The sequence below is a fragment of the Augochlora pura genome, chromosome 3 (assembly GCF_028453695.1).
Source record: "Augochlora pura isolate Apur16 chromosome 3, APUR_v2.2.1, whole genome shotgun sequence".
NCBI classification, from domain to species: domain Eukaryota; kingdom Metazoa; phylum Arthropoda; class Insecta; order Hymenoptera; family Halictidae; genus Augochlora; species Augochlora pura.
This window is the reverse complement of record NC_135774.1, coordinates 28,157,145-28,226,402: the sequence shown is the minus strand read 5'-3', so window position 1 is coordinate 28,226,402 and position 69,258 is coordinate 28,157,145. Positions and strand designations below refer to the sequence as shown.

At 42.7% G+C, this 69,258-nt stretch overlaps 1 protein-coding gene across 2 annotated transcripts; it reads left to right on the top strand.

Moving 5' to 3' along the window:
- The first annotated feature begins 9,281 nt into the window (after nt 1-9,281).
- Nucleotides 9,282-46,373, top strand: Wat (worker-enriched antennal transcript). 2 transcript variants are annotated; one of them, XM_078197327.1, is made up of 4 exons: nt 9,282-9,519; nt 29,267-29,396; nt 35,381-35,479; nt 44,653-46,373. In XM_078197327.1, exons 1-4 carry the CDS (start codon nt 9,511-9,513, stop codon nt 44,676-44,678), a joined length of 264 nt encoding a protein of 87 aa, XP_078053453.1. In that variant the 5' UTR covers nt 9,282-9,510; the 3' UTR covers nt 44,679-46,373. The 2 variants fall into 2 exon arrangements, with proteins under 2 accessions (XP_078053453.1, XP_078053452.1); XM_078197326.1 differs by lacking the exon at nt 9,282-9,519 and adding an exon at nt 9,742-9,915.
- Nucleotides 46,374-69,258: the final 22,885 nt, after the last annotated feature.

Below are 69,258 nucleotides of genomic sequence, written 5' to 3'. Positions count from 1 at the left end.
TTCGGATTTGTTTGAGTTTATTTGAATTTTTCGAATTTATTCGGATTTATTTGAATTTATTCGGATTTATTTGAATTTATTCGGATTTGTTTGAGTTTATTTGCATTTCTTTGAATTTATTTGAATTTAGTTATGGCTTAATGTTTTCTTGGACACTGTTCTCTAATTGCTGGTTAGAAAAAAAATTCGTTAATACCTCATACACAACCAATTTTATTCCACTTCAAAATCGACCCGCCCTTACTGGAAAACCCTATACTTCGTAGCATTCCGTACCTCAGTGTAAACTACTCAGTAACGCGTTCCGTTCACAGCTATCACACATTTTGTCACAAGCTCTCCGTAGCGAAAGGGTTTCATTATCATTCCGATTCGCACGACGACTGTTTCGTTAACAAATATTAGGTGGAAACTGTCGAATCAGCAGCCAATCGATGGCGACACGTTCCTTGAAATCTGCTTTTGCTCCGGATAGAGAAAGTTGTTAAGGCCTGACTCATTCTAGGATTCGCAACCGGAACAGAAGCCTGGCGTGCGCGCGATTCGGCTACGCGCCGCGGAAAGAGCAGAGAGCCCGCTACAATTCCCGGACGCGGGTGAACGTTCCTATAAATCGTATCGAGATCGTTCTGACTAATCCGGGACCACGTGATTGCCGCTGTGGTTCAAGGCCGACAACGGTTCGATTGTCTTCGGTGCTTGTAGTGAACTTTATCAGCGTCTGTATCACGAGACGTGTAACAATCCATTGTGATATTTAGCTTTAAATAATTTCAGTAGCTTGATATTACTATAGCAACTTTCTCTTGATTTCTTTTGGTTTTTTTGATATTTTATGTTTCATTGTTCTTCGCATAAATGCATAGAATTCTCGATTGAATTTTTTAGACGCCATGCTATTTTTTCAATATTGTGTTTTAAATAATTTTGGTAACTTGAGATTAGTATAATAACTTCCTCTTAATTTTACACGCCTTGATATTTTTTACATATTCTGTCTTAATGGTCTAGACGATGTTGTACATGATTTATTCAATTATTAAATTCAGAATTTAAATCTGATATCATAAGCTCAATTTAGATAAAAAAAATGAATTTCAATTTAATCGATATATAAGAATTGCAAAACTGAATTCAATTAGACGTCTCATTACTTTTATTACATCTGGTCTCAATGATCTAAGTGATAATCTACACGATTTATTCAATCATTAAATCCAGAATCTAAATTTAAAATCAAAAGCTAAATTTAGATCAAATAATTAATTTCAATCTAATCGATTTATAAGAATCGCGAGGTTGTATACGTCCACACGCCTCGCTATTTTTATTATATGCTATCGTAATGATCCGAACGACATCGCACATGATTTATTCAATCATTCGTTACCAGATGCACTTTATAATTTCAAGAATGTCTGAAGAGAAGAAAAAAAAATATGGAACCGGTCGTTATAGTGTTAAGGCCAGTTAACTATAGAAGCGGCGTCCAGGAAGGTCCGCGCGAGTCCCAAGCGTGTCGCCTGATTGAGTAAACCGCCACTCAACGAGAAGTTGTCAGTGTCGAATCGATGGCCGTCATTGAGCGGTCCGCTCGAAAACCGCAGATTTGCATGGTGATCCCGACGGTCGAGAGCGAGACGCGGAACACGACCGTGGACGTTGTCGCGGCCGGTTAATGGAGCGCGACTGCGGAGCCGGAGGTCTTCGAATCGACGGCTAATTAGATCGTTTACAGTCCGAAGATGCAATTAGAACGACAACTGGAACGCGCACGAAATCGGGACGGCTTCCTGGTCGACGTTTGCGGAAAAACGCGCTCGCTCGGTCGCGGAATTCTTCCGCGTGGACGCGACTGGAGGTCTCGCCTAATCGATAACCGATAACCTATTGCTGTTACCATAAATCCCGGCGACGATTATTTAATATCTTTGATGCGCTGATAAATTTATGCTAACAATAATCTGAAGGTTAAAAATAATCTAAAGGCTAAAAATAATCTAAATGCTTACAATAATTTAAAGGCTAAAAATAATCTGAGTAGTTTTAATGAGAGGTATATTACTTATTCTTTTCTACAGCCTTTATTGCTTAATAATATACATATATTATTAAATATATCTATAACATATTAAAATTATCAAGAAGAACAGAGGAATTTTTATTTAATTTTTATACCGTACAATTGCGTTAAGAACCGTTTATGTCGCACAATATTGCGCAGACTGATCTAAAAAAATAGGACGAGTTTGCGGCTCGTTCTCGCGGAAAATCGAAAACACACCAGCGGGTCGAGTGTCAAGGGGTCAGAAAAAATCGGGGCGCGTCCAATGAGACCTCTTAAAGTGAATCAGATCGTCGGCGACGTCGCGGCGAGGACGACACCGCCAGAAAAAAAACGAAAAAACCGCTATTAAAATGATTTTCTTTGCGGCGACCCGCGACCCGCGTCGCGCGTCACGGAGGACGCTTTCGTCCGGCTTCTAGAGAGGCTGTGTCCGTCGGTTTAGGCGCGAACAAATTACGTAATATTCGTTATAAATAGTGGACCGATCGTGTAAAAACAGTTTCACGGTGTCTTAAATAGACGGCGATCGTTATTCAATCGTTGCCCCATAACGCCGGGGCCCGCTTCACGGACCGTCGCGCGCCGACGCCGACGATTGGATAATCGATCGGGCCACCGATTCCTCCTGGAACTCGTGCGCGACGATTTTTCATAATTCCAATGATTTTTACGGGAAGCCTTGAGTGGCCGCGGGGGATCGGAGCGGAGACGTCTCCTTCGATCGTCGTTAGACTTTCATAAGGATCCTTACCGGATCGTCCGCGCGCAATTAGTCGCAGAATTTTACAATACGTCCCCCGGTAATTGCACGGTGCGTCGCGACCTTCGTCATTTTTTCCGCCGCGTCTCGCCTCTCTCTCTCTCTCTCTCTCTATCTATCTATCTTATCCTCTCTCTCTCTCTCTCTCTATCTATCTTATCCTCTCTCTCTCTATCTCTCTATCTATCTATCTCTTACTCACTCTTTCTGTCTTTCTCGCTCCACCTTCGCTCGATCGAGCATACGCCAATTTAATAAGCTCAGGTGAAACGAAGCGAGGATCGAAAATTCAACGAAGGACGTCGCCTCCTGAGGACGATCGCTTCCGATCGCGTCCGACCGAGGTCGACCGTGGCCCGATCGAGGACTTTCGTTATTTCTTGCCGCTCGATGTTTCGAGGATAATCGCGTTCGTTAAAGAGTTTCATTTAGGAAAAATCGACAGACAATGGCGCCGATCACCGGGGCAAGATAAGCATCTTATATATAGGATAGGTCGTTGATTTACCGCGCGGTCCCACGGAACGGTTTCGCGCGCGCGCGCGCGTTCGGCTTTCAATTTCGCGGCTTATTAACCGCGATAAAACGTAATTGAAATTACCCGATCGATCGTGGCTGGCTGTCGGCTACTTACATCGTTCTCATCGTTAAGCCGTTTTCGTTACACGGAACGGCCTCATTTGAAGCCAATCGATCGGCGATCTTCTGAAAAATCTGTTACGCGCGTGTTTCTTGCGTCAGTGAACCCGTTCGGGACTTTGTAACCCTTTGCACTACGATTCCTTTCACGCTGCGTTGATCAGTGGTTGTTTATCCTTAATATTTTTAATGAAAGGAGCAGACAATTTCTGTTCCGTTTATTGTCTTTGTGTATTTTTATTTTCAAACCTTTGCACTCGAAGCCATTTTTAATTTAAATCTGAAATCGTTTTTCTGATGTACATATTTACATTTTTTCTAAAATTATACTTCGTTGCTATAAAAATCATTTTATTAGGCAACAGAACAATTTTATTTTGTCTGACTCGTTATAATAGCGCAAGGGGTTAAATGCGCGTTAGAAGCCGCTGTTTAAGGTCCATTACGCCAAATGGAGCATAATGAAAGAGTGCGCTAAGGATTTTATCAAATTTGTCTTATTAAATTTTTAAGTTCATTATCATATTTTATACTGTCAGTCGCCGATGACTGACGCGACGCTCAACGCGTTAAATCGCGGATTTTTGTGCGAAACTTCAAAAGGCGATGATCGAAAACAGAAAAGAAATAAAATAAAATTATATCTTTTAATAACTTTAACGAGATAAAAACAGATAAAATATACACGATTTTATATTTTATCCACTCATTTTTGCCATAAATCCCTGAAACCCGCAGACTAGAAACTACATGCGATTGCTTTTGCACAGTCCGTGTTACAAATTGTAAATATATGCCTAAATAAATTATCAACATTATTATTCCAATAAATAAAACTATCGACGAACTGAAGGGATAAAAATCGCGCGATATTAGTTCGCGACCGCTCGCGATTTCGTCCGAGAAACCGCGCCTCTAGACGAAAAGGCCGCGACGAATTCGACAGGTTCGCCGATATTTCTACGACATTCCCGTATTTCGGGCGAGTTTGCATAATACCCGGGCGCGATTATGTTAGCGAACGCGTTTACCGATTTCGCGGGAACGGTAGCCTGCGCCGGTAATGACCGGACGCTCGTAAACCGTTTGATTTATGCTGATGCGGGATCGCTCGACCGGTTTACAAAGTTGTAATCCGCTCTGCCGAAAATGGAAATTCGGCGGTCTCGATTTAATCGTTCGTTGGCCGGATCGATCGAAAGTGCGCCGCGTGACCGATCGAAAAGCGAAAACGGCATGCAAATGATCCTAGAGAACTGGTTTCAGAGATAATTGCTCACGTGATTCGCCGATTGATCTAGATTCCTGGCCTAGTGCTGCGCCGCGTCTGCGGGACGGTATTACGCGTACTGCGAGCTGCGTGCTCCGCATTTTCTATGGGGGATTACTCGTTCCACACCATGCTTCGGTGACTTCGAATTTTTCTGATATTTTCGGATCGCTTCTATTTTTAGTTTCTCCCAATTTAGCTAAATTTAATTCAATTCTATTTCGTTAAATTTAATTTCATTCAATTTCGTTAAATTTAATTTAATCCTATTTCGTTAAATTTAATTTAATTTAATTTAATTTTACTCGATTTAATTTAGTTTGATTTGACTCAATTTAATTTTACGCCACTTAATTCAGAGAATAATCTCGCTTTTTGCATTACAAGCAAGTTTAATTTAATTTATTTTACTTAGTTTAATTAAATTTAATTTACTTTAATTCGACTCAATTCAATTTAGCTTAATTCGAGTGAATTTAATTTCATCTCATGCCTCTTAATTCAGAGAATAATCTTACTTTTTGCATGCGAAGCAATTTAAAAATATTATATATAGATATTACATGGTACATTAATATTATCTTATACCATAAACATAATGATCCTAGATCGATTTCCGCAGGCCGGCAAAAATCGTAGGCCCGAGAAACTCTGGTGGCGCGGGACACGGTCGTTGATCAGGGGATCGATCGGCCTCGCGGTATCAACTAAATTTAGGAGATCCAGGCTGGCCGATCGTTCAAGGACTAACCTTCCACGGGTTTGCCCATGGTATTGGAAAGCACCGGTGGTATCCTTGCACCGTGTCGCGGCTTGAGAGCCGGCTAATTATCGGGTTAAGGCCGGCGATTCCATTTCCGACCGAAGGCTGAGGAGCGCGACGCGCGGACAGACGCGCGAACCGCTCGCCCACTTCCCTCTGCCCTTTCTTCGACAGCGTCAATCACTCGATCGTTATGCACTTAGGGACTCCGAGAGTTCGCCGAAGCTCGAAGCACGGAAATACCAATGGTGGTCGTTAGCGTACCGTTTTGATTCGATGCTGGAAGAGGCGAGAGGAGTAGATGGAGCATGGAAAGAGTTCGCATAACCAGAAATGTGGTTTCGTTAAGCATTATTCAACGAAAAAAGGTGTAATAATAGAAAGGTGATTTTTGTAAAATGTATTAATGTGTAGTTAAATGTTAGGATATTGATTTATGTGTATTTAAATGAATAAGATATTGATGAATGAGATCTTTGGTTGGAAATGAGATGAAATCTGAAAAAGTCGTGTCTATTGATTATTAAAGGACCTAGGCAATTAATATGGCTCTGTATATTGTCCTTTAGAGTAGTTAACCCTTTGCACTCGAATGGCGACTCTCATTTCTAAAAATTAAAGAAAAAATTAAAATTACTTAAATTACTCTATTGCGTTCGATAATAATTATTATAATAATAAAATTGAGATTTAGAAAAATTGTTGAGCAGTGAAATTGTTGCTACAAATCGCAAGGATCAATTTCGTAGGCGCAAAAGTGCACTTCATTGTACAGAATAGAAATACTACGAGTCAGGAGAATTGTTTCATATTTTTAGATAAAATGGCTTCGAGTGCGAAGAGTTAAAGGGTAAATTGATTTGCTCGCTTTTCTTAAAATATCGTCAAAATATGGCTTATTTTGGAAATTAAGCTATCTTCGATATGCTCCGTCTCAACTTTTCGAATCTTCCTTTTCTCTTCTTCGACGCCTCGATCTTCTTTCTTTCGATCATCATTCTCGCTTTCTTCCGTCAACCTTCGGCCCTGGGCGATCGAGTCCCGACCCCAGGGTGCCCAAGGCCCGCGAAGGGACATCAGAATCCGCAAAAAACAAGCGGCGCGAGTTCCGAGCGTCCTTGCCGCGACCAAAATCGCGTTCCCTTGACTCGCGCGATCGCGTTTCCGACTCGGATAGGCGCGCGCATGCAGATGCAGCGCGTCCTTGCCGATCCCGCGCGCGTCGCCGAGAAACCATCGAGGCAAACGGTTACACTTCGACCGTCTCCTTTTTTTCTCTTCCGTTGATTTCCGTCCGACGAGATCGTCAGCTGACTGTCTGCGGCGATAACCGTCGACGGATGACACCGATTCGCGGATCCCACAGAGAGACCGGCGCGAACAATCTGCGTCGGCGGAAGCCGCGCGCCGGAGATCCTCCCGCGACAACTCTGGATCGGCAATTAATAATCGCCTTGAAGGCATTAACGATCGTGGAACTCGCGGTTTTATCGTATTTCCGCAGAAGCGATCGCCACGGAATACGATCGTTGCGCCGCGAGATTCCCATTTAACGTGATTTCGAGATTGCTGTCGCTGAGATGCCGCGATAAAACCGGAAATTTATTAAGCTAAACGCTTCCGGCGATTTTCAACAATGTTTTAGAAATTGCTTCGGGTTGAGAAATCCGCGATTTTAGAGCGGAGAACGAATTATTTCTGCCGAAATTGCGTTATCGCTCGGGCGACGACGTGGCGCGCGACAATGGCGGATAAGATGGCCCGACAGTATGGCGACTAGGCAGAACGGGACCGATTATGTGGCACCTGAGCAAATGTACTAGTGCCTATAACGGCGATATCAATTCTAAACAATATTTTTTACTATTTTCTTTTCCATTTAAGAAGAGAGATAATTTCCCATGCGGTTATTATTAGAGTTAGGTTATATAGATTATATAGGTTATATTTCGAATAAATATTTATATGAGATTGGTAATTCGAATGATCTCTTTTTAGTCGATAATTTCATTCAAATAACAATTACTCATAATTCCTCATAAATTATTCTATTAATTCTACAAGTTTACATCGCTTCGACATTTACGTTGTTTTCACTTAATAATTCAATTAATTCGCAAGTAAGCGACATAATTGGACCAATTAATGATTAATTAAATTGTTAATATCTATCTACCATAACATTAGCCTTTTTACACATTTTTAATTTCTTTTTCCCAGTTCTTTAACCATCGCATTTAAGAAACAATCTTGCTTCGTCGACTCTGTGCCTAAAAGAAAAACCGCGCGGGCCAGTCAACAAATAAATAAAAACATTACAAATGTCCCGAGTCCTTACCAGAGCCGAATGACATCACCGCTCGAGGAGATCCGGATTCCGATCGAGATCACGCCGGCAATAATCGTTCCGAAGCGTCTGGTCGCCGCGCGCACCGCGATCCTCTATGACAGCGATCCGCGTTAATTTGATCTTGCAACAACAATCGCTCAGGAATTCGCGTTCAGCCGTGACAGGAGATGCTTCATCGGGTTTTTGCTGCTCGCTTTCAAGACTCACGCGTGGCATCTATTAGGCAAATGTTCACCGTTGACTCACACGGGATATATGCAGACTTCATCCGTTTATTAGTTTACAACGCTTTTCCTTGTGTCGGGGCTCCTATAGTTTATGGTCTACGCCGCTGTCACACGGCAGACTCTGTTTCCGGGTTTATTAACGCAGTCGCCATGAATATTTAGATAGTTTTTCGAGATTGCACGCTCGCGTTCCCGGGAATAACCCATGATGTCGTTCACTGATCAACCGGATCATTTTTATCGGTGATAATTGCATCCGGAGTTTGCACTTGTTTAGAAGGAAATAAGAAGGAAGTTGAACGATTTATGGAATTCTAGTTTAAATTATTCGAAAAATTAGTTCATTTGCTAGACGATTGCATAGTATTGGTCAGTTGAAGCCAGAAAAATTATTTTACATTTGTATTTGAAATGGCTTCGAGCGTAAAGGGTTAACAACAATCTTTAACCCTTTGCACTCGAATGGTGACTCTAAGGCACCACTAAAATTGTTCTATTAAGTGCCAAAATAATTTTTATAACAATAAGGTTTGGATTTAAAAAATCGTTGAGTAGTAGAACTACAAGACACAATTTCATGCTTATAAAATAAATTTTGTTTTATAAAATGGAAATACTATGAGCCAGAAAAATTATTTCACATTTTCAGTCAAAATGGCTTCGAGTGCAAAGGGTTAATACCACGAAGCGTAAGAGCTTGAACTCCAAATGCTTCGAAGAATTTTCAATCGCCGCACCCTATACCGTTCGCAAACACCTGTACGAAATGACTTCAGCTCGTCGAATCGAAAGAATCGTCCCACATACGAAAGAGTTACGCCCGATGGAAATAGTTGGCTGGATCGATCACAACGGAGACCGGCGGCAAGGAAACCGTAGAACCGTAAGGATCCAAGAAAGCAGCCTTGCGCGGCGACTGCGAAGGCAGGCAGTCGACGCGTCGCGAGTCGTCGCGAGTGATTTCCCCGAAGCGATACTTAATGGGCGGCGATCGGTCGCGTGTGGTGTCCCCCGGAGGCAGGCGGTACTCTGGTCTCACCTTGACCGTCGCCAAGGGCCCGGGCTAGAGGGGCAGGATCCACGAGGTACACGCTAAGAGAGAAGGGGGGATCTGGGGAAAAAAGAGCCGCGTCGCGTGGCCTCCAGCGGGCGACATATAAGTCCCAGGAACAGCCCCCACCAATCGTCAAACGGCCCCTGTACGGCAACCGTGGCTGATACACCTACGACCCACCTTTATCGGCTTCGTTTGCGTCTCTGCTCTCGTCCGACGAGCTTCTATAACGCGGCACTCTAATAGAAAAAGTTTCATCCCTGATCTGCGCCGAAAGGGTTCCTCGTCGTCGCTTGAGTGGGGAATCGGTGATCGAGCAGTGCCTGGACATCCTTTATCTCGCTTTCGACTCTTTCTCGCTTGGACGGATTAGAACACCATGAGGATCGTAAGTAAAGTGTAAAGGAAATTGTTGGGGTTCGGAAAAAGAGGCGCCTCGGCGGATGGGAAAGGGCTCTCTTCGGGCCCCCACGATCGCGCGATTTAATTGGAGGGGGCGGTCGGCGCTGTGCAAATCGGTGGGGAGACTTTCGCGGGAGAGACTAGATAGCTGACAGCCGAGCGCACCGGGCTGGCTCGCTCGCGGTTCACTTCGATCGTCTCGGTGCGTCTGACTTCGTTTACGCGACCGCGTATGATTTGGCCGTACGGTGGACGCGACGATCGGTCATCCAGCCGTCGAGAGACAATTCTCATCGGGATATGCGGTGTCGCCGCGGCCACACCCGAAGAGGCTGACCACGTAACCACCTGAAACGGACCGGGCAGGATGAGACTGTTACAAGTGAGGATAAACGATCTAGTTTTGTACGAACCGGTCACGGGGGTTTAATTCGTGGTAGCCGTGATAAGATGTTTTTTCTGGAGGTGTACGCTTTTTATGTAAAAGTTAGGAATTTTATGTTAATTACTTGTTGAGTTTTGATTAATGGTTCGCTGTCAAGATTTTCTTGCTATGCTAGAAAATTATGGCATGCTGTAATTTTGGGTATAAGTTCAGTAATTTTGATTAATGATAACTCTGTGTAGGATGATTGTTTAAAAAATTAAAGCTTGGAACATCTATTTTGAAATAATGGATTTTGAGTTTGACGTATTTTTACCGCTGCGATGGAAGGGTTATTTTAAAGTGATGTAACTTTGCGAAGAAAAATCGCAGCTTCGTTTCTTTTTTTTTAAATTAAAGGGGAAGCTTTGAGCTTTTTTCTCTTGTAAATGGTATCTGTGTAAAAAATTTTATAAGATCTGTGAGCGTCATTGAATTTAGTCATTTTCAATGTGACAGACATGGTCATATATTTAAAGGGCTCCAGTGGTGAGAATGCGTCGAATTTAAAATCGAGGAAAGTTGTGTTAAAGTAGAGATCTCAAGCTTTAATTTAAAAAAAGTTTCATTATGCTGCGATTATTTTTGACGGAGTTATCGTCAGTCAAAGATGAAGAAATTTTTATCAAAAATTGATCTGTGCTATAATTGCTTCGTTTATTAGTAAAAATATTAATTGACTGTTTTAAGCGAATTTTCAATTTACATTTTAAAATATATAAAATAACGCGCGATTCTTATCTTGAAAACAAATTTTATTAATTTATAGCTTCATGTATAGTCGGTGATCTAACGCGTTAATTAGGACAATATTTAAAACATCATATGCCTTTCCGAAGCCAAATTTAAAGCCTCATTTAATCCATGATCAGCAGTGTTAATTAGAACAATATTCAGAAAATCGCGTGCCTCCTATCTTCCAAACAAATTCGATCAATTTCAAGCCTCATTTAATCCTCAATCAGCAATGTAAATTAGGGCAACTTAACTAGAGAAAAGTAGCGCATTTTACCTAGAATTTTGCAAGTAGAATAACTTTACAAACTAACTCGAATTTATCGAACAGTGAAAATGCTGCAGAAAACCTTTCACGCCGAGACTTTCTCGATTGTCAGCCGGCCCTAAATTATCGGTCGGCTTGATCGCGGATTTAAGCAGAATATCGGCATTAATCCGTAGAGAGTGAAATGGTTCTGAGCAGATAGAATCGCTTGTTAGAAAAATCGGGAGCACTCGGTCGGTCTCCTCTTCCCCCCGGCGTAGACGTAAAAGCGTGCAAAACGGCAGGGCCTGTGCGTAGAACCCAAGCGCCGACTTTCTACACACATTCTCGTTTCTGGAGCCTCGTCTCGGTTCGCGAAAACGATCGCCGCGCGATTAACTTCGCTCCACATCTCCTTACCAATCTATTATATATGCAACCACGTGATTAATAGTCCAACAGAAATCGCGAAGATTTTCGGTCGCTAGTTAGACTGTTATTAACCCCTTGCTAACCCCCATTATCTTCACAGTCGCCATGGTCAGAATTTTCTTTATTTTCTTCTTATTATTATATAAATTATTAATTCTTTATTATAATTAAAAAATATTTCTTTGTTTTATTTCTTTAAAATATCATTTATCTAAATTATAATATCTTAAAAGAATAAAAGAATTCACATTTTATTCTTATATTAGAAGATAATTTATATTTATTATACTTGGCAGGTTGTTAGTATAGACAATTTTAATTTTGCATAAAAATCGACTAAAAAAGAAATAATAAATCTCTAAACTATAAATCAAATTCAACCGTAAAGGAATACTATAGAAAATTAATTTCTAATAACTCCGTCAATTACACAGTGTCAACTTTAATTACTCTCCTCACTTTATGAAGCCTTACGAATCTCTTCGCGACGTCTCTATCATTCCATCTATTCGATGATGAGTCGTTATCTCTTCATCCTCCATCGATCTCCCTCGAGAGCCGTTCAGCTCTCCCATGGTAGAAACGCAACGCGTGATTTAAAATTTAAATAAAACGAGCTATCGAACATGTTTTCAACGATGTGGGCCATAAAGATGTTCCCTTGCCGAAGACGTCTTCATTAAATGGAACGTCGTAATCGTCGACGTGCTATCTAAATAATCCTAATAGAGAGCTTCGTTACGCCCGCAGCCGTAAAATTTATCGACGGTTCCCAAGGCCTTTCGACCGCTTCTTTTCACTTTCCCCGATTCTACGCGGGATGAAACTATTGGCCATCCTTTGCGGCTGTGACGATAACCCTTTCTGCCACACTTTCAGTATTTAATAGCGATATGACACAGGTGTAAGGAGGTTATTAATTATGCGCTCGATAAGTGACAGTTTTATTATTGACGTGGGACATCAAATGCAGTGGACAAGTTCTCATTGCATTGTATATACAATATATAGCATAAAAATTTCATTTTATTGCCTAAAATAATTACATTTTATTGCCTAAAATAATTACATTTTATTGCATTAAAGAAATCACACTATACAGCATAACAAAATTATATCGTATAGCATAAAAGAAATGATATTATATTGCACGAGAGAAATTACATTATATCGCATAAAGAAATTACATTGCCTCACACAGATTTTATAAAATTATTATAAAATAAATTATTGTAAATGCCGCGATTTTTAAGTTCCATTTAAAAAGCGAGTTCTTTCAAATGCTGTGAAACAGCGGCGACGAATCAATTAGCGGATATTTAATTCGCGACGTAGAAGCGGTTCAATAAGGTGACCGTGTTCGAGGAAGGGGAGGGGGGTAGGATAGGAAGAAGTTGAACGGACGGCAGCGAGGAAATCCGCAAACTCGTCCGGTTCATTCACGGGGATCGCAGCCAGAGGCGAGACTGGTCCACGGCCTTGCCCCGGGCTGTCGCAACCTTCTCGGTTGCGTAATAAATAACGAGTGGCGAACCGTCTGTCAGGAAGACGATACACACAGCGGACGGCTTCGATCGTTCAGCCGGAGAAAATTCGCTCGTGAATCACTAGCGATTATCTTTTACTCTGATCGGAGATTAAAGCGCGACGAAAGTTGGGGAACATTAGGTAAACGCGTGGTTTTTCTCGTGGTGGAACTTTTTATTAACATGGGATAATTTAATTGTTAATTTGTATTTTATTTTATACTTTTAATTTTGTTGTATGCGATCTCTTTTTACTTCTTTTTATTTTCATTTCTGTTACTCGATTTTCTTTTATTTTTTTTCATTTCTATTTCTGTATTGTTTGATCTTTTTTTTTATTTTATATTATTTTTCCGTCTTTTATTTCGTTCTATTTTTATTTTTGTTTTATCTCAGCTTTTCTTATCTGTTTTCAAAAAAAATTACATTGTATAGCATAAAAAAGTACACGGTATTGCATAAAAGAAATTCCATTGTATAGCATAAAAAAAATTACATTATATTGCATAGAAAATTCCACTGTACAGCATAAAAGAAATTACATTTTATTGCATAGAGAATTCCATTGCATTGCATAACAAAATTACATCGCATCGCATAAAAAAAATTAGATTGCATTACATTCTATAATACATCATTAGTTTGGAATCTAATAATAACACGAAGTTCTTAGAATAATAATAGCAAGAAACTAGCGATAGTTACAAGGTTTGCAACTAATAATAACTATAACCTTTAAAACAATAATAACAGTTCACTTCTCCTCCGTTTTTTCGTGCAGTTATTCAGGAAAACAGCGGAGATCGCCGCTCATGAGAATTGATTAGCGTCTTGCGAAATTCTAGGATAGATCACGTGGATACTAACCCTTTACATTCGAAGCCATCTTATATCTAGATCCAAACTAGCTATTTTGATCAGCTTTATTTTACATAACTTAAATAAAATCGTCTTTAATAACGTCAAAATTATTTAACATTAAATAAATGATATAACAATTTTCATTGGCGCCGCAGAGTCGTCGCTCGAGTGCAAAGGGTTAATGCTCGAAACACAGGTTAGGCGAGAAAACGGGAATAGCATCGTTTTGTCAGGAGATTTCCCGAGATTCGTCCCACCTGGAATCAACAACGATCGGCCGGGATGGCGAGTACTGGTTATGCAAAACCGTATCAACGCGTCTATTTCGCAATGTCGGTATACCGCAGCAGCCGGATAGGCAATTTGGAATGAATAGATTGAATTTATTAGAGAGCCACCGGCTGCGCGTTAACCACTTTTATGCGTCGCGATTCTGGGCTGGCTCGCGGACATCGATACATGCTTCGCTTTCTAATATGATATCTGGGAATTCTGAGAATTCTGGGAAGTCCGAGAATTATGCCGACGTATGACGCTATCAGTTATGTTCATAATTATCTAATAACAGTAGCTGTTTGATCTCGTTTTTAGCAGTCGTTTAAAAGCTCTTAATGAATGAATGATAGTAATGCATATAATATTGTATATATTATTGTAATATAATATTATATTGGGTCATGACAGCACATGGAATATGTCATAACATATTATATTATTATTTAGTAATGCTATTTAATTAAGTCTTGACATTTATAAATTGCTAATATACATTTAGTAACATTAAAGGCAACGCTGTAAGTGCGAATCTTTTCCAAGAGGCTTTTGACTCGCAAAAATCAAATTATAATAAATTACAAACAATATATTTTGCATACTATCTTTACTTAAAAAAATGCTTCATTGACTACAAAAATTTACAAGCTAAATGTCATTTATTTCAACTAAAATTTTACAATTGAAACAATTTTAATTCTATTACAAAAGAATTTTATAAATCACAGTCTATTGAATTTAATTATTTAACACCGTATTGAATAACCAGATTTTAGTCAGAAAAATTTCGCCACAGAATCTACGATCCTACACAAGATTATAAAATATAAAATAATGATTTATATCATCCAGAAAGTGCGCTCCGACGCACGCATCGTAATTAAATAACAGCGTTAAAGTGAAAGGCTACATATTGAGTCACCACCACCGATTTTCTCTACGGATATTCCCCTATCTTACCATATCGCTCTACCTAAACAATTTTTCTCGAATTGTTCGGGAAGAATGCACAAACTTCCCTTTTTACCTCTTACCGTCAATTACGGCATAACTCGGCAACGATCGCGGTAAAAGGAAAAAAGAAAAAAGGAAAAGAAAGAAAACGAAACAGAGTCGATGCAGGAACGCCGTTGGCCGTTGCATATGATTAAAGTAGCCGGGATAAACGTAGCGCGGCAATGTTCCAAGGCGTCGCGAAATCCGCGATCGTTTCCGACCGATTTCGAGGGATCTGGTGCGTGAAGAACACGCGAGAAGTGTCTCTCTCTATGTTCCCGCGGCTCCGAATCGTTCTTGCGCGACAAATACCGCAGGGCGGTGGTGGCGGCGCGGACGTGATCCCCGCCGCGGTTTTTCCGCGCGTTTCGCTGTTCGGCGATCGGGCAAAAAGCACCGCGAAAGAGAAATTAATCGACGAGAGGGCGGGTGATCAAAAGAAACGTCGGTTTTCAGCGACGGCGGGTTTTCTTCGGCGGTTTTACAGTCGAGCGGCTCTCGCGACGATCGAGCGGAAACGTTCGCCCGATTGGCGGCGTATGGGCGATCGATTCCACGCGGCTCGCGACGATCGAGCGATTGTCGGGGTTCAGGCGATCGATTCCACGCGGCTCGCGATGATCGAGCGGAAATCGTTAGCCCGATTGGCGGCGTTAGGGCGATCGATTCCACGCGGCTCGCGACGATCGAGCGGAAACCTTTTCGCGATCGATTCCGCGCGGCTCGCGGCGATCGAGCGGAAACGTTCAGGCGTTCAATTCCACGCGGCTCGCGACGATCGAGCGGAAACCTTTTCGCGATCGATCCCGCGCTCGATCCGCCGTGGTTCGTCGTGAGAAGCGGAACGGGTCCGTTCGGTGCCCGCGAACGATTCATCGGCTCGCATAAATCGTGCTTACTTAGCGCGCCGCTCCCGATTACTCATGCGGCCGGAAGGCCGACGGGGAATCGGCGCGTTCCATCATACTTTTGTTTCTCCTCGAACGGGAAACGGAGATCCACCGCGGCCCGTAAATCACTGGTGTTGCGTCACCGAGGGGCAGAAAGAGAGAGAGAGAGAGAGAGAGAGACTCCCGATGGGGTGTCGGATTGTTTTCCACGTTTTCTCCTTCGTTAGCGCCTCGAATCGCTTTGCTACTAGCGAAGAAAACGTTCGGTCGATTTTCACTTTGTGCGTTTCGCTTCGCAATTGTAGCGAGCAGCGGAAATGCGCGGATTTTAAAATATTGCACATTATAGCAAAATATTGCTATAATGCTAGTTAGTAAGCGAAATAGATAATTTATTGTTGTAGTTTTGTTCTTGTGATAAAATGTCTGTTTTGGAATTAAATTATTCGGAATAAATTAATTAGGGCGGAGTGCGTAGTCGCGAGTTCAGTAAAATGGTATAGTAATTACTAATTAATTACTAAATTTATATGATATTGTACTGGTGATGTAATATTGTATTACATTTGTAATTGTAATATTATATGTAATAACAATGTTATATATATAATATCATGATGCACATATAGTTCTATTACAATGCGTAGTCGTGTATTCAGTGAAAGAGTGACGTAATGTTATACTAATTGATATAATTCTATACTAGTGGTATAATATTGTATTATACGTAATAATAATAATATATTATTGAAAATCTAGTTCACTTACATCGCTTCACTTAGTGCAAAGTAGATGGTTGTTAAATCTGAAATAGAGTTAATTTATTTCAGAAATCGTAATTGTTCACCGGAATTGCATTTTTGTATGCAACTTTGCTGCAGTTTATTTGTTATAATCGGGGAGCAGTTAAAGTCTTATTGGGTGTAAGAGAATGGTGACGAAATTGGTGACTGCAATATGAACAGTTGTCAGGAACTGAATCTTAAAAAAATCGCCGGAATTCCTGCCCTTTGGCGAGCTAGGTGAAATAGAAGGGACAGGTAGTGCTTCGGTCATCGACGGAAATCTCAGGTGAATGGTGCTGAGGTCTTGGCTGGACCGTTCTCTTCCTGTCTCCTTTCCTTTCTATCTTTCTTTCGTTCTCTTTGTTCCAATTTCTTTCTCTTTCTTTTACATTCTTTCTTTTCAACTCTGTTTCTTTGTTAGTCTCTGTCTCTTGAATTCTCTTTCTATTTTAGTGTATTTTCATCTTAGTGTCTTTTTGTCTTAGTATCGTTCTCTCTTAGTCTCTTGTAGACTTTTTCTCTTTTACTCTTTTTCTTTCTTACTTTTCTTCTATTTCATTCACTGTCTTTCTCATTCTTCTACTCCTTCATTCATTATCTTTTCCCCTCTTCTACTCTTTCTCGCAATCTCTTCTTCTCTCTTTCACTTTCTTTCTCTCTATTTCGCTCACTTTCATCTTCCTTCTCCGTCTCTCACGCTCCTTTACTTTATCTCACTCTGTCGCTTTTTCTCTTTCTTTCACTCATTTTTACTCTCACTTTCCTTCGCCCTATTCTGTTCCTCTCTCTATTTTACACCATTTCTCTCTCTCTCTTTCTCTCTCTTTTACTCTCTCTTCTTCTTTCATTCATTGTCATTTACTCTCTTTCAGTTTCACTCTCTTTCTCTTTCACTTTCTTGCTCTTTCATTCCCTTTTTCTCTCACTTTCTCACTCTCTTTCTTTCCTAATTTCTCTCTCTCTCTCTATCTCCGTCTCGCTCTGTCTCACTCTTTCACTCTCTCGGAGAAATGGCACTTTTCCCGGTCGTGCACGCGGACCGTGACGACACGCGCGATCGGAAGTGTGTCCTTCCCACTCCCGGTTTCGCCCGTTGGATCGGGTTTACCCCTTTCACACGGGGGCCGCGTGACGTAACCCGGGGGGGGGGGGGGGGGGCGGTGCAACGGCTCCGAGATAATCACTCCGCGTACGAGATTGATCTGCCAATTAGCCTGTCCCGTAGCCGGAAATACCGTCCGATAGGCCGAGCGAATTTAAATGAAACATCTGGTAACCCGATACGATGGAATCTGACACGGTTTCTGCTATCTTGTAAGACGGCGCTGGAAATTACACGGACGAACGACCAGCGGGACGGGGGTTACGATAAACGGTTTACGCAATTACGATTCTTTTAGACACTCCTCCGCGACCCAGATTTAATAGCAATTGAACACACCGGCGGGACCGGTGCCAATAAATTCGTCGCAATGGTCATGTTATGTCAGATTTGATTGTCTCCCGAGTGCGCTGTGTCGGGTTTCAAACGGCGATTGGCTAATGCTTCAATGATCATAGTAACTATTACTTTGTAGAAATATTTATTCGATGGAATTTCTGTTAATCATATATTTTATTCGGTTATTCTTCCAATAACTGTCGTATATATATAATAAATAAATATTCATCGTATTAGATTTTTAATAGCTGTTGGTGAATGCTAAACCGGTTGTGATAACAATTATTTCGTATAAATATTTATTCGAATATTTAAGAGTGAAACTTTTAGTCTCGAATAAATAAAATAAATAAGTATATCTCATATTGAGTTTTTAACAGGATTCGGCCAATATTAAAGTAATATTAATAATTATTATTTTACACAAATATTTATTCAAATGAATTCCTCTCGAATTGCTTATAATAAATAGAATAGAATTACCGATCGAATACTTTCATTCGATTGGATATTTTTCTGATATCATCGATTAAATTATCATTCATTCGTCGCTCTTTCGTCGCTCGAATACAATTTCGCCAGACTCTGTTTTAAAGAGACACCGAAATGCCGTGAACGTGCAAGTATCCGTAATTCATACGTTATGGAAAGGGACCGTAGGAATAAGTTGTCCTGGGGGAGGGAAGGGGAGGGGGGGTAGAAGTTGATTTACGTAGGAAAGGGAAGCGGACGCATTTAGAATCCGAAACCGGCGCGTCCGCGTAACAGAGATTCAATGGTAACCGCGAATAGGCCAGGCGTTCCACTTTCTAATTACGAAGACGCACGTTTTCTAGCACCTTTGGCCCTCTTTTTTTCTTCGCCCGCAATAATTGGCCGGACGCCAAGGACGAGACGCGGCCGATTGCAAGAACAGCGACACACACGCCGCGCGTTCGCAACGTTGCGTCGAGTCGCGGAGATCGGGGATGCGTTTACTTTCACCGGACGGCATCGTTTTGATAGGACGGTCTATTGCAATTTCTGCGGAGCCCGAGGATTAATGATTGATTGTCCTGGGGTCACTGCTTTGCAATTTGTTTCTTTGCTTCGGTGACGAAAATGTGAATAATGCTATGGCATTATTCATTTTAACCTATAAAACTACCCTTAAGGACGAGCTGAAGGGTTGAGGTTGTTTACGGAGGTATTTTTCTTTTGATTAGTTATTGGATAATGTAATAATGGTCATTGAAAAAGGTATAATATAATATGGAAAAGGTGCTTGTAATTTATTCTAATTCGAATTAATTTCTTTTAATTAGTTTGAATTTAGAATATATGTCGTAGTAATTGTGCTATATTCATTTTGTAGTATATTTCATCATTATTTATATATAATGTATTATTTTATCATTAGTAAAACGAACACGCTTAAATACACGAATATTCGCTTCGTTTTCGTTTGTTTTTCATAATCGCTTCAGTGATTGGTTAGAGCAGAAAAGAAGCGTTTGTTCCGTCACGCTGAATCTGTCGAAGAATTTCGCCCAAGTACGAGAACAATGGGATCCGATTCGAACCTCGGATCTCGCCCACAATGGCTCTTTGTCTCCGCGTGCTCTCTTAATATCCTCGGAAATCGTTGCGCTGCCATTATACAATTTTCCCCGGGGAACGTAACGAATTTATGCGGGGCCCCTGGTTTCCTCGAGCCGTGGCACCGGTTGGTTCCCGGTTTCACCTCGTTTCGCGGCTCTAAACGCTGCTCCCTCGAATTTTCTAAACGATCGCTCGCCGCGGATCTTGCGTCACGATCTCATTCGAAGGATTTCGTTCGGGGCCCGAGGAATTGTGCTTCCTTGACCAATTCGCCTGTCGCTACGGCGAACTGGGTCAACGAGGCGACTCGGACCGGCAATTATGATCACAAATTGCCGAATGATTTGCCTGTGTTCGCACCTTTTATATGGCTGAGACCTTGCTGGATTTTTCTGACGATTGGTTATTTTATTTTAGTAGCGATTAATGCTATTTTTATTGCGAAAGTTATTATTATTTTACTGTGTTGAATTAAGTATTTTCGTCACGCTTTGAAGCCGAGTGTTAAAGCATCAGTAAATAATTATTATATCACGCTCTGAGTTAAGTTTTATATTATTAAAATTTTATATTTCAAGAATTATTAAATTACAATTGTTATATGAGTCGCAAGACTCGATTTTATATAGCCCACAATGCACTTTGTCGTATAAAATCGAAATAACCTAGAAAAATGATTTTAAATTCACAGCTAAAATAATTTCGACCGCGCAGACTTAAATTAATTATTTTCTCAAAAAGTAAAGAAAAACCAATTACCTCTTCATTTCTATCCATCATTTTAACAAATATTAAAAATAAAAAAAAGTCTTTTACTTTTTATTTAGTAAACTAGTCCATCCAAAAAATATTCAAACCATCTAATCCAAAATAAGACCACGTTCACCTAAACGAAACAAGAACCAGCATCCAACAAAACAGCATAAAAATCGCCGAACATTGATCCAGAATCGCAATCGCCATCATCAGTAAGAATCATCGTGCAGGAATGTATCGTAGAGGCGCGACGAATTTGCTCGCGCAGCCTGGCGCATGTAGAAATGCATCGCTGCAACGGGCCGCACACGTGCTATCGTCTCCAGTGTGGTAACCTCTCGCGCCGCTGTCGTAAATAACGCTTGCGAAACGAGAGCGTCGCGTCGAAAAATTGTGAAAATCAGCTTACGACCGTTTCCTAATTGTTTCTCCTATCGTCATTAGCCTCGTCGAAACGAAATAAAGAGGATCGTTTCGCGCCTATTTACGATTTATCGCCCTCATGAGCCGGACGGCGCAAGAAATAAGCGCTCGCGGAGATAATAGATTTCGCGGCGGAACAATGTGGGCGTGTTGACAATGGCGCGCCAAGTGCACGTAACCTATGTGCATTCCTTGCGCAAAGATACGGGCGGTGCGTTCGACGTGCTATTGTCAACGTCGAATCAACTGAATCGAATTCTTTGATCGAATTGTTTTTTTCGCGAACTAACGCTGAGATCTATGAACTTGAAGGAGGAGCTTGAAGATATTAATAGTAAAGATATCAACCCCTTGCACTATAATAACAAATATGAATATTATTAATTATTGTCGAAATCGAAGAAACAAAGTCCTCGCGCTTTCGAAATCCGGCTGAAATCCACGTGGCGGCCGTAAAAAGAGAAACTTCGCGATTTAACGAGCCGGTTCCGCGGACAATTTCCCGGCGCTTCTTTATTTATTTAAATCGTGCGAATCGGAAGAGCCGCGAGAAATTCCTGACGCCTCGAGACGTCGTCGAATGATCGGCAAAAGAAATCGTTTGTTAGGTAAATTCGTGAGCGGTTGCGCAACGCCGTTTGCGGTTTTCCGATGCAACTACGTTTGCGCGCGCTGATATTAATGATGCAGAATATGCTGGCGCGAGGAAGAAGGGAGCAAGCAGAGTTTCTCTTGGTGTTAAACGCGGAAGTTTTGGTCCGGTCGAAGTATATACGTACGCCGATCGAACGGGCTCTCGGTGCCGCTCGCGGCGCATCGTGCACGCGCGGAGAAACTCGAGAAACCGGGTACGGTTCTGTCCACGATAATAGAGATCATTGTTTCGACGAGGAGCAGCCTGCCTTTCTCCGGTGCCGACAGCTGGTATCTCGATCGATGAGTTCAATGTCATTATCTCGGTTAAAACGCTCTCTTCCATCTTTTTAATGAAATATTCAACCGATCCGTCGAACGTTGAAAGCGTGTTCGTAAGTAATTTGTCGAGCCGGGTTTATCGGTTTGTCGATCGAGTCGCTGGATCGTTTAGGATGACTGACAGCTCCGAAGATCGAGCCCGCCTGGCTTCGCAGATAGTGTCCGCCGGGAATTAGTAGTACATGATTTCTGAGCGATGCTCGGATAGCCGCGCTCACGTGACCAGAAGCATAAATCCGCGGAGATCGGTATCGGGGAAAGTAATCGTTACGTCGGCCACCGCTGGATCCGTTCGGTTAGCTCTGCGCCCGATATCCATCGTGATTAGACCGATATAGAAAGAAAGGGGGTATTATACGCGCGCGCTTTCGACGCGGAGCGGCATTGGTGCGGCAAGCAGCCGTGTTACACTCGGCAGACTTTATTGGAGGTAAAAGTCAAATCAAAAAAGAAACTGGATCGGCACGGGCATTCGTTTATTGAGGAAATTGCCCCGGACCGACATTAATCTTTCTTTTAGTCACGCTATTCGTGATAGGAAGTGATAGGGGCATAGTTTCACGTAGACCGTAAAATAAGAAAATTGTAACGCGAGACGATTTGGCGGAGACTGCAACTCGCGACGTTCACCCGCTCGTAAAAGTTAAACGACTGCGGGCCGGGTCCCCCTGATCAGGATGGGTGACCGCCTGCAGAAATACAATCTCTCTCTCTCGACGAGTGTCTCTTTGTGCAACGTGATATCGGGTCTTTAAAATTAGGTAATCAATGAATGAGGCATCCGAAGAATTCTCTTACATTGTTATTAAATACTCTTGAGAATTTCTTGGTGATCTAATTAAAATTAGATGACAAAATATGACCATGCAAAAAGATCCAAACAATCCAAAAAAGATCTTGATGATCTAATATAAAATATAGTAAAATATGATCACCCAAAAAATTCCTTTATCCAAGCAAAATACTCTAGAGAAATTCTTGGTGAGGTCAGTAAAATTGGTGCACCAAAAATGGCATATCCAAAAATTAACCAAACTCTCGAGCAATGCAAAAATTCCTAAATACATCAACAACAAAATCACCATCATCCACAGTAACATCATCCATCCAAAGTCTCTTCACCATCATCCAGCAACTATCCAAACAATTCAAAACCAACCATCCAAGATATTTCTCCACCAACAACCGTCAAACCACGCAGACCTACCGCACACATCGCGCATAACACGTTGCAACCATTCACCGAAAACTTTCGCTGGAAACCCGGCTCCGGTAACCGAACCGATCCGACTACGAAGCCCCATTAATCCTCGAGCGGAAAACGCGTCCTCGTTTTTCACCTGAAAATTTTTCTCACAACCATGTTATCCACCTACTGCGAACATACAGTTGCCAACAACTATTCCTGCAGTTGCTAACAACTATTCGCGCAGTTGCTAACAACTATCCGCGCAGCCGGTCGAAGCATAATCTAAGTAGTTAATTCGCCGGCGCGAAGTCTTCGGGCTACTCGCGAGCGTTTTACCTCGCGATGATCGGCGCGCGCGCGCGCTCGCGAGCGCGTTGCCACGGATATCACGGCAGCGTGATCTGCCGTCACGCTGCACGCACATGTGTGCCGCGGTTAGGTTTGTGGGCGACCTCGTGTCTTTGGTACTCGCATCGCAGGAGAGCGCGTGACTCTCCAGCAACCGTTCCTCGGCGATGATCACGGTTACCGTCGCCGTTTAGGCGGCGCTTCATTAACCCCTTGCCGTACCATTTTCTTCACTATTACTATTAAATTGTTATATTAAGTTGGGGAGAAAGAAATCTATTATTTTTACGTGAACTTCAAGACTTTATTTAACATGTTTCGTATTGTCCGATTTGGGTCAAATATGCACTGTTGTTCTATATTTTGTTGCCATTTTAAACCAAAATTGCGCGTAATTGACTGTTACAGTATCGGGACCATAGCTACGTTGATTTCGTCTTTAATTATTTCTTTGATGCCATGAGACGATTCTAGTGTCCCGATTGTCCTCGTTTACTTTCATTCCCAGATTTCGATGACAATTTTCACAAAATTCGTGATTCTTTTGACTGACTCGTTATTACAGTTCAAGGGGTTAACAAGACATTAATAAAAATCTCTATGACAATCCAGATTCGTTAAATTACATGATGTTAAACGAATACTCCATGGAATTCTACGATTATTCCTAACCAACCCGTGAGAAGACTCTTCGTCAGAATCACAGACTACGCGAATAATAGATCGCGTGCGATCGTCGCCGTCCGAGTTCGATCCGTTTTCCCGCGCCACCGTGTTCTCTCGCCTTCACCCCGTTGCCTCGACCTTGCTTTCCTGTCTGCCAACGATTTTCTCGCTGCCCGGCTTGCATAATTCACGACAACTTATGCTTTTCGCGATCCGCGCGAATTCCGTGCGAAAACCAGCGTCGCCGAACCGCAACCGCGTCCGGCTCTGGTATTCCGCGTCGCCGCGTTGCTTCGACGATTGTTCCGAGTCCCAAGGAAGCTAGAAATGCTCTTTACTACAAAACAGAAATTTTCCCGGGGCCCCGAATCGGTAAATAACCCTTTGCAACTTGAAGTCATTTTAATTGTAAATTTAAAATCATTTTCCTGGCTCATAGTATTTCTATTCGACGCAATAAAGTGCACTTTTACGCGGACGAAATTGATTCTTGCTACTCGCAACAACAATTTCACTACGCAACAATTTTTTAAATCTAAACTTTATTGTTTTAAAAAATTGTTGAGTTTATATCTAAACTTTATTATTATAAAAATTATTTTGGAAGGAAGAGAATAATCTTAGCGGTGCCTCAGAATCGCCATTCGAGTGCGAGGAGTTAAACCGAGTGCCAATCAACGACGCGGACGTGTCATTACGTTGTCTTTGCCCGCGGTCCAATCATCATCATCATCGTCCGCGGTTGTCGTAAGTAAATGCAGGTACCGCGATAGCTATGCGACCCGAGTCAATTTTAAAAGACACATTTAGAACGGATTGGACGCATTCCCCGCTGCGTTTTGCAACGAATCGTTCGTTAAACCTCGTCGAGTCCTAATTAACCCTTTGCACTATGATTTATATCGCGCTGCGTTGATTGGTACTTATTTGATCTTAATATTTTTAATAACAGGCCCAGACAATATATTTTAAATATAGACTTTTATTATATAAATACTATTTATTTATATAAATACTTTTGTTTCCAGACTATGATAAGAGAAGAATTTATCTTTATTTCGATGAAAAAAAAATTAATAATGTTCATAATTAGTAGATCTTGCATGAAATCTGTATCACGAGTCTGACTCGTTATTATAGTGCAAGGGGTTAACGAGATCGTTTACGGTACACCGTGACATCACCGCTCGAAGAGCACGTCCTATGAACCGAGCAATTTTTTACCAAACGTGTTGAAATGACTTGTTATTTATTCCTTGACAATAATTGCTGTCTGTAAATAGACTGCGGATTTTATGCATTTATGATAAGGAGTGAACGAGTTATGGAATCTCAAACGCATAATTGGAATAGATTCTGTAAATTTATTAATTTCTGTAGATTTATTGATTTATTCAAATTTATTAATTCATTCAAATTGTTATGAGATGAGATAAGTTTTTATTTGACTTCTGCTTTTTACGACCGATGCTGGTCATTTTTACAATAATTAGTGTAAAGAGAAATTGAAGGAAAAGAAAAGTACACTTTATATTCTGTCATTTTATAATTGTTTTGTTATTGCAAGAAAAATAAAATATGAATTGGTATTTACTCAATCAAGAATTTATTGTAATAATGTTTTATTGGGACGTTTTATTGCAATTCTACTAAAATATTCAACTAAAAATATCTCACCTATTTCTCCCAAATATTTATTAAACATTTATTAAAACCAATCCAAACTCCGCCCCCGCACTAAAAAATTGATAAAAATTCTATCACCACACCCCACGGTATTTAATTTTATCGTCACACCCACACACCGCATTGAAACACCACATAAATCTAGATAAGAACAGATCCAGTAGCTAATCAAGCATCTCCAACTCGAGGGGTGGAGTTTCTCTACGCCTCTCGCGATCGTTTAATCATTCTCCATGGCGGGGCGGCAATTAATCGCCTTGACATTGTGACAAGGGAAAGAGAACCGTTTCGCGATGACGTGGCACGCGCGCGTGATCCAGCTTGCCGTAGAGATATCTAGCCTTGCTTTCGATCGAGAGAAGCCGATCTCAGAACGAGCGCGAGTACGCGCGGCTTGATAATCGGCGTGATCTGAGCGCGCAATTATTCGTGGGGCTCGTTCCCAAGCGGGTAACGCCGATGGAATCCGTGACGAGCCGGACCGTAAAGTGGCATAACGATTTCATCAGGCTTTTACGTAACGGACGGCAGCGCCGAGGGAACCCGGGAGAAAAATAAGACGAGGAATCTCCGTCCAGGCCACGGCAACCCCTAACCGTCGACGCGAATGCGGGGGAATATTTACGGCGGGGATTGACGAATCGATTCGCAGGGTGTTTGCGTCATTTTTATGGCGATCCTCTGTACCGAGTTCTTTGCTCTCGGTTCTCTTTCTATTGGTTTGTCAACTGAGTAATCGCGGATTGAAAATAAAAAGGAAAATTCAATTCTGTTGCTTAAAAAGTATAAGTTTATTCAATTAGACAAATGAATTTTGACGCTGCCTTTCTTTCAAGGCTTCATTTTAATATACTATATATAAAATCGTGCTTGCGACTTTACAATGAATAAAATGGCTGTGTATGAGGTATTAACGAATTTTTTTTTTTTATTTGAGAGGCCCGTGTATGACATTATATATGGAATAATATCATCGTTCAAATGTCCCCAGCAGTTTTGCACAGTGGCACGTATCCGAGGGGTCCAATTATCAATGAATTTGCTCTCTGCTCTCTCAGTTCTCTGCTCTCCCGGACCTCTTTCTATTTTACGAGCCACGCGGAAAGACAACAACACGCCATCCGAAATATATTCCCGCCGAGTGTCGAAACGACCGGACCTCGTCCACGCGGTGTAATTAAAATTTCGTGTCACCGTGGAAGAACCACGGTGAAATCTCTCGTTTCCTTCCCCCTGGACCCAGCTGCTCCGCAGTTGCCACACTATCTGGTAACGATAGCCGATTGCACCACCGCGAAATACTTTCACCGATAAATAGTCAACGGTTATCAGCGTCCTGTCACCGGACCGTCAATCACTATCTACAAGCTCGCCGGACGGCATAATCAATTAACAATCGCGGGTGTCCCGGTTTGGGTTTCCATCGAGCTGAATTTCCTTCGTACTAAACTCGCTGTTAGGCGCGTAATAGGACCGAGACGGCTTGGGAAAATAGTTCGCGTCGTAATTCATCCCAGGGAGGTTAATTTATTAAGTAACGCTTTACGAGGAGGCCTCGTACGGCTTGGCTCGCTCTCGCTCGCTCGCTCGCTTTCGACGCGATAGAAATGTTAGCGCGGACTTTTAACGGCCGCCAAATGAGCGCCGCTGATTTCATTCGCGGATATATTGGCCCATAAATTTTCATGCATTGTTAGCCGACCAACGAACCGATCGTAAAAATTGTCGCGCGCGCAGCCTCACTGGTAGCCTAACCGGTGACCAGGGAGGTTACGATAAATCTTTCGTTTCGACGCTAGCCCGAAGTTAGGAGCTCTGTCTGTTTCGTTGAGGAATTAAATGAATATACGACGCTTTCGAAGTTTACTTTGTTTGCTGTTAGCTGACAATTATGTCCATCTTTGGTAAAAATATTGGAGAGCAGTATTATTCTTTGTCGAATAATAGGAGGTTATTTAGCGAATTAAATTTCTTAGGTGAAGCTGTAGGTGACTATTTTGTTCTTTTTGCACGAGCAACAGACTTTCTTTTTTATTCAAATTTTATTAATTTGCGTAGTATAAACATTGCAATTTGTGTAGTGTAAAATTATTTTTTATCGAAGAAGTATTTGCGAATTTAAGTGCACGAACTGCAGAAATGATTTAATATTAAATTTTCCGCCTCTGCAATAATCCACGGTGCATCGCAATCTCCTCCATCGAATCCACCTTTTAACACCCCATACGCGCTGCAGTTCCATCAATATTAAGAAATCAATTTCATAGAAACGTATCCATGGTTCCACAAAAAGGTATCCAAATGGCAAGGTATCCTTAATCGCGATCGCTTTTTTCTTTCCGTCGCTTTGTCCCCATAGCCGGAATTCGCGGGAGTTAATTACAGGAATTAATTACAATATTCGAGCTTAAATCATCCACGACGGTCGAAGAAAGAGAGATATTAATTAAAAGCAGCCGAAACGCAACGAAATCCGAACAGAATGGAGGAGACAGCTCTTCTGCTCTCTGTTCGCGGTATTCGTGCGGCGGATCGGTTTTCGTGTGTTCGCCGGGATTGAGAAAGAACGGTGAACCAAGTGAAAGGTGGCCCATCAAGGATGCGTAATTGGTGACATTTGAATAATACGTCTGCGGTCCTTGATGTGACTCCTCGCCAGAAGAAACCCGCGGCGCGTGGTTTTCGGTGCTAATTAATAGGACCGGCCGGGGCTCCTCTTACAAATTTATTACTGCATAATGTATTGTGCAACCGGGCTTTCATACGCTCGATCCATTGACGGCTACTTTGGATTCGAGAATCAACGTCGGTGACGTTGCTGGTCCAGAAATAAAAAAAGTGGCGAGTCTAATTATAGATTTTAGGATGGCGAATGTTTTATAGTGTTTGTTTGCTGTCGCAGGTTAATCCTTTCGTTAGTAGATATTCTCTTGTTGGCATTGTTAGAGGAATTTCTAAAAATGCTATGTTGGTAGGAGAATATATTTTTGAATTATTTAAATAGCTTAATTTTGTTTTAGTAAACATTTATTCAGTAGATAATTTTATAGTAATAGGTACAGAAATAACTTGTGTTGTTATGTTGCAATAGTGCAATAAAATTCTACCAATCAAAACCACCCTAAAGTCTAAACGCAAACTGAACCGAATCAATAAAAATAAAAATTATTAAAAACAAAAATAAACTCACAATCGTCTATCGAAATTATTGCGTGCCTCCTGAAAGTTTCGAATAACAAAAATGCCAAAATATATCGAGTTTCGTGGGGTGTCGAATATCCGAGCGTCCGATAAATAAAATCTCTAATAAAAAAATATCGCGCTGTCGACGCTCGAGGAAATATCGACTTAAACAAATAAAGCGTCGAATTGCATTTTTCAGCGGCCGTCGAGCCCCGAAACAGACGATATAAAAATGTTTAAAATATTTCGCATCGCCGCGAGAACATTCTGCTAGCGATGGGAATTAACGCAAACGATTTCTGCGCGTCTGTTTCAGACAATTCTGCTGGTCTTTGTCTTCGCGGTGCTGGCAGCTTGTTCGGCGCAGGACTATAGTCAGCTGTTCGCTGGATTCGGACCGTACCTGAGGCAGAGCGCGGGGATGCGTGATCCGCGATCGAACAGGGGTGCGTAGACCGCCTGGATGGCTATATTGCCGGAGGCAATGAACTACTAACAATATAGAATACTTTTAACAATATAGAAGTATTGCTATAACTTCTTGACCAAGCTCTGTATGACCTACGTTTACATAACATTTTTTTTCTTCCTTTGTGCCATATTATAGTGACAAAGCTTGAACCTTAAAAATTGGGACACCCTGTATCTATCTTTCTCTCTCTCTCTCTCTCTCTCTCTCTCTCTTTGTCTCTCCCTATCTCTATCTATCTATTGATCTATCTATCTATTTATCTATTGATCTATCTATCTATTTATCTCTCTCTCTCTCTGCGCGCGGTAATCTTCGATTGCAATCCGAGAGCGCTGTCGGGAGCATTGGTCGTCCCGCCGGCAGCGTTGCACGCGAATTCGCGGTGTAATTAAGCCCGGCGTTCCCAGTGGACCGTGACGCGAGTCCGATCGAGATGATTATTATCAGAGGACCGCGAAACTGGCCTCTCGCGGGAGTTACGAGGAGTCGAGGAAACGGGATCGTTATCGACGCGATCGATCGATCGATCGGTTGCGTTCGAACGCGCCACTTTTACCGGAACAGGTATCTGGGTTACTGGAAGAAGGAAGTGTCTAAGACAGCGGGACTTAGGAAATCCTGATTGGATAGAGCTAAGTCACAGGTGAACTTGCATTGTTGAGGTTTATGGTACGGTAGAGACATTTGTAGTAGAGTGTAGTATAGTATGGTAGAGAGATATTTATAGTGGAGAACAGAAGAGATATTTATAGTAGAGTATAGTATGGTAGATGTATTTATAGTAGAGTATAGTATGGTAGATGTATTTATAGTAGAGCATAGTATGGTGGAGGTATTTATTACGAACAGGTGCGCCGGCAACGTGGTTCTTAAATTTTCGCGAAACACGCGTGTGCTAGACAATTATTTCGGTTGTTAATATTTATGGTGAAGTTGTAGAAAGTTTGTTCATATATATATATATATATATATATATATATATTTCAGTGCTTTTTAGAATGTTGCTCGATAAAAATTATGCTATCATTCCAGTAAATGGAATTTTCAGTAAAAAAGAATTTTTTCTTCTGCTTCACTCTTGTAATTATTATTGTCTATGTTATGCGCTAAACAAGAGACACAATTAGGTGAAACATCGTCCGATTAGTTAAACGTTCCTCGCGTTGATTAGCTAATCATTCTTCTTCTTTGCCAATAAAAGTAATCGAGCAATCCACTTGTTTCGCGATAGAAATTGTGCCATCTTTCCAGCAACGATCAATAGATCCTCATGACTCCTATTACAGTGAAATCATGTTTCAATCCTCGCAGATATCTCTCACAAACTCGTCCGCGTCTCATCGACTACAATTTCGCGTATTCTTTCCATCCTTCGCCGTAAATTGTAACGATCCGGACCTCGCTGGAGCACGTGTCGATCCCATAGTGCACGCTGCACACTGCATACTGCATACTGCACACTGCACACAGCGCACGTAACCAGGATACGCGAACTCTGGCGATCGAGTTGAACGCGTACGTGCCGGAATGGGTGCCAAGTTCAAACTCACCTACGGTAAATATCGCCGGGAAAGCGGACGCTGACAAAACGGCGGAGAGCCGCGCTGGAACTGGTCGATCCCCCCGTGATTGCGTAACACGCGCGCCAACCGTGCGAACTTTTTCGCGCGAAGCCACGGCGATCCCGCGCCCTCCAGCATCCGAACCACGCACGGTTTTCACACGCGCGTACGCCGAAAAAAGAAACGCCTCGTTTTCCGCCGCGAGATTCGCGCTCGTTGCGTCGTCGCTCGAGGAAATAGTCCATTATAGTGCTATAATTATTACAACAATCTACGCAGTCACGAGGTGTTTCGGGCGCGCTTTCACTGGTTTTCGTTCCTGTTTGCATTTTTTTGATCGGCGCTTATCGATGCAGGAAATTTCGCGAAAACGAAAGTACGGGCTCGATTCCCGGGAATCTGGGGCGAATATTTCTGATGTAGATCGAAAGTTACGTTTAATACCAACTGGTCGTACTGTTTCAAATAGAGCAAAATTTCAGATCTAGTTTCCGAAGATTTAATCGTTGGGAGGGTTTATTGGGTTAATTGGGGAAAGGAAATTGGAGCAGTAGAATATTTTGCGTAACGGCGATGAAATTAATAATTAATTCGAGGTACTTGCCAATAAGATATCGAGACCTAATAAAAAAAACAATATTCTAAAATGTTCAAATTACATTCTCAAATTTTTGTATCTCAACAACACCACTAATTTTCCAAACATAATAATTCCAAAACCAAACCGAGTCCAAGTGAGAAAATATAACATACACATTCCATATAAAAAGTATTTACAGAAAAAGAGTTAAGGAACAAATTCCGAGATTCAATTGCTAGCTGGTACGTTAAGAGCTCCTTAGATCGACTATGGAATTGAAATTAGAGCAGCAAGACTTTCCGCGTGGGTTATAGTTCGCGCGACGCGGAAAGGTCAGACCGGCTTCCCTTAATCGCTCGGATCGATCGATGCAGGTGGTATTTCGCAAGAGATCCGTAAACAGCGCGCCGACGTTGGTGGCGGTCCGCAGCTTCCTACGTGTTGCTCGCGCCATTAGCATTCATTATCCGTAATCTCGATGATTGTACGCGCGTCGATTAATAACCACCGCGGATCGCTTCCCGGCTGGAAAGGATTTCCACCGGCTTTCCTTGAGAAGACTTTCCCCGCCGACGAGCCGATAAATAACGCCGCAAGATCGCACGACGGACGTGCAAACCTGCGAGAAACTTGCGCGGATCGAAACTGGCGAAGATGGAAATTCTGAGAGATTGGAAGTGTGGATGATCGAAAATTGGAAGATTGAAATTCTGGGAGATGGAAATTCTGAAAGATTGAAATTCTGGGAAATTGAAATTCTGAAAGATTGAAATTCTGGAAAATTGAAATTCTGATAGATTGAAATTCTGGAAAATTGAAATTCGAGAAAATTGAAATTCAGGAAAATTGAAATTCAGGAAAATTTAAATTCGGGAAAATTTAAATTCGGGAAAATTTAAATTCTGGAAGATTGAAATTCTGAAAGATTAAAATTCTGGAAAATTGCAATTCAGGAAAATTGAAATTCTGGAAAATTGCAATTCAGGAAAATTGAAATTCTGGTAAATTGCAATTCAGGAAAATTAAAATTCTGGTAAATTGCAATTCAGGAAAATTAAAATTCTGGAAGATGGAATCTCTGGAATATAGAAGCTTTTGTAGATGAAAACTTTCATGCATCAATACTCTCGAAAATCGAAGCTTTTGTAGATCAAAGCTTTCGTAGCTCGAAACTCTCGTAGATCGAAACTCTGGAAGTTCGAAACTCTAGAAGATCGAAACTCTGGAAGATCGAACTTCTGTAAGATCAAAAGACACCGCAGATCCCTAACTTCGCGAAACTCTCGAATCCGACGACAGCAATAAATATCAACTAATTTCTCCGGTCCCTTGTCTCCAAACAATCGTTTTGCAGTTGGCGCTCCTCGATCGTGATCGAGCAAGTCTCTAATATTTGCTAAAGACACGTGGAACCATCGTGGGGGTTCTAGAATCTTTCCTCGATCTCGATCAACTCGACCTCTTACATCTACACATATTATTATTATTCTTTATTAACGAACTAGTAAGGCCATTTTGTGTTACATACAGTCAGTCCCATAAGCATTCGTACCCTCATTGCTCACAAGAGAAATCTGTTGAAATCAAGGGACGCATGTAAAATTTTGCAATAAACTTTTTATTATGTTATTTAATATTTTTGGATGTGACTGAAGAGGAAAAGTTTGGAGAAATATAAAGTTTATTGCAAAATCTTACATGCGTCCCTTGATTTCAATAAATTTTTCGTATAAGCAACGAGGTTACGAATACTTATGGGACTGACTGTAGAGGTAATATGAAGGGTCTCGTTTCTCATAAATAAATAATAGACAATAAATCAATTTCGCGAGCGATCCGCTCGAGTCGTTGTTTCGCTCGCGCGGTTTCGATAAGGATCGAGGGTCCCGCGATCTAGGCGGGCTGCTCAGATCTAGGCAGAACGCGCGCGTGACTCTTCGCCGCGGTGGAAACACAGTGGCCCGGATCGCGCTCGCAATTATCGTTTGACAGCTCGTCCGGATCGGGTTCGGGAATTTTTCCGAATAGTTGCGAAATTCCGGCGCCAATTAGAATTCCAGCAAGCGGAGAGATTGGAATCCGAGTGGAAACGAAAACCCCTTGGATTACGCAGCCGCGCCTAATGGAGTGGCTGATGGGCGACGTTTAATGCTCCGCGGGATGACTGATGTGTCTTGAGCGGCGTTGCGCGAACCGTTCCATTAATCTTTTTCGCCGGGCGGACGTCGGGAAATTGGGAAATATTTAATAAAGGGGTCGGCCGCTGGAAAACTCGCTCGGCGGCGATCGATCGTGCTGTCTCGCGAATTCAGCGCGTGCGAATTCAGCGCTTGCGAATTCAACGCTTGCGAGTTCAGAGCTCGAGAATTCAGCGTTCGCAAATTTAGCAGTCACGATTTTAGAACTCGCGAATTCAACGCCGGCGAATTCAGTGCTCCAGAGTTCAACGTTCGCTAATTCAGTGCTCGAGAATTCAACGTTCGCGAATTCAGCACTCGTGAATTCTGCACTCGTGAATTCAGCACTCGTGAATTCAGCATTCGCAAATTCAGCACTCGCAAATTCAGCACTCGCGAATTCAGTACTTGCGAATTCTACGTTCGCGAATTCTGTATTCGCGAATTCACCGCTTATAAATTCAGCACTCGTGAATTCAGCACTCGTGAATTCAGCACTCGCGAATTCAGCACTCGTGAATTCAACAATCGCGAATTCACCGCTCATAAATTCTGCATTCGCAAATTTAGCCCACGCGAATTCAGCGCTCGCGAATTAACTAATAACTAATAATATCTTTGTCAAACAGCAACAAATCGTTGTAAAATAAACGAAAATATAAAAACACCACGAACTTATTCCCCAACTCAATATTATAGTGGAAGGGGTTAACTGCTCGGGCTGTTTCCATTGTGATACGTAAATGAGTCTGCATAGAAAGAGAAAGAAAAAGAGAGAGAGAGAGAGAGAGAGAGGGACTATAGAAAGCCGCGGCGCAAACGGCGCACAATGCGCAGTTTCGCAAAGATTAATCTAATGAAGCGAAACTTCTTGTTGCACTTCTTTGACCAACGCGAAATTACTTGTTGGCCAATGGGCACGCGTTTCTGTTGCAACATATATATTGCAGCGCGAAATATCACGTAAACATTCGTTTATTTGTACAGCGCCGAGTTGCGAGGTGACGCGAATGGTCGCAAGAAGTTGCTTTATTGATTTATTCCTGATGTGCTGTTCGTTTAATGGGTATATTATATTTGGCGGACTGTTTTATCGCTTTTTTACGGTCGCTGAGGTGATCGTGGGTAATTAAGCTTATTATGAGTCAGTTTCAATTTTGCAGTCAGGAATTATTTTTAGATATCTGACTCAACGTCATTTTTAATTGCAGAAAATGTTATGAGATGAAAGAAAAAGAATTTTTTTAATATGTTGGTAATTTATTTATTGTAGTAGGTAGTAAATGACCAGTAAATTTGTTACTCTTTTCGCAGTACTACTTTTTCTCTATTTCAATGGCAAATTCATTTGGTTAGCATTAACTTATAAGTAGAAGTATGCAATTAACGTTGAGATGTTTTTCTCTAATTTTGTAGAAAAATAATAAATATCTCTAAAAACGGACTTAGGATCGCAAGGAGCTAAAAATCGCTCGAATCAACCCTTTGAATTGGCTAATATTAGGAAAATAGATACTAATATTAGGTAGATTAGGAAAATAGCAGACCAGGCAAAACTTCCCATAGAACTCGGAATCGAACGATTCAAGCGATTTCAGAGGCGATGAAATTTTTTAACAGAGATTGCTGGTGTCCGCAGGTCCAGTGCTGTTCCCGCCTGGCCCGCCGCCGAACAGCGCCGACACGAGCGGAGTGGTAGCGGGCGCGAGCGGATTCGGATTCGTGCCACCCAACCAAGGTAAATAGGCGGAATCGGATACCGGGAGAGCCAGAGAGCGGGGAGGCGAAAAAAAAAACGATCACGCTTGTTACCATAACCGGGGGCGAGGCGAGCGAAACGCGGGGCACACGCACGGCGAGGGCGCCGCGGACAAGTCCACGGTGTTTCTGCTGCCGACACGAAACCACCAAAGGCTCGCCGAGCCGAGGAGTAACTCTGGGGAGGGAGTGTACATGGGGGAATGGAGACTAACCCCGAGCACCATGTCGCGACACCATGTGCGCAATTCCTATAGTTAACCCTGTGCACCTAACTTGTGAATAAAACGCTATTTATTTGTTGTCACTCGCGTCAGAGATCACCTGACCGACGTCCTTGTTACCAACCCTTTATCCCGTCCTTACACCCCCATGGACCGTCAGAGGTTTTCATTCGTTTCACAGCTCTGCGGAATAATAATTCATTTACATTGCGGATAAATTCATTTACCATGGATAAGATACTTTATTTCGTTCATTTTACTTTAATTAAATTATTCGGAATTATTGTAATTAATTGGTCAAGAATATTTAGGAGATTCTAGATCGAGTGATATCATTTCTGTAAATTTTTTATTGTGATATACTGAATATTTAGGTTTGTTCAAGGAATATTAGAATAATATTGATTTCGAGCTTAGTTTATTGATATTGATAATAGTATTGATTATATTATAATATTATTTATATTAATAATATTAATTCAGGTCTTAATTGATCGATTTCCAAGATGTCAGCAAATTTAAATTTTTCTCAACGTCGATCAAAAAATCATTTTCCACCCTCCACTATTAAAATAACATCAATCCAAATCTCAATCGTTACAGTCGTCAATCAACAACTAAGACGTTTGCAAACTTAAATTCTTGTTCACACGATCAAAGAACTATTCTGCTTCCCTCACAGACTATTAAAATAATATCAATCCAAATCTGAATAAAATACAATCCTCACTCAATAACCACTCCATTACTTACAAATCGAGAAAACAACGACCGCGTTATTAAAACAAATCCTATTAAAACAATCTGGCATATTATGAAATCATACACAATAGTGTCAAATATATAACACGGTATAAAACTAGTATTAACCCTTTGCACTCGAGTGATGACTCTGAGAAACGATTCAAAATTGTTGTACGACGTTTTTAAAATATTTTCACATTATCAAATTTTATTTATTTAAAAAAAAAACTATTCAAAGTGTAACCATTATACATACTCAATTTTCTATACATAAATCACACCAATTATTTATAGAAAATACTGATAAGGTTATGAGCCCAAATCAAATCTAATTTAAAGGTTATCTGATCAAAGGGTTAATCGGCTCGAGAATCTCAGTTCTAAAATTCGGCAAAGCGAAAGGCGCATTTCCAGCCTAATCGGCAGTAATTAGTCACGATATTAAACCTCGCTTCTAATAATTGTTCCCGATCCTATTCTCCCTGCCATCGAACAATGTTCCCGTAGTTCTAAGATTCAGCGATCCACGAGCGATCGAGCACGACGTCCGGGATCCGAGCGGAGGCCGTGCACGAACCTTGGATCGTTTCCACGAACGGCGAGAGCCGTCCGGCACCGCTGATCGTGAACCCGCCGAGGTCGGCATGCCTCTCCTCCTCTTCTTCTTCTTCCTCTTTCACCGGCAAACAAACAAATGCCGTCGCCGTCTACGCCGCAACGCGGAAGAACGTCGCGGCGTATGCAAATCGAGATTCATGGTTCGCGGTGTCGCTTGAACGTGTCCTTCCTCCATGTTTAGTTTCCCAGAGACACGCGAGCCGCGAACGGATCCGGACTTTCACGCTGACTTGTCGCCGAACTCACGATTTTCCGCGTTACAGGTGACTCTTAACCCTTTGCACTCTCGGCTGTTGTGGATCTTATCTACCAGCACTAATGAGCCTTTATTATAGACAAGATTTTATGATAATTTATTTTTTATATGGATACAATACAGACGATATAACAGACGATGGAACAAAGTAAGATATTAATAATAATATTCGATTTATACGAATTTTTAGAGATCGAGGAATATTTGCAAATCAATAGTTTTATTATAATATAATTTTGTGCAGTATCTCAGTATCTCCCAGGCTAATTATTGCATGTTTTACAATATAATTTTACAATATTTTGCAATATATATATTCTGATTTGTTAACTTCAGAGAAAAGTGCATTTCTCAAAAAGTTGCGCTATAATAAATTAATTCCCTATACTAGCTAATAAACTTTAATTTTTAGTGATATACTATAATAGAATCACGATGCCCCCTGAGAGGGGACAACAGAGTGCAAAGGGTTAAAATTCCGTGTCCCCGAACCTGAGAAATCTCGTTGAGACTACATGATTTATAAAACAAATTGAAACATTTAAATAAAAATTCTCGCTGCTGTCTTTCTTTTCCTAGTATCGGTAAACTAAATTTTCATGTAATGTTAATTTAAATTTTCACTTAATATCAATGTAAATTTTCATTTAAATGCCCATTTAAACACATCGACTCTCGCTTTGACCACAACAATTTTCTTAAGATTGAAAATGAATTCTCGAGCTAATTTACCATATTTCGATTAACTTTATTGAGGCCAGTAACATTATATGTTATAGTCTCGTACAATTTAATTACGAGTTGATTGATCTGATGCAACGTGATTTCTCAATTCGATTAAACACATCGCTTCGGTTTTACGAGATTGTTACGTCGTTGACGAGTCAGCGACGGTGTTAATGGAGCCCCGAGACCATAACGAGACCGTTCGACGTTTATTCACGCTGCTGTAAACCAGCCGAGAGAACCCCGCGTTCGCATTAACATCCGCAGTCTACTTGTCGCACTAATTCATTTGTTCGCATCTGTGCTAATTCGTTCGGAGCTAGCTGCTGTACAAAGAGCGCCCGCTAACACGTGCTGTAAATAAAACGTAAATATGAGTAATGTTGTAACGTTGTATATATGAGTAATGTTGTAACGTTGTATATATGAGTAATGTTGTAACGTTGTATATATGAGTAACATTGTCACGTTGTAAATATGAGTAATATTATAAGGTTGTAAATAGTGTACAGGAGGATATCACAGAATGTGACGCAGAAAAGGTAAGTTGTTTTATGTGTTAACATCCGGAGCGAGGACGATATAAAAATAACAAAGATCTAATAAAGATGGTTTATTATATGCCTTATAGGTGCCTAGAAATTTTGGTTTCTCGAAAGAAATTTTCGCTCGTAGCAGCGAGTAATTCTAACGAATCGAGCGATCGTGATACTAACATTTTATGAATGGAGTTGAATGAATCGTGACGTAAGCCGAACCGCAATTCGATAGTACAAACTTGTGGTATTGTGTGTCGGTTTTTACGCATAGACGACGAAAGTATTAGGAAGAACATAGCTGTTGAAGGGAGACTGGAGAGGACTTCCGGTTTCACAACCGCATGGTGTCGTTTTACCATGGTTTCGTCTAGGTGGCTGACGCGACCTGATACAGTTACTTCATTCACTGCTTCGTTGACTCGAAGCTTGGACAGTTTGTCAGGAAATCGACTGGTTATATGTTTATGGCTTCTGGTATTGTGTTATATTACCTTCTAGTATTATATTATACAGTTTTTAGTTGACGTAACTTTTGCTATTACTTCTAAATCATTTTTGATGCAGGGTGTCAGCTCTATGACCTATGTTTGCATAACATTTTTTTCGTACTTTGTACCATAGGATACACTGACAAAGTTTGAACCTTAAAAACTGGGACACCCTGTATAAATTCTGTTACTTATACCGGTCATCGCATAGACGCCGAATATATCAGGCGCTCGTCCATATTGTTCATCACATGGACACCGGATATATCCAGCACTCGTACCGAAAGGGTTAAACGCATTATTCGGTCACCAGAGACTTCCACCACACAAAAAGAGAATATCCTCCAAATTCCTGTTGCACTGTAAACCGTCTAGACGAACGAATCGTCCGCGGACCAGTTCTAAAAACTCGACGAGCCTTTAGAGAGGGACGAGACGAAGTCAATGGAGACAGAGACAGAGACGATATACCGGTTTCCACGGGGAAGAGACAGCCTTGGTATTCGCTCGGTTCCGATGAAACCGCTTTTGCGCCGGGTCAGTGAAAGTGTTTTCGCCGGCCTCGTGACTTAAACCCGTTTGCGCGCGCGTAACCTTACGCGAGACCGCGAGCGCCTGGCGTAACAGGTGTTACGAGGTTAGCCGGGTCGTTGACAAGGTCCCTCCCTCCTCCCCCCCCCTTTCGGCACCCGAAAATGACCGCCGGAACGGATCAACGGCCTCGGAACTGTCACGGTCAAGTTCGACTTTCAGCGGTTTCGAGCGCGGTCGCCCGAAAACGAGCCCGGCCGCGTCCTTCGGCTTCCGTTCGCCCGCAAACGGCGGCCATCTTGGGTACCGCGACCGGAACAACCGAAACTGTCTTCTCTAAATTTATTCCTTGATTTTAGGAAGTAGATAATATTTATATCTTTGATATTTAAAGGTTAAAGAAAATTACAATTTTGAGCTGTTTGGATGGTCGCCATTATTCTGTAATTAAGGTCGTCATGTTGAAAAGATGGAGAATTGAAATATTGATCTAAAATATGCGACAATGTTATTCGTTTATTTTAATAGATATTTCTGTTTTAAAAATCATAGTAACGTCTATAATTTATTTAAGTAGAATTTCAAAGGCTAATTTAACACTCGAGCAGCACTGAATGCGTTAAGTCACTATTTCACTGTATTAGCTCAACAAAGTCATTATTTCGCTGTATAGCTCAACAAAGTAAAATCGAACACACGATATAAAAATTGTTGAACCACCAGTAAACTTTACCAATAGCATTTGCAATGAAGAAATTAATTAAAAAAATTCCCCTTTCAAATCAAAAACCCCTGTGCATATAAATATATTTATATCCATATATACCCCCATATATTATATCTAAGAACGATGGTAGCAAAAATTCCTGAAAAGTTAATTGTCAAATTAAAAACTGATTAGCAGAAGGGTGAAAGACAATGACGTACAGCGTGGCCGCGGATCGGCGATACCGCATTCCGGGTAGCCGAGGCGACAGGTCCGTTCGCGCGTAATAGTTCATAGAGGCGAATCGGATTTGCATTCTTTCTCCATCGAGCGTGGGCTACGGCGGCCATAAACTCGGCTTTACGACCGGCCTAACGAGTTCGTCCGAGAGAGTCCCCGGTAATTTGAGGATTTATAATCGCGGCGGCCGTGCATGATTGCGCGTCATTAGGCCGGCAGCACCGGCCCCCCTTTTATCGCTAGCCGGGCAGCAGCACCAGCAGCACCGTTAACGAATTACCGGGAGCCGAACGCCGCGCGCGGCCCGCTTTTCCGTTCCCGCGTTGCGCGGGCCGTCGCGCGAAAGGACCCGCAGGCCCGCCGCGTCGTTTAAAATAATCGTAACGGACGGTTATTTAATCCGCCATGAATTTTTAAGAGGCGCGCCGCCGCATAATTCCACCGGAGAGCCCCTTCTCTTCCTCTTTCGACGTCACCCCTTCCTCTTTCTTCCTGCTCCGTCACCCCCCTTCCCCTGTTTTCGGCCGTGCTCAGATAATCCGAGGGGAAAACGGTTCCGATACGCCGCGGAACGAGCGGGGGCCGGGCCGGAGTCATTAGCGTGCACCGTGATTACAAGTAATAACAGCGAATCGAATTACGGAATCGGCTGCTTCGAGCTAATCGCTCGTTCCTCGATCCGCTCGAATCGACGACGACGCGCTTCTGGCTTGCTCGCTCGCTCGCTCGCTCACAAGCCGGCACCGAATTTCTCGGCTATACGTAAGCGGCACGATACACGCGGCGCGCCGGCATAGTTGACGTTTCCGTTTCCTATTAGGTGCATTAACGCGCGGGAGAAATGTAGCGTGACGCAATCGACGGAACTATGAATTTTTGAGCGAGCGATCGCACGCGGTTTGCGCTCTTGGAACTTTTGTCTGTGGTTTCGTTTTTCTACGGGCGAATGAACTGTAGACGTGGACGTCGGTGAATACTTTCGCGAAAAATGGAATTTGTAAGTTGCGAAGCGGATGGAGTTATCGCGAAATCTGTGCGGACCGTAAAGGGTTAAAGTTGAGGAAATTGAAATTCTTAAACAGATCCAATGAAAAATGTCTTCGTCGCGAATCATCAATTAATTGATGAGTACTATAATTGTTAAGTACTATATAAATAAAATAAAACTATTGCAATTGTTAGAATAATTGGACAGCAATTAAATATTAAATTAAACAAACGACGCTCTTCCATTCTGCAAAATTATATTTCCTATTCATTTGCAGCAGTATTAATAAACAAATAAGAAAAATCAGACAATATTACTTGCTAATATATTAATTGACAATGTTACCGTAAAACAGCTGAGATTATGTTAGATAAACGATCCTAATTAGCAAAGCGAAGATATATTCCATCTTGTTACATTCTGTAGACATAGGTTACCTACGGACGCGTAAAATACACAACGCGCACAGTACGCTGCGTGCTTCATTTATGCGAACACGACGGATGAGAAGCAGTTCATACAACTTGGTAGAGCGTGTAACTAGATAGACCGCATAATTAGGTAGACCATATAATAGCAGTCGACTGTCTGTCCCTGCCACTTGCAACATTGCGCTCAAATAACTGGAGTTCGCGCACAGTTAAGTGGATTCAATCATACGTCTTGTTTAGCCCACGGATTACAGCAATGCCTGCCGAGTCCATCGTAATAATTGACTTTCGTCTAATTGGAGCGACGTTCCGGTGGTACTGGTTGAGATAGTAGGAAGCTCGGCTAGGATTCGCGGAACTTACGGCGTTCACGAAAATTTTGATATTGTGGACAGCGTTTAGATAAATGGAGATACGAAAAAGTGGAATTTAAGAAAATGGAATCCAGATAAATAGAGTTCAGGTAAATAGAGTTCACGTAAGTGGAATTCAGTTCTATGGATATTAGGTAAATGGCGATTCAATAAATGGAATTCTAGAAAATGGAATTCAAATAAATGGAGTTCAGAAAAATAGAGTTCTAAAAAATGGAATTCAATTAAATAGAGTTCTGAAAAATGGAATTCAGCTAAATAGAGTTCTGAAAATGGAATTCGGCTAAATAGAGTTCTGAAAAATAGAATTCAGTTAAATAGAGTGCACAGAAATGGAATTCACTTAACTAAACTTCATTTGCGGCAGTCTCAGCTCCATAGAAAATCAGAGCGACAGAAAACCAAGAAGAAAACTGGAGATTTAGGGAAACGAGATTCGGTATAAAACGGGATGAAAATTCAGGGTATAGCAGGGAGGGGGTAGTAATGTTCCGACAGGTTGGCAAAGGGTCGAAATTTCCAAGGCAGCCCTTCGGCCGGTAATGGAGCCCGGACGGCTCGCCCCCTTTTCGGCCTCTGGTTAACTTTATTGTCAGAATCGCGTGGGCGCTTGTAGTCCAGCGGCCAGAAAACCGAGCACTTACCAATCAAAGGGAGAAGACAGTGTTCGAGAGAGGGAGAGAGAGGAAGAGAGCGGCGACGGCGACGGTGGCTCGTCGAGGCGAGGTGACGAGGGTCCTCTAATTAACAGCTTTGAAGTGGTACCGGGCCCGAGTTCTCATTACCGGGCGGTCAGGTGTACCGGCGATTACCAGCAGAAACGGGACTTTGCCAGTTAGCCGAGCAATCGTAGATGAAAATCACACGGGATTTGCCGGCCTCTCTCCACTCTCTCCAATCTCTCTCTCTCTCTTCTTCCTCTCCAATATCTCACTCTCTCTCTCTCTCTCTCCCTTTCCACTCTCCAATATCTCTCTCTTCGCCTCTCTCCCTTTCTTTCTCCTCCGGCAGCGGCAACCCTCGCGGAAGGGTGGATATCGAATGGCTGTGTCGGGGTGATGGAGCCTCTCGGGTAGCGAAAGGGGGCCCCGGGAAATGAGAGAACTTTTGTTTGGGGATGCGTTCGGTTTGTTTGGGAGCACCGGCTTTTCGTTTTGGCGAGCTCTCTCGAATTGTTGCGGGAATGGGGGATCGCGGGCAAACCGGGATGGAGAGAGAGAGAGTAGCACGCCGGCCCGCGTCATTTTAGGGTTAAAAGCTGCGTTTTATACTGCTGCACTTTATTTTATCCCCCCGCGTTTTATTCGGGGGCTTACCGTTGCGGTACGACCGTTCGCTTGGAACGCGTTTTCATTTCGTTCGATCTTATTTCATTTTTATGTATATATTATATATTATATATTGTATATACATTACAGATAGAATATATAAATACATATAAATACAATATATATAAATATATTGTATATATATATATAGATATAATATAACATAACATGTATAATGTATGTAATATATATAATATATACTTTAAATATAATATGTAATGTATATATAAGAATGAAATAAGATTGAGCGAAATGACATTTGTTATATTATAGGTATGATATAATATATTCTCTATATTATATTCTACTTCGAAGGAACTGTTATTTTCATCACTGTTATTATTTAATTGCAAAATAATTGTTCACTACTTTTTTAATTTACGATCATTAAAACCATCACTCGCTATATCAAATTACGTATTATATTATTATCGTATTACTTGCGGCAAAGGTTACACTATCTCTCATTAAAAATTAGAATAGTCTTATTGCTTACAAAATAAAATTGTTATAGAATAATAATTGCTGCTGTATTAAATAATAGAAAACAGCTGGGTTTAGTGAGAAACCTGCTGGCAACGTTTCTACTGCGGTACATAAATGAAAAAGCAAATCGAGATGCGATATAGAAAGTCGCTGAGCGCAGAATGCACAGAACAGTATAGTATGCACTGTGCTGTACAGTATACACAGAATGGAACAGAATGCACAGTTTCGCAAAGGCTAACCCAATGAAGTGAAACATCTCGTTGCACTTCTTGAACACTAAAAACTCATTTCTCATGCTACTTAATTCTATCCACCGAACGAATTTTTATTTAGCTTCATTCCTAACATGATCACATTTTATATTCGATGCACTACTATTTTATATTCGATGCACTGCTATTTCTCTCCGCCAGATAAACGCATTCTTATTTTCTCCGATTTCCATCATCGAATCTTTCTTCTCTGTTTCAGCATTTTACAGGTTCTACTACTATTAACCGGTAGCCTGAGGGAGTGGACAAACGTCAGCCTGAAATCCTCGAACGCGACGTCCACTACAACACCGACCGGAAATGGATACGGTCCCAAAGATTCCGCAAAGAGTCTCCGCTAAACTGCAACACGCAACTCGGTGCTGCATACGAAGATATGGACCCAGCAAGAATTCTATACGTTTTTGTTTAGCGCGAGACGAGTGCCGACAACGCGATGAGGACACTCTCGGCAGTATTTATGTAGAACAGAGCAAATTTAATAGATTTCTAATGTTAGTATTATTAATACGGGATAGCGATAGAATGTGAGCGTGATTGGACGAGACTAGGGTAAAATCAATGGAACTGACGAAAGATCATCGATCGACGAACGAGAGACTCGGATTTGCGCCGGCAAATCCGATTCATCTTGCGACGCGTTTCGATCGTTGCGCATTATCAATTGTTCCGGTTGACTGCGGATCTGTGTGCATTTGTTTAGAATTTTATGAAGAAGTCGGTAGAGAATTTGCATAGAGAATTGGAGAGAGAATTGCATAGAGAATTTTATACAAAATTGGGTAGAGAATTGCATAGAGAATTTCATAAAGAATTGAATATAGAATTGTATAAAGGATTGGATAAAGAATTGTATAGAGAATTGCATAGAGAATTGAATAAAGAATTTCATGGAGAATTGCATGGAAAATTTGATAGAGAATTGAATAAAGAATTATACAGAGAATTGCATAGGGAATTGCATATAAGAAATTGCACAGAGATGCACAGTCAAATTACCAGTGTCAGAAGCTCGATGTCGATGTGTTCGGTATTACTGCCAGTTCATTGTTGTTTAACAATATATCTCAGTGGCGGAAGTCGTTTGTAACACGCATTAACGTTATCGAATCGATCGATTCTTGTTCGTCCTACGATTAAACGGCGCCGCATTGTGCAATCTTGCGCGTTTATAGATCCATTCGAAGAGGTCGAGAGAAACTGAGATTCCGTTCAACCGAGAATCACTGTTCTATTAAGCCGAGCATTCCGCGATTCAACACAGCAGAAACGCAAAATGATCTATAGTTGGGTAGCCATGTGTACCACCGATGGTAAATGCTTGCATATTTATTTAATGGGCTAAAAAATAGTTTATAACAAATCTAGATCGAAAGAATTAATTTCCACCTTCAAGAATGGATCGTAATGAATTTGTTTTATCATTATATACAATTATTATTGATTACAGATAATATAGCAAGTTTTAGTGAAATAGCGAATGACTAGAGTGAAGAATCGAGGAAAAATAGCTCGGCGTAGAACGCGTTAAAGATTGCGGAAAAAGCCACGACCGATGTTTTATTTGCGATTTGGTTCGACAACGATCATGCTCCGTCGTTATCGATCACCGTGCTAAAGGATCTATACGAAATCGACTGCGCGTACGCGTGGCCGATCCGTCGATTCCGATCGCGACGAAAGGAACGATATCTTCGAAGGCTCGCCGCCACGTTTCCGTAACACGATCGCGATTTCCCAAGCGCGAGCCGTCTTTCACGCGTGCCTGACCACACGGGCTGTCCTGCCGTATCTCGGATCGATCGCGATCATGCGTCGCTGCTCCCAGCCGTCGGTGCACTTGAAAATCATCGGACTGACGGCATCCAGAACAGCGTGCGCGAGATTTTCGCGAAACGCCGCGCCCGCCGCGATCGCGAGCCGATCGCGAACCGATCTTTGATTAGCGCGTAGCGTTATACGTACTTGACCATAATTGTACATAACACTGGTGCAATAAAATCATTGTTGTTAAAAAAACGACTTTCATTGATTGCTGGTGATTCAGCCGTCTGTTGTTTAACCTTCACGATTTTTTTATTAATGTTATAATTATTAAGTTGGGACCTTTTAACGAGTATTGTTTATGCGATTAATTAACGTGATTTCTAGATTGCAGATTTTTCGGCAAAATAAAAATTAAATGCGTTGATTATAAATAGAAATTTATTCTTCCCAAAATAAACTTTAATATGTTGCAAATGATCTGATGAGTTTTTTATATTTTTCTAGAACTCAGTCGATTGCATTTTACACAAATGCACAGTATGCAGTTGCCTTTGTTTTTGCTGGTAAGACTCGAGTAAACCGTGAAAGGAAGAGCGATATTCGATAATTTATTTATAACATAAAACATCGACGAAACTCTTAATCACTTTCTATATATATTCTTTAATACTTCAAGATACTTAGGATTTTTTGCCGTCGCATTTTATCAACGTTTACTGTAATTATAGATTTTGTTTTCTATTGACCTCATGGTAGGCGTTGTTGATCGACGTGCAATCTAGCACGTTTCTCCTTCGATCAAGAACAAAAACTGAAACATAATTTTCTTCATAGCAATAACAGCGTGGTGTTAATCTATATCCTACTTAAAAAGATGCGAGAGAGTGAAAAAGGAGGATCCACGCTTCCGGCAGACTTTATCCTTCGATCTAGAACAAAAACTGAAACGTTTTTGGTAGTAGCAACACGTCTGGTATTAACCCTTTAAAGTTGACTAGCGACTTTGAGGTGCCACTAAAATAAATCCGGCAATCAGCGTTACCTAATGCACGAAGAATCGAATTCCACGGCGAATCGACAAAGAAATCATCGGCTCACAAGGAAAGAAAGGAAGAAAAGGCGATCACGAGTGCGACGAAAACACGATTTCGATTATACTCGACTGTTACGATAACACTCGACTATAGATCTTGTGGATCGATGGATCGGCTCTTCGTCCGACCGCTCGCGAAAGTCGTCTCTCTACGGCGGTTTCACCGCGAAAGAAATTCGCGAGCCATCTGGCTCGATTAGACGATCGCCGGCGAGCGTCGACTGCACCGTCCTCGTTAGCGTAATCGCTCGGACTATCATTTCGCGATGGATCAATCGCAGGAAATTGATTTCAAAACCGCGACGCGATTCCGTCGCTGTCGCGCACTGGTGAACCGATTCCGTCGCTGTCGCGCACTGGTGAACCGATTCCGGCTCGTCGCCGGAAGCGCGCCGATCCACGATCCTCTGTTAAATCGGTATCGATCGCAACGATCCTCTGTTAAATCGGTATCGATCGCAACGATCCTCTGTTAAATCGGCAACGATCGCAACGATCCCCTAGATCCTCTGTTAAATCGCTATCGATCGCAACGATCCTATGTTAAATCGGCAACGATCGCAACGATCCTCTAGATCCTCTGTTAAATCGCTATCGATCCCGACGATCCTCTCGATCCACTATTAAACGATCCGCGATCGCAACCGGCGCTCGTATTCCGCGTCCAGATCGCGCGATGATAGGCCGTCGCATTAATTGGCAACGATTTCTTCCGATTATTGATCGCATTTTTATGCTAATCGCGAATTATTAGCAACACCGTCACGCGAGCCCGCGTTACAGAACAGATGCTTTCATTTTTTTTGTTCGCTCGCCGTTTCGACCCGTTTCCATGAAACGCTTTGTTCGCGACGGTGCCCGAGTGTAAATCGAGTCAGCAAGTTTCTTGCGAGATCGTCGTTGATCGGTATCGTACTAGCGCGCGCGCTGCGAGGAATCTTTTCTTCCGAGCAAGTAGACCGTGCACGCGGTTATCGCACGGATCCAGGAAATATTTTTGAGAGCGCTTCATTTTTTTTATTTAATCCGTTCCGATGAATTCCCCGCGAAGACGGACCTTTCATTTGAGCCTCTGGCGTTTTGGTTAACCCTTTCAGCGCCGAGCGAAAGGAGTCCACCTTAGTAAAGAATACCGGGGGAAAGAAGCGACGAATTTGCAGAGGTTCGCGAAAATGCTCGGAAAAACCAAAGTAGAAGTGATATTTACAAAAATTAAAAAGCAGCATATTGCGAAATAAATGGAGAATAAAACGATGCCAATTGTGTTTCAATATTTGTTGAAAATCATAAGAATAACGTGAATACAAGACATCATGAAAATCGTATAAAATCGTACAACACTCGAAAAGTGATTTCTCTTTTCCAAACTGTAATTGCACATAAAAAAATCACCGTTTGGTCATAGCTATTATATATCATGTAGTATAGTGTATACGCATTGTATTTTGCAATCATTTGCAATGAAATAGCCGGTGTCAGAGAAACTATCCCGTGTCCCGTTTCTACCTCATCACTCTAACATACACAGACACTCGGCACTAATTGACATAAGATATAACAAAAAGTTAAATCTAATAAACAATTTTTCCCTGGTGTTGCATCGAATTTGAAACATTTTAACATTTTATAAAGTTATATTGAAACACAGATCTCTTGCGATGAGTATATTACGGTTCCAACGGAGGCGCAATGATACATCGTCGTTCGATGCTAAAAGGATTAAAGGCTGATACGTCGCCGCGCAATATCTCGTTACGTCATTAGTGTCTGTATGTAATTAGTACACGGCGTAAACACGCCGGTTTGCATACGTAGTGCACGCGCGTCGACTAGAGAAAGTCTAATGCCGATTCTTAACGATCCGTCGAGGTTTTTCGACGATTTCGTCCAAGCAGGAGATTTGATGGATTATTGGCCGCTGGAGGATTCGAGCGGACATCGGAGAGCGTGTCCGGAAAGACGGCGCGACGTTCGGTCCGATGGGAAATGGAATCGCCGTGGTTGAACGGGTCCTTCGGCTGACTCAACGTCGCTAATCCGCTCGGTAAATGATTAACGAGGCGTCCATTAGATCATTAAGATCTGCGGGATCCACTTTGTCCCGCACGGAACGCCACCGGCTTCAATTATGAATGCCTTTCTTTCCAAGGGGGGACGCTCTAAGGTCGCTTTGTCTGACCGCTGCCGGCTGTATCTACTTGCGATCTCGAACCGCTTCTGACAGCGCTCTCTAATTCATAGACCGTCGCCCCTTCCGGAACGAAAGAAATCAGACCGACGCCGCTGCGGTCAATCCTCCGAAGTGGATACATTTTTCTTAACAATTTTTAACTCGGATTTATCGTGGAACTTAAAGCAATTAAATGGGATCTTGTGATATTTCTGTTTTAAATTCTTTGACTGGCGCGATGAGAGTTACTATAATTTTATACAATCAAGTGTTTTATTCAGTTTAGTTAACAATGCAAAGCAGATTTGTGTGATATAGATTTTTTTCTTAATAGTAGAGTAAAAGTTAATGTTAAGTCGGTGTAGACAATTTTGTCATTCATTTATATGTGACAAGGCAGTCAATAATGGATTATACTTATTTGAAAATTTAATAAAAGATTAATGCCAATTTTAGAAGATTTTTTACAATCTTAACTGTGAATTGGAGATCTATCTTTCCATTTAACACTTCAAGACCCTTTGAGCAAGTCATTTTAATAATTTTAATTTTACTACGATTTATGGTTGAAGTCGAACAATTTTCGTGTTCTTGGATTTCTTCGCTCGATTTCGATCTCGAACATGAGAATTGTTTATTAACTAAGAGCTGTATATTGGAAATTTAGCAAATTTAAATTGTTTCAAAGTACTCTCTCTCTCTCTCTTTTTCTCTGTCAAGATAACCACCATCTCTTCCGTCAAAATCAAGGAATCCGGCACGGCTATCCAGCTCCGCCAATTTCGAACTCGAACGATTATAAATGGATTCCCCTTTATCTCAGCTGGGCTTATCCCGCGATCAGTCTTCTCGGATCTATCGCTCGGAGATCTCGCGGAGGGTTCTACGGCACAATAGACCGGAAACAGTGCCGATACAATTACCGCGAATCGGCGTAATTGCGAGCCGGGGACGGCAAAAGCGGTTAATAACGGAAGATACGGAGGGAAAGCAACAATTGGCAATCACAGACGTTGCTTCGTGTCTCGACTATGAAAACCGGCGTGATTCTACCAAGAGCGAGGAATGGGGAGTGATGGAGAGTCAGAGAAAAATAGTGAGAGAGATGGAGAGAAATAGAAATAGAGAAAGAGAATGAGAGAAAAATAGAGAGAGAAAGAGAGAAATAATGAAAGAGAATGAGGGAAAAATAGAGAGAGAAAGAAATAGTGAATGAGAAAAATATATATATATATATATAGAGAGAGAGAGAGAGAGAGAGAGAGAGAAAGAGAAATAGAGACAGAGAAAAATAGAGAAAGTGAAAAATAGAGGAATAAAAATAGAAAAAGAGAAATATATATATAGAGAGAAATAGTGCAAGAGAAAAATATATATAAAGAGCGAGGAAAATAGAGAAAGGGAAATATAGAAAAGGAAGAATAGAGAGAGGGGGAGAAGTTGCCCGCACGGAGGACCGCGAGGTGCTCGCGACGACCCGCAATCGGTATCGCTAACTTCCAGTCTGCCGAACAAACGCCCAATCGATCATCCGGCCCGTGCATTTCGCTGGTTTCCACCGAAACGAGTTTATCGGAAGCCCGGCGAATAAGTAAACACCCTGGTTCGGCACGGGGAAACTTTGGTGATCGGATTATGCGCCGGGCCGACGTTCACTGCCACTTGAACGACGGCCATTTTGTCCCTCAGCCTTCGCGCACCTTTCTTCGAATCGGTTCCGCGGAAAATTCTGTCGCGAAATATACAAACCAGTTTACCATCTCTTATTTAAAAATATTTGCAACATTTAAAGTAGATCATTGCAATATTTAACGTAGATTATTACAACATATATCAGATGAAATTTTATGGTAATGTTTATTAAAAAAAACCGATCATTGGAAACCGGTCATTTTCATATCGTCCAAAATCTTAGTTGAGAAATTATTGGACTTTTTATATTGAGTATTATTTAGTTGAGAGATTTCATCCAGGTGAAATTGTTATCAGGTAGTTTAATCAAAGTCTGCGCTGTTAAATAAGGAATTCTGTTGCTTTAGTGAGTATATTTAAGCTATTATATATTTGTGTCAATACTGGTATTAATTTTAATGCTAACATAATTGTGTCAATACTGGCTTTATATAATTATTACCATCATTATATTATTCTATATAACTATTACATGTATATAAATTTTTTAATCTAACAGATAATCAGTTCCATCGAACTAACTAATTACCGCTAAATTTTCGGAATTTCTACAACCATTCCAACCTAGATCGAATTAATTCCAACACCTCTGTCCACGCTGAACTGGTTCTAACGAGGGGAAACTGAATTAACGAGCTCTGCTCCACATATAATTACAGACAGCGCGATCGAAGATCGTACCACAACTCACCGACGAAATCTCGGATCGCGGAATATTTCGCAAGCTGCAGAAATTGGCAAATATCTCGCCGCGGTTCTCCGCCGATATTTAATGCGCCGCTAATGTAATCGCGATTAGATATTCAGGTGGGAACGAGCCAATCCGACTACCGGCCACCGTAATAATAGTCTCCAGGAGCCTGGCCAAGCAGCCGGCTAATTAAAGTTACGCGTGTTTCCGCGGACTCGATTAGAGAGCCGCCTACGGGACCGTGGTTTTCAGCTCTCCCACGGAACGTCGACTGGATCGGATCGCCGAAAAAACATCGCCAATCTTCCGATAGATCGATAATCGGTAACCTAGGCGCACCCGTGGCACGTTCGACGGGCAGTGTTCGAACCAGTTCCGAAATCCTCGCGGATCGAGAGATCGGCAATCCCACGCCGCTAATGCTCCGCTTATCACGCGGAACTTGTTATTTTCGCGTAGCCGCGTATTATTTTCTGGTTACGTAACACGATATTAATCGCACGTGGTCCGGTGTGCGCCGCGAACCTACTTGTTTGCTGGACCGTGAGCCGGGTCTGATGAAAATTTCTCGGCGACAGCTACGCGGTGCCGCGCGCGCGCATTTTTACCCCGCGCAAATTGGTCGAGAATTTCGTGCTATCGCGACGAAATATTTCAAACGCGTCGTTTGCATTCAGGACGTAATTATCCTGTCGTTTCCGATCATTTCTACGCAAACGTTCGAGACATTTGAATAAAATAGTTGACATTCGAACAAGGTAGTCGATATTCGAATAACATCGTGCCAGTGGAAGAATTCTTTTACAGGTGAATTAATTTTTGCGAGTACATTATTCCTTCTTGTTATTGATTTATGGCAATTTAGTTCTTAAATATATTAAACAAAAATTATGTTAGATAGTACTGAAGAAGTATAGTGTGGCACGAAGCAATTTTCTTATCATACTATAGCGAATCACTATATTCCATCTTGCAATGTTTTCTGATTCAATTTTTGTTTTACGATGCAATCGACTCTCTGCATTTTCGCATACAAAAAATTGCAGCGCTCCGTCTTCATCGAACATAAAGTCAAAATGAAAGGCACTGTAATCGTCGGCCATCTTTCGCGGACCATTTCCCGGAGAGGTTTCGCCGGGCGATCTTGGCAACGCGGGACAGTTGTCGAAAGTTTCGACAGGCTCGCGCCAGGATCGATAATAGCGATCTCGTTTCAGCGAAACGAACGCGCGGAAATCCTTGCACGCCGGGCTCTTTCCAGCACACTTTAGCCTCTTCCGGAGGCTGCGAGCTTTGCCGCCGCTGCCGGCTGCGCCGATAACACTTGGATATCTCGTCCTGGCAATTCCCGATGCAACGAGAGCGTCGGAATTGCTGCGAGTTACCGAATCGGATCGACGGAGTGGCTTTCCAAGACGGTGTCGCGCGGCAAGCGATTTTTGCGAATATTTTAGAGCCGATCCTAGTGGGCGTGCTATTAGGTCATTAAGTACGAAACGCATCGATTTCGTGGGAAAATTATAGAGTAAAGTATGAATTTCATGGTTAATTATTTTATCTTATGGCTAGCCGGCTGTTGCAATCTCTTTGGAAAGTGTGCGTGTCTCTGGCTGTCATAATATGTAATTAAATGGTAATAAAATGCCGGTTTATTTCTCTTTTTATTGCCAACGTTCCTTTATTTATTTAAATGGACCAGGTAATTGTTTCTGACGTTATGGGAAATTTTATTATTTCTTTATGAAGAGTATATTTTTTGGAACAGTTAAATGGTTAAGTATTCTTTGTATAAAATATATGTGATATGATAGAGTGATATGTAATAAGCAAGTAAATGTAATAAAGTGATAAATTATAAAAATATTATTTGTAGAAGATTGAAGGAAATTTGAAGAAAAGTCGAGTTGATAACTATGACAATTTTTAATAAAAGAATTTTTAATAAAATATAATTCTATTTCAAAGAAGAATTACTACTTTATTTCAGAATAGAATTGCCGCAGTGGTATATTATTTAATCATTTATTAATTTATTCCCGTAGGATTCCGTAACTGTCCATCCTCTTTAAGTGGCCAGCAGAGAGCGCAATCGACTCTTAAACCAGCCGAGAACAGAACCAGTTTCCCTCGGCATTACCATCGTTGGCAGCATCGATCCAGCCGCTGTCGCCTTTCACCGACAGGTACCAGCACCTACCTAAATAACACGCTATATTCTAAAATTTTAAATAAATCATCCCTGCCATACTTTTCCAAAATTTTAACACTACATTCCACCACATTGAATTTGTGTCAAAGTTTGAACCTTAAAAACTGTGACACCCTGTATATCTATATCTTTTATCTTTTCTACTTGTTTCTTCTTTATGTCTTTGTTTTCTCACCCCTAATATTTATTAATAAATTCTACTATGACAGAAATATTTATTAATGAATTCTACTATAGCAGGAATGTTTATTAATAAATTCTACTATGGCAGCAATATTTATTAACAAATTCTATTATGGAGCTTGCAGAGGTCACTTTCGATCCGCCAACGGAGATCGATCGATTAGCCTAAATTCTCGGAAAGGCAGAAGACCGTCAGCGACCGTCAGGTCGACGACATGAAATCACGTTAACCGGACAACGAAGCCCATCAGTCTTACCTGGGGTTGGAAGTGTGGTTCCGAGCTCGGCGGTGTAAGCCCGTGACGCGATTACGTTCATTTTAGGAGCACGCCGGCCCCTCGGACACCTGACGATCACTCGAGAAACAGGAAAAAAAGTCCAACAGACCACAGAACCATTGATTTATCGAGGATCGCGTTTTTTCGGGCGCCGATGGATCTCTCTTCCTTTCTCGAGCGCGACGAGAAAAGAAAAGCGGGGAAACGTTTCGGGGGAAAATCCAGGCTTGAATTCATTATTAAAAAGCCCGGGCCGAGAGCGGAGGACCGGAGGACCCCCCTTTCATCTTCTCTTCGGAAGCCGGTGCATCAATATTCAAGCGGCGATGCGCCGCTTTCGTATCGCGACAATGTCAGGTAGTTTACTTTATATTTCACAACACCCCGCCATCCATCCTGGCCCTCCCCTATGGTTATAAGATCCTTATCGCGTCTATTCAAAGGCTGCGAGCCTGCGAAAATAGAGATTCGGTCTTTCCCTTCGCTTTCGGCTCCTTCCTGTCGCCGTTCGACGAATGGCCGAGGGAGCAAGACCTTCGGCGGGCTGCAACCTGCAGGTGACTCTCCGGAATTAACCCTTTGATTCAGAGACAACACTGAAATATCACGTTTCATGATAATTTTAATACGTATCGTCAAAGTTTGGAATTAAGAAATGATTTAATTTTAGGATTGATTTTTAGGATTTAATTTTAACTGTGAATCTAACAACACTTCTTCGACTTATAGCACTCATATCCTTTATAACAGAGCGCATTTTATGTATATGAAAGTGAGTTTTGTGATTCATACAATAGTTGCACTTTTAACAATTTTTTAAATCCAAACTTTGACGATATATATTAAAATTACCTCGGAACGTGATATTTCAATCTTGTCTCAGAGACGTCGCTCGAGTGCAAAGGGTTGACAAATAAATATTATCGAATAGCCCTTAAACAGGTGATTCTAATATCGAATATATTTTATAATAAATTGTTCAGTGACAGTAGTACTTCGACGAACGACACACTGCCGTAGCGAAAGGGTTAATGCGGCCGATAAATCCGCCGTTCGACGACGCGGCGCGGAAGGGGCGCGGCGAGTTAAAAACCGCAGGTGCCGGCAAAGTCGATCAGCGAAACTTTTCGCAGATGAGTTAGAAAGAGAGAGAGAGAGAGAGAGAGAGAGGGGCAGGCCGGATCTTGGAAAAGAAGGGATTTACGAGGGCAATTAGCGGAGCCACGTCCCGCGAGCGTTTACCTCAACTTTAGTGGCCATTATCGTGGCGGGGGTGGAACGCGTGCTCCCTCCCCTCCCCTGCCCCCCTCCGACCTCCCTTCGACAGGGCGAATTTTTATCGCGGGGCGCTTGTCCTCGTGCCGGGTTCACCGAGGTTTTACGAGAGTTCGTGCCCGCGGACGACGACCGAAACGGAAACGGGGAACAAGCCCCCCCCCCCCCCCCCCCCCCCCTTGCCCGAGTAGCCGGCGCAAGAAGCAATTAGCGGTGAACGATCTCGCGTAGGCCCGCGGTTAAATACAGGGTGGTCCGCGCGATCGTTACAAGCTCGTAACTCCGTTATCATTGCATTCGTAAAAAAATGTTAAAAGACAAAGATAAATGGTTCAAAGAGCACCACACCTATAGACCTTAACTATTTTTTTAAATGCAACAATGCATGTGCATTTAGAAATTGCATTATTTGTTTAAATAGAAACGTATATTTTAGTTTATGCAGATCGATTCTTCTGTTCATTCTGCGTAAAAAATGATTAGGGTACTATGGCAAAAAAATTACTAGATCTCGAAATATAGGCCGAAAACGTCGTTTTAGCCTTATCTAAGGCAGATTCCGCTAGAAAGCCTTACTGACGAGTCCAATATAAGGCAGCGAAAAATATTTTTGTTGAAAGAGATACCCAAACCGTCGACAACCATCGCGACAATTGTTTTTCAAATTGAAAAACAATTTGCAGCGCTACGGTTCGTTTACCAAACCTAAAACAGAAGTTCCAAAACTATTAGTAGGAAATGCTACTGTTACTTTTAACGATTGCGCGGACTACCCTGTACATCGTAAACCACGGGAGAGCCACGCGAACGTTCGGGAGCATAGATCTAATAATGGTGTTTCGTTCCCTTCGCTGGATAAACCAGCTTTAATCCGGCCGCTAAGGGAAAGTTTATCGCGGGCCACGCGAGCCAGCACTCGGAAGAGAGCGGCCCGCGCGGAAAACACCGATCGCAGCGAAACTAAAGTGATTATAACCCTTCCTTGCCGATCACCCAATTACCGGGGCCTTTGGAACACGAAAGCCACGCGCGCACATGGAGGAACGACTCGACCCCTCGGATTTTAGACGATTCGATGCGACTCCTCGCTCGCGAAAATCGCGCGTCGGCTTATTTCGGCTCGGCGGAGATCGCGCGAGCTGCTCTTCTGGTTTTTGGTCGCTGATGACTTCGATTCATTTCCGGCAAAATTTTTATTTACTGAATTTTCGTTTTAAAAAAAATAATAATACTCTTCCATTAACTCCATTAAAATAATCATCAATATTCCCATATTAAAAATCCAATTAACAAGATCACAAACAGAATATCCAGAAAAATGATTAAACTCCATAAAAGAATCGTTAAACTCCCACCACGACTTGTATATCAAATTTCTAAAAAAAAAGGTTTCACTTTCCATCGTCTCGTCGTCGTTACAGGAAAGCACCGACCGCAACCCTTTTCCGGCGCGGTTCCACCCCCCGCTGCCGCCGGTTGTAGCGTCGGCGTTTCGAACAATAAACTCGTTTATTATTGGCTTACCGTCGTATCTCTCCGGCGTGCTGCAGGACGCGATATTACGACATTATTATGGCGGTACGATTGACTAAATCGTCGGTCCGGGTCCTCGTAACTCGGGATTAGGGCGTGCGCGGGGCCGGGGGCTTAAATCGGTTATTACGTCGAGCAAACCTAGCCGTAAATCGTGTCGACGTTATTCCACGACCACGAAAACTAGCAGAAGTATTTCCAGGGCCCATGCGCGCGCCGTGGAAGTTCTGTCCCACAGCGTGAGGGGCTCGTTCGTGTAGACAGTCCATCAGCGGACCAGTCATATCGGTAGCGATTTATATCGCCCGACGACTGCGGACCGCAAATTGAAAGACCGGTCCTCGATGTCTCGTCGTTCGTGGAACACGTGAGACAATCGAAGGGGTTAACCGCGTCTTCGTTTCTTATTTGAAACGAATTTCTACTACCCCTAAATCACTGGAAAAAAAGTATGTAATGTTAATATTGTAGCAAGTATATTAATTTCATTTTATTAAATGTATAGATTATATATTATTTTAGATAATTTAAAAATAATTTAATTAATCTCAAAATAATTGTTAGACTGCTTATGATAAAAGTAAAATATTTTTCTTGACCTCAGAAAAATTGCATTTATTAAAATGATTGTATGGAGTGTCTAAAAAATAATAGATAAAAAGTAGGAATTAATATAAATGCTTGTCATTAAATATTAGTTAATATATAAATATTACTTAATATTATATACACATCTTTTTGTATTAATATTCTTCCCCGAATATTCTAAAGAATAATAGTCAAAACTCTGTATTCCACAAAATTGGATAGATCCATAAATACATTTTCCAACCTCAAAAAATAATTTAATTTCCCCGCCACAAAAGACGATTTCCAACCTCAGAAAAATTCTCGTTTCAGCTGTTTTAAAGATCGTTCCAGCATCGATTCCCTCGCCGGCTAAGAATCGCTCGGAAACCATTATCAGAAACGCGCGTCGAGGACGAAATGCCGGGCGTAGTTACGTTGGACAGAACTTCCGCGGCGACTTAATACATTCGCAAACCGAGGGGCGGCGGCGGCGGCGTGGGTGGCATCGGGGATGCCCCAGCCCTCGTTTCTTTCGTCACGGATTCCTCTCGATGGAGATCCTGTTTCCCGCGGCGGCCTCTCCCTCCCTCCCTCCCTCCCTCTTCTATCCCCGTGGTAAGCAAACAATAATAACATCGTCGCCGAGCCCCGGGGAGAAAACGAAAGAAAATACACCCCTCCCGGGACAATTTATTAATATCACTGGAAGTGATTAGAGGCGAGGCACACACAGAAAAAGGAACGGCCGCGCGCCGATAAGGGAGCCTGGGAGCCTCGCGTGTACTTCGTCTCCTGGATGTAGTTATTGAAGTCCTGGAACGGACGTTTTTATTGCCGGCCTCCCGCGGGAGACGCGACCGTCCTGGCCATAGTTAACGTCGATGTCGAATGAGACCGGTCCTCTGCGAATGCTCCTTGGCCTAAACGTTCCCTCGAATATTATTCTTCGTTTTTGTAGTTCTGTAGTTTGATTTTTCCAACGCGAATTTATAGTACGTGGGATGTTCTATAAATTGTTTAATATGCAACGTAAATCTAATATAAGGTATATTCTACTATATTATATTATGTAATATAAGTACAGTATAATCAATATTATGTAATATGTAATATAAATACAGCATAACATACATTATACAATGAGTACTGGAAACGTAGTTGAATAATTTGTAAATATATTTTAGCTTTTAGGAAGATTGCATTTTAATTGCATTAATTGGAAGGTAGACAATTTATGTCTAAGCATAAATTAATACAATATAATATAATAACAACAAGGGTGAAGGCTGGTCGAGTATTCGTATTCTTCATAGGCTCCATAGGAGCGTAAAGAGAGAGGGCCGCTGTTTACAAACTCTCTAATTCAATCCGATTCAAATTGGATTCAGTGGGCGGTTTTAGCGCGGTTTTCATCGTCCGCAAAGTAGATGCAGACGCCGGTGGTCAGACGCCGGTGGGCGAGAGCGCCTCCGGCAAATATATTAGGAAAACTCTGTCCGCGCAAACATCGCGCGAATATGAATCCTTGGGTAAGGGATTGTTATTGCGCGCTGGGACAAGTAAATATTATTAAAATATTCATGACAAGCGCGAGATGAAAACCGCGCGCGGACCACGGATGATACCGGGGGCGGTTTCCGTCGACTTGAAATTTTCCGTCGTCGTTTTCCCTTTTGCGAACTACCCTTTCTCTTTCCTTCTCTCTCTCTCTATATTTCTCTATTTTTGCTCTCTCTCTTTCTATATATTTCTCTATTGCTCTATTTTCTCTCTATACATTTTTCTCTACTTCTCTATTGCTCTATTTTCTTTCTATATATATATATTTCTCTATTTCTCTATATTCCTTCTCTCTCTATATATATTTCTCTATTTCTCTATTGCTCTATTTTCTCTCTATATATTTTTCTCTATTTCTCTCTCTCTCTATCTCTCTCTCTTCTTCTCTCTCTTTTCCTCACAATTTTCCTCTCTCTATCCCCCCCCCCCCCCCCCCCCCCCCCCATCTCCCCCCGTTCTTCGTTTTTCTTTATTTCCGTTTTCAAACACGGCGGCGTACATTCTATCGCGCGGCGAAACTTCTTTATTTTCCAGCGCGGAGTATCGCGAATATACACGACCCCCCTATATACAGCTGCTGCTGCTGCAGCAACGTTTTATCTGCAGTACCTTTACGGCCGGTTTTACGATACTTCTTTGTTTCGTCGAGCGTTCTTCTCATCCTATCCCCTCCGCTCTTCCTGGATGGATAATAAAAAAACAAACGCAGAAGCCGGCCCAACGGGCTCAGCGGGGGTGGATAAAAATTGGCCGTCGAGTCGCATAACTTCTATGAAGAGTGTCTTCTCGGGGACGGTGTGTGATCGATGCGTTAATGGGTTAACGAGCCACGAAGCACTGCCGGGAAATTACTTTCTACTGAACTGCTTTTTGTTGAACGTTGTTAACGACGATTGAGGGATTTATAGACGAGAAATCGGTTTTTGGTTGACTGTGGATGAAAGAAAAGACATCACATTAAACAATAGAAATTAAATTAGATATTCGAGATATTTAAATAATGGAAACAGGTTAGGTTTATTCAACATCATACCCTGAATATTATTAACCCCACCCACAGCAGAAATAAAGAGTACAATAAACCCAGTATATTCACAAAGCATACCCTAATAAAAATATTCAAATTAAAATCATATTTTTCCAACTCACTGAAATCAATAAAATATTAACAAAAATGCAGTAATTATTACGAGACAAAGACACGTCAAGCATTTGTTCCTTCAAAGACTATTAAAACTGAAACGCTATTGACAGATCGACGAAGGAGCCGGTGGCTCGTCACACGAAATAATTAGACAGCCGGGGGTTGCCGCGACATTTTTATCTCTCCGAAGAACGAAACGGGGGCAAAGGAGGGGTGGGGGAGGACGTAGAGACCTGTCCCGTTGGGTCGTCACGTTTCAGGGCGAGAGATTAACGATTCGGAAAGATAATTCGTTCGACTGGCACCGCGGGAAAAAAAGGCGGCCTCGGAAAAAAGTCGGCCCGATATCAATTCGTCTCCGTTCGCCCTTCCGCGTCGAACGCGCTCTCGCCTCTCTCCTCGCCCCGCGCCGCGGCTGTCAAAGGAGAGCGCGACGGGGTTGAAGCCAGACAGATGAGGGGGGGAGGGGAAGGGGCGGGCGGGCGTCGTTGAATATGGGAAAAGAAGAGAGTAAACTTAATTCACGAGACAAATGGCGTCCCGTGGATTCGCCCGGGCGAAATTGTACGCTGCCGGGTGTCCCAGGGGAGGGCGGGAAATAACGGGGCGACGGAGCGTCTTCCGTCCGCCCGTCGAAGGCCCGTTCTCCTCGTCGTCGCTTTCTTTCTCTTTTGATAGACATTAAATCCGTGATTGTGCGGCGGGACCGGCTCCGTTCACGCTCTTCGCTTAAAGTCTTGGAACCTAGCGCGCTCGTCGATTTACGATCGAGAACTTGGAAGCCATTGCAAAAATGCCTGGCGCCCATTAATCATCGTTCTTTTGTCTCATTTGATCGCACTTTGCGGCTGCGGAAAAGTGTTTTGTCTGTTCGAAGATCTGTATTGATTGATAACGTATTTAAAGCAGAAATGGTGACTGTATATTTATTGATAGGTGGATTTAATTTTATGAAATTGTATTTCATTGTATTATTAGATCTGCCGGAAAATTCTATCTGTTCTTAAAAATAAAGACAGCAATAAATTTTGTATGTACCTAATATTTATTCTATTATTGCAATAATTTAATACAATCGTAACTTATGCCCTTTCGCCAGCGTGATGGCGATTAATGAATATAATTTTTATTTTCGACAGTCTTCAAAAATCAATATTGAATAAAAATAACGTTAATATAATTTTTTAGGAACATACGTTGCAAATAAAATGACATTAACGATTACGATTTTCCACTAAACTTAACATTCCACGATGTAACATTTTCCAAACAATTTCTGCGCCATGTTTCTCCTCGCAGCAACGAAAACAAGAGAAAGGGTTTACCGTGGCAAATTTAATATTAAAGAAGCTACCGTGGGCTCGCAGTATCGGAAAGAGAGGGTTGGTTCCTCGGCTGCTTTGACGGCTAACGAAGTCCGTGATTAAGATCTAATGAAGATCGAGACGCTCGTGGCGCGCGAGACACTCGTCTCTCGAGCGCCGCTCCCGTATCCAGCCGGCGTTTTCGGTTATTTATGCAAATTGGGTGCCCGGGAAATTTTGCAAAAACGAGCACCTTCTTGGCGGGAGAGCTGTTTGCTCTCGTTTCCCGGGGAAACGAACGAGAAGAGCGGCGGCGAACATCGTTGCGCCGGGCTCTTAGAGAATTTATTAACAGCTGGGAGAAGAAAACACGCCGCGACGAAGGCGTTAAATCTTGCATAACCGTATTTATTCCATCATTTTTTGCCCCGGGAAACGCCCTTTTCCCGTCGCGCCGCGAGATAATAGTTATTCTTCACCCTTGCGAAGGTAAATATTTAGGACAATGCCAAGGACTCTCGATTATCTCTGGCTTAACCCTTTGGCACTCGAGTGGTGACTCTGACGCACTAAGATTATTATGTAATGTTCTAATAAAATTGTTATACCGTGACATCTTTTTATTTTTAAAAACACTGTTCAAAATATAATTGTTATTTCACTTTCACTTTAAACGTTTACTTTAATAATTGATAATAGAATTGAGTAAAGCACGAAGCTAATATTAAAACATTTAATATAAAAATTTTTGCAGTGCTGAGATTTCTGAAAATAAAGATTCGCTTAAATAAACATTTAATCACCACCAGTCTTCAAAAATCAATAATAAATCAAAATAACGTTAATCGCTATAGAAAATAAATTGACAGAAATAACTACGCTGCTTCATTCTCCGCAGCACCCCAAAGGGTTAAATTAGGCTCGAATAATATTTTCGACGGCATACGAATCAGTTCCATTTATCCGAAGGGTCGATGGAAATATGGTGTTATTATGTCCCCGGACATCTGCTGCCGCGCTGTAGCCGAGTTCCATAGACGCGGGAAGTAATCAATTCCATCGAACCTGATGCTGGTACACGGACGTCGGCGGGAGCGGGAGGGGAGAGGGAACGATCCGTAGCGCCCGTAAGAGTCTATTTTGCGTGAAGAAGTTCTCGTCCGGGGAACGGGTCCGTTCGGAATCGTAACAATATGTGGTTCCCCGTAGCCGATTCCCGGGGCGCGGGAGAGAAACCAAAGGCAATCCTGTCCTGTCGTAATGGTATGTATTATTCACATCGACGGGAACGTAGTCGAAGTTGCAGGTCCAGGACGCGACCCCATGGCGAGAGCGCAACCCCTATAAAGAACTTCGAGTGGCCCCGCGTCTACGGCGAAACTTTGATCGTATCGTTATCAAAATTCTCGGGAATCGCGGTTGTGGCCACGAACTGCCGCGGAGAGGGTGCCTTGACTGGTTCAGCCCTTTTCCACCCTTTTCCACCCTCCGTGGAATTTATCGTTCCGCGTCCAGGAGCGTACACGAAAAATACAAAGATGGAATCGACGGGCAATGTAAATCGTCGGACAATGAAAATCGTCGGGCATTGAAAGACGAAGTAAATAAATAAGCGGAGACGATGAACCAGCGAACGGAAGTCGCCGGCATTAATGCGAGGGATGGTCGAAGAAGCAATCCAATTACTGGGCCAAGTAAAATGGCGATAGCTCGAGGAGAGCCGGTCAGGGATGCGAGCGCGCGCGCGGGGGGGAACGGGCGATGGAAAGTGAAGCGGTCGCGTGTCGCGCGCGGAATGGATCGCGACAGGACGGCGTTCGCGCGGCCGTGAGGAGAAAGTTCCCGGGGGGTGGTGGAGGGTGAGGTGAGGTGAGAGGAGGTGGTGGTGGGTATATATCGGCGAGACTTTGTTCGCGACGGTGACAAACGCCCGGCAAACACGGGGGTGGCGGCGGCGCGGGTTGAGCGAGCGAGAGACGCGCGCGCGAGGTCGCCGGCACTCGGCTGCGCGCCCGGGTTAAACAGCGAGATGGTGCGCCATCTCGCGGAGGTCGGGGGGTGAAAGGGAAATCGAGCGAAGGTGAGAGGCGGGTGTAGCTAAGGAACGAGAGCGAAAGGAAGGTCGAGACGAGAGAGAAATTGCCGGGGAACGGCCGCGAAGAGAGAGCGAAATAGAGAGAAATAGAGAGAGAAAGAGAGAGAGGTTGAACCGGAGAGAGACGGAGATCCAGAGAGCGATCGGTTAAAGGGAGAGAGGAAGGGTTGAAGCGGGTTAGGGGCCGAGACGAGGGTGTACTCGAGAGATGCCGGGTAGAAAAATGAAGGCCCGGACAGCGGAATGATCCCGAAGTATATTATAGGCAAACAGACACCGAGGGTAGGAGTGAGAGAGAGAGAAAGAGAGAGAGAGAGAGAGAGACGGCCTCGCGCAATCGAAAACTGCCGACACCCCCGACAAGTCCTTCCACCGGGTGGAAACGTAATACAAACACAGACGCATTAATGACAACGAGGTAGACGTCGAAATAACAGAGAATTCACTGTTATTCCGCCAGCTTCCGGAACATCTGTTCTACGACGGCTGAAAGCGTTTTCAGACGCTCTTCAAGACGCTGGAGGACGCTTCTGTAGGCGGCGACCTTGAATGAAAGGCTCGTGTTAAATTGTCCACGATGCGGGAACAGTGTTGATCCAATTCGGCGACTCGGGACTAAATTTATCTAGGTACAGGAAGTGTCAAATCTGGAACTTCTCTTTTGAGGGTGACTTTAACTATAGTTAAATTTATATCGTATTATAATTTTGATATAACTTGTGACAAATTTTTTTTTGGTCCAAGAACATTCATATCTGGAACTGCTATTTTGAGGGTGACTTGTCTCTAGAGAGTGTCTTTAATTGGAACTGAGTTGAATTTATCCTGAGTCAACTACAATTTAGTCAAAGTTTGCTGCAACATTGTCTCGACATCTTGGCCATTGAACACACAAAGGGTTAGCTCAAGAAACGCATACATAATTTTCTTTACATCCAGGGAAATTATAGATCTAGCCCAAACCTGGAACATCCCCTTTCACAAACTCTTTAATTAGAACTGCCTTAGACATATCCTTATTCATCTGTGATCAAACTCAGATTTACGCTAAGTAGTTAAATACTCAGATTTAGTCAAAATAGTCAGATACTCACATTTAGTCTAACTAGTAAAATACTCAAACTAGTCTAAGTACCAACATCATCTCCACATCCAGGCCCCATAACGCACACACGACCAACTTGAACAACCTGTAGCAAATCCCCTCGCCTCCGCAGACACCGCAGACCCACGCCTAAAACAAACATCTCCAGCTCCGAGACTTCAGTTCCAGGTACCCCTAACTCACCCAAAGTGAACTGCGAATAAATTGCCATCGATCGATCAGGTCCAGGTTGAAAACAAGCGATCCCTTGTACACGGCACTTATTCAGAATCCAGCTTGGACGACCTGCCTCGAATTTAGCCTGGATCCAGGGACAACACACAGTAGTCCTGGAACAAACGCATCCTCTGCCCCCCTACGGATCGAAAGAACACGTAGAGGAACACGACGCATGAATTTTTCCGGCTTGCGGGGAAACAAAAACCGGCGGAACCGCGCCCGAAAGGTAGACGGGAAAGGGGGTGGGTGGCGCGGGGGTCGGCCGGCAGGCAGCGACTGCGAGACGGTAGAGAGAGAGAGAGAGAGAGAGGGGTGTCGGAGGGTGGTCGGTGGGCCGGCGGTGCGGTGTAGGGTCGCGCGTCGGGTGGGGGTTGGGCGCCGTCCGACGGCCACGGCCACGACCGCGGGGGCTACGGCCGGCCCGGGCGAGACATTGAACTCGTTGCAAGGGAGAGGACGGGCAACGAGCATCGATTCGTCTGCTCCAGAAACGAACGCTCTCTGCCTCCCCCGGCGGCGTGGCTGCCACCACCCCCCCGAGCCACCCTACCGGCAACCCCCGGTGGAACGCAGCGCCGCGTGGCGCCCCCACACGGTCTACCTAGGCCGCGCGCTTTCACCGTTACCGGGCAAGTCGACGGGGATCGAGAGAGAGAGGAAGAGAGAGATAGAGAGAGAGAGAGAGAGAGAGAGGGTTAGAGAGAGAAAGTGGGAGAGAAAGTGGGAGAGTGAGAGGCACAGAGCGAGATAGAGGGCGAGAGTCCGATCTCGTCGGGGGCTGCAGGCTCGTGACACGACCGGGCAACGTGACACGCTCGTTTATTCGATCAACCCCTCTTGCGTGCACACGCCCGCGCTGATAATTCGCGAGCATGCCTGATAACGATCGATATCGCGGGCTGCGCCTTTCACGACCGCTCCTTTGTACCTGCTACCCGGTTTTACTGCATGCCGGGCCCTCGTGATCGCGGGACCGATCTTTCCGCGAAATTGAAATTGTCTCCGCGCGGACGCTGAAACGCGGCGGTCGACGCTGAAATGTCTGAGGTTAGGCATTAGGGGTTGTACGTTTTGTGATGTAACTTCTATACTATAGCTTTGTGGACTTGGATTGTCTACTCGCTTATAAAAAGATATAATTAGTAAAATACAACATTTCGAGCAAAAACAAAACGTGGCCAAACAAAATTTCGATTACCTTACAGATTAACAGAACCTCAACAATTACTTTAAAAATAAATCCACCTGCCTCGTCAAAACATCAACCATCCACCAACACATTGACCCTTTGCACTTGAAGCCATTTTAAGGTTAGACTTAAAATTGCTATTTTGATTGCTATTTTAGACTCAGAATTGCTGTAGTGTAGTACTCAGTATAATTTGCTATACGAGATTTAGTCTTGTGACTCGTGAAACTGTTATGCTTTTAACAGAAGTATATATAATAACGTCAATATTATTTTGCTAATTATATAACAATATTCATTGGCGCTTCGGTATCGCCACTCGACTGCAAAGGATTAACATCGTCCCTTACATCGTTCTCGATTCAACATGCCCCATGTACCAGCTTCCCATAACCACAACAATCCTCTCTCTCTCACTTTTATTTCCATTCCGACGATCCCCCAAATCGCCGACCAGCTGCCGTAAGACTAATTCCTGGCCCCGCGGAAACAGAAATCGGATCGCGCAATGAAATCCTAGTAAAAGGATTAATCTCCGGCGGTATCTAGTGTTTCATCGATCAACCGGGCCCGGACTTTCCCGCAAGCCCCTTCCCCGCGCCGATTCGATCTAACCGAAAGGGTGGCCGGGAAACGCCGGCATGGGGGGAAAACGCCAAAGATAATCTGGATCGAATTTCCCGTGGCGAGCTGGCGAGCGAGCGAGGGAGAGAGAGAGAGAGAGAGGCCTCCACGGAGATACATAGAGGCCGGGTAATAGATATTCGACGTTTCGACTCCGGGATAAACGAGTCTCGGGGCTTGCGTTGTCAAGGGTTCGACGGAAGGGGGGTAGGAGAGAGGGGTGAGGAGGGAGTACGTAACAAGTGGGCCACCTTTATCCAGTCTTATCGAGCGGTCGATTTAGTTACGGTTATGCTAAGGGATGTATCTGCATGAGCGGCGCGTGGCACCGTCCCCAACCAATAAATAATGTCCGCCATCGCCTTCGCTAACCCCCCACCCTCCTTTCTCTCTACCACCGAATCGAGGCCGCGCCAGATCGTGACAACGTGTTTCCTCGGTGGATGCTGTCCGACGGTTTTCTCGTTACCTTACCCGCCCCTCCTCCCCCCGTATCTCTCCGGGGCGCGTCGTCGTCGTCGTCGCGGCTGAAAGCTACTACACAGCGGCTACATGAACGTTATGGTCTTAAGGGGCGCTGTGGCGGGACCCCTCTCTTTGTGCGACGCTGAATTCCCGAAACGTGCCGTCTTTCACGCGATAAGGCTCGGCCGCGCGATAAGATTCTTTTTATGGGCACGCTTTTGTCGACCCCGGCGCCGTATATCCACGGCACCGAACAAATCAGCCCAGACAACGAACGCGGCTCGCTCCTGCGGGCCCCTCCCCCCCCCCCTCTCTCTCTCTTTTGCTCTCTCTATCTATCTCTATTGCTCTCTCTATCTGTCTTTGTTTCTCTCTGTCTTTCTCTCTCTACCTGTCTCTCTTGCTCTCCGTCTTTCTCTCTCTACTTGCCTCTCTTGCTCTCCGTCTTTCTCTCTCTATCTTTCTCGCTGACTCTCTCTCTGACTATCTCTGTCTCCCTCTGTCATTCTCTATCTGGTTAGCTGCCGGTTAATTACGTTACGAGAGCGCCTCTCCTTCGCGCCGGCGACGCTTGATAATGGCCCGGAATGATAGAGAGCGAGCTGCTACGGACCGGTCCGGAATTAACGGGTAATAACGGCCGCGAAAATTTCTGCGAGCCCTCCCCCTCTCCCCGTCCCTGCGTGTCGTTTAGATTGTCCTCGGGAGTATCGCAAACATTTGCGGCTCCTACATCTGTCGCGGATGCTGGGAAATATTGCCCGGGATAGGAACCACTGCCGTTTCGAGTTCCTAAAACGGTCGTGATGTTATTTAGCTTTTTAAAGGGTGGACGAAGACAGGATAGGTCGTCGAGTGTTAATGTTGTGTTCTTTTTGTATGTAAATTGATTTGATAATGATTTGTTCTATGATATGGTTGTCAAAAATTGAGAGCGATTATGAGTTGAGGGCTGAAGGGGTTGGTTTTAATTTTATCTGAAATTCCTGAAAAAATTCTGAAAAATCCTGAAATTTTAAAAATTTGAAGATCCTGGGATTTTAAAAACTTGAACCTCGAGAGCCTGGAATTTCTAGGTTATGAAACTGTAGTGTTCTGTAAAGTCCAGATCCTAGAACATCAAAGTTACGAAGCTTTCAACGTTCATAAATCTTCAGATCTTAGAATTTCAAGGTCTTGATACTTCGAAATCCTAATATTTCAAGTTCCTGAAACCTCAAAATCCTGGAATTCTAAAATCCTGAAACCCTAATGTCCTGAAAAGTCAAAATCCTAGAATTTCAAAGTCACAAACTCTCAAAATCCTGGAACCTTAAAATCCTGGAATCTCAAAGCCTTGAAACAATATCCTACAATTTCCTGGTCTCGAGACCTCGTCACCCTACAATTCCAAGACCTAAAAACCTCGACACCCTGGAAGTTCAAGGTCCCGACACCTCGAGGTCCTGGAATCTCCAGGTCCGGGCGGCTCGAGATCCCGGACATCTCGCGGCACCTACCATCAAATACAAATTCCTCGGTTCCGCTAGAGTGGCAGCCCGGCACACGGGCTCCTCCGCCAGGAATAAAGATATTGCGGTCTTGTCCCCACGTCTGCGTCACGTGGCTCCGGGGGGTCCGATATAAAGAGAGACGCCTC

Coding starts and splice junctions, on each gene's coding strand:
- Wat (XM_078197326.1), top strand. Junction 29,397..35,380: donor TGATCCGCGATCGAACAGGG/GTGCGTAGACCG, acceptor TGGTGTCCGCAG/GTCCAGTGCTGTTCCCGCCT. Junction 35,480..44,652: donor ATTCGTGCCACCCAACCAAG/GTAAATAGGCGG, acceptor TCTCTGTTTCAG/CATTTTACAGGTTCTACTAC.